This window comes from Notamacropus eugenii, chromosome 4, assembly GCF_028372415.1.
Source record: "Notamacropus eugenii isolate mMacEug1 chromosome 4, mMacEug1.pri_v2, whole genome shotgun sequence".
Taxonomy (NCBI): Eukaryota; Metazoa; Chordata; class Mammalia; order Diprotodontia; family Macropodidae; genus Notamacropus; species Notamacropus eugenii.
Genome location: NC_092875.1, coordinates 122,149,952 through 122,222,040, shown reverse-complemented (window position 1 = coordinate 122,222,040; position 72,089 = coordinate 122,149,952). Strand labels below are relative to the sequence as shown.

Sequence of the window (72,089 nt, the reverse complement as noted above, 5' to 3'; positions counted from 1 at the left end):
CTTAAAGAAGAAAAATAGAATATGAAATGTATTCAGAATCTCTGGAAGGTGCACTTTAATAAGGAATAGCCATCTTAAAATTAAAAAAGTCCATTTCTAGGCAGTTAGTCCTACTCTCAGGTAAGTAGATTTCAAGAATTCCCTTTATTAATTCACAACTATATCTAATAATCCTTGCACTCATCCCATTACCATCACTACCCATCAAAAATCATCATCATTGGCATAAGCCACCTAGGGTTTGTGAAGCGCTTCAAAATTTGCCTTATATGATCCTCAGAGTAATTCTTTAGGGTGAGCTTTAGCTAAGGGGTAAGCTACAGCTATTATGATCCCCATTTGACCAAAGAGGAAAATGAAGGCAAAAGAGGCTAAGCAACTTATTCAGGGTTGTCCAGTATCTTATGCAGGATTCAAATGCAAGTATTATTGACTCTTATTCTATCCATAAATGAATCAATAAGCATTTATTAATGTTTACTAAATTATGTGACACTGTCTTTCATCCTATTAGGTCGTCTATTAGGTCAACATTCAGGAAACCAATCCAAGCCTAGAGATTGAAAGAGAAAAGACAATACACAGTCCTAATCATCAGTAGACAGTGTAGCAGGAGTCCTAGTCTGACCCTCTCCTCTACTAGTAACTGAGTGACAAGGTAGCTAGTCCCTATGTGCTGTTTATGTAGGCTTCTCTGGACCTGCCCTGAAGATATTTTCGAAGTTAATGCTTGAGACTTTTCTCCTGAACTTCAGACCATTCTGCATTAACATTGCAATAGAGTCCTTGTTGTCATTCCCAAAGTCTTCACTGATTCCAACTCCAGGGCAGGATTATATCTGACAGCTTTTGCTAATTGGTTCGTGTTCTTGGTTGTCATAGTTTCAATATATCCTTCTGGTTGGCTGCCCTGGTACATGAGCCATGGAAACAGGCATGTTTTTCAGAGACAGATTAAATGAACAAAGTTCTAGTTATATCATTTTCCCAGCAGGAATAATCTCATATCTCCCCAGAATGTATTTGTGTTACAATAAAATTGCCTTCCACTTTCAATATTAAGAGGTAGAATTGTGAGTCTGTTGTTGGAATAGAACTGGCCACTATCAGAAGAGATCTTAGAGGCCTCTAGTCCAAGCCCCTCCCCTCCTTCATTTTACAGATAAGGAAACTGTATAAGAGAGGTCAAGTGCATTACCCAAAGTCAATGTCAGAGGTATGATCTGAAAACAGATCCTCTGAGGCCAAAACCAGCCCTCTTTACACTATATTATGCAGCTACTATCACTACCTTCTCTATCCATGGAAAACATCTCTGGGTTATTGGGGTTATGTCAGAGGAGCATAAGTTTTAGTGGGTCCTAACATGTAAAAGTTTTGAGTGCAGACCCAGTGATAAAGTCTATTCTGTTCCAAAGACCAGCCTACACAAATTCAAAATATCTCATTAATCAATCAATAGATATTGAGTGTGAATGAGGTGTCAAGAAATGTGTTAGGCATCATGGATAATAAGACAAAAATAAATAATGCTTACTTAAATGAGATTACATTCTACACATATTTTTAAAAAGTACATAGAATAAAGACAAGTGCATATAGCACATACATACATATATGTGTATATATATATACATATATATGTATAGGAAGAGAGAAAGAGAGTGAGAAAGAGAAATACAAAATAAATGCAATATATTTAGTGAAGGAGGGCACTAGCAGATAGGGAGGAACAAGAATCTCATATAAAAGGCAGTGCCTGAGCTGAGTTTTTTAAAATAGTATTTTATTATTTCTCCCAAAACAATGCCAAGACAATTTTTAGCATTCATTTTTACAAAATTTTGAGTTCCAATTTTTCTGCCTCTTTCCCCTCCCCTCTTCCTAAAATGGTAGGTAATTTGATATAGGTTATACATGTGCTAAAACATATTTCCATAGGAGTCACAGTTGTGAAAGAAGAAACAGATTTAAAAAAACATGAAAGAGAATAAACTAAATGAAAAAATTTCTTCAATCTGTATTCAGAGTCCATCAGTTCTTTATTTGGATACAGATAGCATTTCCTTTCATGAGTCCTTTGTACTTGTCTTGGAACATTGTGTTGCTGAGAAGAGCTGAGTCATTCATAGTTGATGATCACACAATGTTGCTGATACTGTGTACAGAGTTTTCCTGGTTCTGCTCATTTCACTTTGCATCAGTTCTTACAAGTCTTTCCAGGTTTTTCTGACGTGTCCATTCATCATTTCTTACTGCACAGTAGTATTCCATTACATTCATATACCACAGCTTGTTTAGCAGTTCCCCAATTGATAGGCATCCTCCCAATTTCTAATATTTCACCACCATATAAAAAGGCTGCTATAAATGTTTTGCATATGTAGGTCTTTTTTTCCTTTTTTATGAGCTCTTTGGATACATATCCAGCAATGATATTGCTGAATCAAAGGATATGCACAGTTTGGTTGCCCTTTGGGTGTAGTTCGAAATTACTCTCCAGAATGGCTGGATCAGTTCACAACTCCATCAACAGTGTATTAGTGTTCCAATTTTCCTACATCCTCTCCCTGAGCTGAGTTTTAAAGAAAGTGAGGTTTTCTATCTGGTAGACATGAGAAGGAAGTGCATTTTAGGCATAGAGGATGGTCAGTACATAATGCCATGTGTAAGGAACAGAAAGGAGAACAATATGGCTAGATCATAGTGTCTGGATAGTGAATGTGTTATATGGACTCAGGTTATAAAGGATATTAAAAGTGAAACTGAGTAGTTTATACTTCATCCCAGAGGAAATAGGAAGTCACTTAAGTTTGATACAGCTACATCTGTGATTACATACAGCCTTGATCTGCAATTAAGGGAAATCATTTTGGCTGTTGTTTAGAGGATGGATTGGAGTGAGAGAGACTTGAGACAAAGAAACCAATTAAGAAATCCATGGAGAGCTTATGTTCAAATCATAGGACTGCCAAGATAGTGAAAATAACTATGTGGTGGCAAAAAAAATAATTTGCATTGAATGGACATAAGCTCATAAACTTAAGGTCATAGGTTTTCCAGAAAGCCCAGATAAAGACCCTGGGTGAGATGACCACCTTTTGAGTAAACATATAGGATCATTGGCTGAATCCAGATAGAAGCTTCAAAAAGGTCTATTTAAGACAGTCTCCTTTTTAATGTATATGTTCCTATAGAAAAATCCTTTAAGGTCTAAGTTTCTACATGTCAGAGACCTTGTCCAAGTTCATACTGCTACCTGAATGGTGAAGTACTGCTATATATAATCAGACAAGTAGTAGTGATTACAACTAAAAACTGAGAGAGACCCATTTGTTCTCTCTACATTTCCATATGAAGTTTTCTCCAAATTCCTAACCTCCTATATCCCTTGCAATAGTCTAGAGGAGAAATTATTATAGTGGTGACTGTGTAAATAGAAAGAAAGAGTTGAACAAAAAAGATACTGGGCAAGTACAAACAACTTTTGACAAGTATTTGTATATATAGAGAGAGTAAGGGAAACTGATGAGTAGAAGTTATAACCTTGAGACATAAAGAGTTATGATGCCTTTGACAAAAATATGGAAGTTTGGTGGAAGGGTAAGTTTGAAAGAAAGATAATGAGTTCAGCTTTGGATAATGAGTTTGAAGTACATCCAGATTGAGATCCCCAATATGCATTGGTGATGAAGGTTTGGAGCATAGAAGAAAAACTGGGACTGGAAAGATAGATCCACAAGTCATTTTCTTGCTGTTGTTGAGTTGTTTCAGTCATATCCAACCCTTTGTGACTCCTTTTGGGGCTTTCTTGACTGGAGTAGTTTGCCATTTCTTTCTTCAGCTCATTTTGTGGATCAGGAAACTGAGGTAAACTGCTAAGTGACTTGCCCAGGGTTCCACATGTAGTCAGTGTCTCAGGCCAGATTTGAACTCAGGTCCTCCTGACTCCCAGCTCTGTACTCTATCCATTGTGGCACCTAGCTGTCCATCTGAGTCATTTATACAGATATGATAATTAAACTTAAAAGAACTAATGAGATCTCAGAGTAGGAAAGAGAAGAGGACCCAGGAGAAAATGTTGAGGTTCATCACAATTTCAGGGTATGATAAAGGTAATGATCCAGAAAAGAAGACTGAGTAGAGAATCAGGAGAAAAAAATGCCATGAAAATACAGAAAAGAGACAATATCTTCCTCCTGAGAAGAGAGAATGGTCAATAGAGTCAACAGCAGAATAGAAGTCAAGAAGGATGAGGAATGAGAAAATCCTCACATATGTGGGAATGAAGAAATCACTAGTACATTTAAAGAGTCCAGTTTCAGTTTGATGATGATGCCAAAAGCCAGACTGTAAAAGGATGAGGAGTGAGTAGGAGGAGAGAAAGTAAAGACAACATGTGTAGCAAGTTTCTTCTAGGAGTTTGGCTAAAAAGTGAGGAGAGAGAAGAGTATGATGATTTGAAGAGATGGTAAGGTCCAGTTGAGATTAATGAAGAATGGGGGGAAATTAGGTCAATTTAAAAGTAGAAGGCAAGGAACTAGTAGATAGGGAGAACTTACTAAGTGTGAGTAGAGATGATTGTGTAGAGTCCAGAATGAAGACAAGTTTCACAATGGGATGAAAATTCCAAAGGGCACAGGGAAAAGAGTGAGCAAAGTTGGAGTGGAGTTAGGGGAGGGAAATGTTGAGAAAACAGAAAAAGTGGTCCTTTTATTATCTGGATAAGGAAAGATAGAATATAATTGATAGATAACCAGCCACAGAATCATTAAAAAATAATTAGATTCAATTCCCATGTCTGACAGGTATTCATTGTAACTCTGATCCAATCCATTAATTGTTCAGAGCCCCAAACAACTCTCTCCTTGGTGAAACTCTCTCCATGGTGGAACAATCTCTCATATATATAATTAGAGTTTTCCTCACTAGGAATTCCTCACACTAACAAAATGACAGATTAAAGAGTTATGATATGGCAATGTATAAGTTAGTCAATCAATAAAGGAAGGAACAGAGTCTTCCATTGAAGCCAAGTCTGAAGATATTTCACAGGAAGGAATTGAGACTAATTCAGATGGTTTCATCCAAAAGCAATAGATTTGTAGAACCACGTATCTGATTGAGCCCTCAGAAACCATCTAGTCTAATCACATCATTTTGCACATGGAGAAACTGAGGCTCAGGAAAGTTCATTGACTTGCTCAAGGTTGCAGATGTGATAAGCATCAGAGGCAGGATAGGAACCCATGTTTGACCCCCCAGCCAGCGTCCTTAACACCGTAACACTCAGATAGCAAACCGTTAAGCAGTATTGGAGGAAAATGCTGGATCGTGGCAGGACTTCTCATCTCCTGTGCACAAAGTTCACTTTTATCAACCACCCATCCTATACTTATTATAGGAGTAGTAGGAGCTACTGAGTGAATACTATCAGTTTGCCCCAAATTCCCCAATTAATTAATTCTATTGCATTACAGCATTAAAGACCTACATTAAAACACAAATATCATAATATTAACATTATCAATAAATGTGTCCTAATATTTGAATAATATTTCCAAATATTGGCTTTGGAGCTCCAGGTATCCAAAGGAATTCTAAAGTTCACTCCTAATCTTTAAGGGGCTAATGATTTGTAAAATCATTGGTATTACCTCTTACACAAACTAGAAATATCATCTATAAAAACCTGGACAGATGTTCATCCAGCCTCAACTTAACCACTTTTAATCAGGGCAAAGTCCTTTGCAAAGCAATCTGTTCCATTCTGGGTCAGTTCTAGTGCTTAAAGTTCTCTTGTATTTATCTAGCATCTGCCTCCTTGTAGCTTCCACCCATTGGCTTTTCTCAGTTTGTCCTCTAGAGCTACATAAAAATAAATCAAATTCCTTTTCCACATGACAAAGCTTTAAGTATTTGAAAACGATGATCATGTACCCATCCCCTGGAGAATTTTCTTTTCCAGGGTAAATGTTCTTATTCACTACTTTTATGAGTCTCTTATTATGATTATATAACATGATTTCTAAGTGTTTTCACCATCCTATTCACCTTCAACTGGGTATGCTCTAACTTAGCAATTTCCTTCTTCAGCTTTGGCTCTGAACACCTGACTCCAGATGTTTCCTGAATACTGCCAAATACGGTAGAACTGGGACTTTTTCATCCTCTAGAATTATCATTGGATCATAGATTTAGAACTGGAAAGATTTTAGAGTTTCTCTAACTTAAACTTTTCATTCCTTAGATGAAGAACTGAATCTCAGAGTAGTTAAATAATTTATCCAGGGTCACCCAGATAACAAACAGCAGAACTGGATCCTCTGACTCCAAAATGGTATGTGAAAGAGGAGGAAGAGAATGTAGAAATGCCAATGAAAAAGAAAGACATAATCCACATACTTTTGCAATTGTGGTTAGGCTTTAAACATCTTTTTTTATGGTGGTTTCTCCATTCTTTCCGGCAACATGGACCGATTTGGTGGAAAGGGCACTGGTTTTGGAATAAAATGGTGTTTACTCACTTATTTACTTACGTTTCCTGTGTGATCTTACGCAAGTCGCTTAACTTCCTTGAACCTCATTTGTAAAAATGTATTTGTTCATCTAAGTGCCTTTAAGATCCTTTTTCAGTTCTAGATTCTTACTGTGAGCTTATTAAAACTAAAGTATGTATGCCTTAATAATTAAGAGTCTAAGCCATCATCCAGTTATATAATGGGTGTAGACCCGCTAATCTAAATCATGCTACTTGTAAATTCCTTATCCAAAATGCAACGTTTGCTTTCAGGTGAACCTTTCTCTCTACTTCATACAGAAGCAACATCCTGGCCCACCAGACCATTGTTCCACTCAATCTTAACATATATTTTGTATAAATCATTAATGTGAAAATATTTTACAAGACTGTACATGTATAACCTATACCCGATTGCTTGCCATCTCAAGGAGGGAGAAAGGATAGAATTTGGAACTCAAAACTATTTTTTAAATGTAAAAAAAAGTTTTAACATGCAATTAGGAAAAAATAAAATATATTAAACAAAAAAAAACATATTTTGTACAAGGACCATTAGAAGTTCCACTCAGAAATGCTTGGCAGTTCTTACATAGTGATATATCTTACAGAGTGACCCCTCCAGAGGTATATATGACTCAAAGTGTAAGATGGAAGTTGAGTGACATGAGAGTCCAATAGATCAAAGAAAGTGAGTTTATTCTAGAATTGTTCTCTTGTTCTCTTTGTTCATGGCAATAAACAAATAATGATGACAAAGCCACAGAACCACATGCAGGAATGTTGTATTAGTGGACTCCCAGAAATGAGACACACAAAAGATAAATACTTGGGCAAGAGGGATTTCCAACTAGGGCCTATATGGCACAATGCACCACACTTGGTCACAAAATCAAAGAATCTCAGAATTGGAAGGGATCTCAGAAGCCATCTAGTCCAACCCATACCCCAAAACGAATTTAACGGTGGTTCCTTTATCCATTTTCTTCTGAAAGACCTTCAAGTTGATGATTCCACTTTTGGACAGCTGTCATTGTTAGAAAACTTTTCTTGACATCAACCATAAGTTGGACTCTTTACAACATTACCCCCATTTCCTAGTTTTGTCCTCTGAGGCCAAGCACAACAAAATCAATCCCTCTTCTACATGACAGCCATTTTTGCATTTGAAGACAGCCAATGTGTTCTTTGAAGTCTCTTTCCAGGCTAAACATTCCCAGTTTTTCCAAATGATCCTGAATTGGCATCATCTTGAAAGCCTTTACCCCTTCACCAGAGGAAGTTGCCTTCCTCTAGTCAGTCTCCAGCTTGTCAACTTCCTTCCTAAAATGAGGTAATCAGAACTTTACATGATACTCCAGTTATGATCTGACCATGGTCCATTCTTTATCTTTGATACTGTTTCTCTTAATACATTCTAATTTTGTATTTGCTTTCTTGACTACTATATTGAATAGACGATTCATATTGAGCTTGTATTCCACTAATACCCACAGATTTTTTTCATACGTGACTCTCTAGCCAAGATTTCATTATTCTGTGCTTGTAATGTTGATGTTTTGAACTCAAGTGTAAGAGTTTAAATGTATCTATATAAAATTCACTTTATTAGACTTGGCTTTATTCAATCAGTTGAGTATCTAGGTGGCACAGTGGATAGAGTGCCAGACCTGAAGTGAGGAAGACTCATCTTCCTGAATTCAAAGCTGGCCTTACTAGCTGTGTGAGCCTGGGCAAGTCATTTCCTCCTGTTTGCCTCAGGTTCCTCATCTGTAAAATGTGCTGGAGAAAGATATGGCAAATCACTCAATATCTTTGCCAAGAAAACTCAAAATGGGGTCACAAAGAGTAGGACATGACTGAAATGACTGAACAACAACCTTCAACCTGTTCTTAATTCATTTCATTGCACTACTATTTAACTCATATGTCTCCTTGTTTTCCACAAAAATGCCATAAGAAACTTTTTCAGATATCTTAATAATATCCCAGTTTGATAAACTTGTTTTAAAAGGAAATAAGGTTTCCTTAACATATTTTTGATAAAGCCATCCCAGCTGGTTCTTTGTAAGCATGGTTTTCTCTTCTGAATTATCATATACCCTTCCTTTAATATTTTAACTGAGAATTTCGCCAGAGAAATATCAAGTTTTTTGAAAATCAGAACATTTGTCTAGCTCATAGTTAAACTACAGAGAGCATTCATTAAGCAAATACCAAATGCCAAATGTTATACTAAGTGCTAGAAATTTCAAAACATGCAAAAAAAAAAAAAAAAGATAATCCTTGCCCTTAAGGAGCTTACACTTTAATGAAGGAAAGCAATAGGAAGCCAGAAAGGGGGTAAAAGAGGAAAGAGTGTGTTCATGTGGGAACACAGTGGAAGGTTCCAGAGAGTCAAGAGTTAAGTCAGGTTAGAATTGAAAAATGATTTGCACGGGTACTTCCTCAAATGGGGATTCCAGGGTGAAAATCATCAGCATAAAAAGGTAACTAGAGTAGACGCAGAATTCTACAATGTCTTTCCCTTTCTCCTTTTTTTCAAAGCTTATGGACAGTGACCAAGTAATTTCAGCTGCCAGTTCTTCTAAGACCTAAGGAGTAGTTCACCTGATCTAGTGGACTTTCTGTAAAGGCTACTGAGACATAGAGAGAAGGGAATAATAATGACAATAACAATAAAAATACACAATATTTACAGAATGCTTACTATGTTCCAGGTATTGTGCTAAGTGCTTTTTACAAATGTTATTTTATTTGACCCTCACAACAATTACCCCTATTTTACAGTTGAGGAAATTGAGGCAAACAGAGGTTAAGTGACCTGCATAGCTAGTAAGTTCAGTGGATCTGATATAGTCCCCCAAAACCACAGGGAATGAAGTAATTTTTACCTCCTCACTGGACATCTCCCAATAAGCTTCTCAAATCACCAAGTCTTCCATATCTTCTTTACTTGCAAGCTGTTATCTTTTATAAAATGATAATATACTCAAATAGTGATCCTAAGCCATTGTAAGCTCTTAAGGTGCCTTCTGAATGACCAGTTATGCTCAGTTTAGCTTTAGTGTCAAATGTCTCTTGGGTTCTGAATTCATTGAAAATTAGTAATCCTTATATGCTACATATGGTAATTTGTCTCACTAGACTCTGTGAGGTCAAAAGACAATGGTTTAACAGAACTATGTATCTACCTTGGCCCTTAGCACACTGTTCTGCACATAGATCTTAATGAAAATATTTGTTAAGTCAAACTGAATGTTTTATTAACCAGAATATTTCCTTCAACTCTCCCCCCACCCCTGTCTTAGAGAATAAATAGCAATCAACTCTGAAAAATTCTGGCCAAGAATGATTAACTATGAATCAAAGGTTAAAGGGATGTTCATTTAGAAAAATTAATGTTATTTCCAGAAAAAGTGTGTCTCTTCTATTTCGTTAGTCCATTTCTTTGTATATGGAATATCTCAGATGAGATAACATTTGTAAAGTATCTGACAAATCTTTAAGAGGTAACAGAGTTTAGTGGAAAGAGGCCTAGTCAGGTCTCTCTACATGTCTAGATTTCAGCTCCAATCCTGAGCATAAATGACTTGAATTTCCTCATTTATCAAATGGACTACCAACCTCATAGGATTCTTGTGTATCACAAATGAAAAAACATATAGAAAGTGACTTTGCAAACTTAAAAGTACTATTTAATTGCTAGTTATTATTTTAAGAGAATTCTCTTGAAGCAACAACAGGCTGAATTGTAGAATACTAAGGCCAAAAGAAGATGCAATTTATCTGACCCCTCTGCTAGAGGAGCAAATGCCAAATATCTCCAAGGAAGGGAATGAGGACTGATAATTCTAAGAGGTTCAGTCAGAGTGTGGTCCTAATTACAATTGCTTCCAACTCTAGCTGCTCTCTTCTAAGAATTAGAATTTCCCAAAACTATTACATAGCACTAAATGAGATGATCTTAAAAAATAATTGAAATAGAGAAAGTACCAGCCCAATATTTGAAGACAGCTAGAGATTTCATGCAGTTCAATGGTTTGGCTTTTTATCTCTTCTTTCCCACTTTGTTATGTAACTAGGGCTTGGGGAGGCTGTAAAGGAATCCCAGATGTTGAACTTTGCTGAAATGGCATTAGGAATATCCAGAAAACCTCCATTTGTGCAACCACCCACTGTGCTACAGACTAGATAGAGTCCATCAAGACTTTCAATGAACTCTCTGCATTAGGATTAGCTTTCTCCTATTTGTCCTGGTCAAGGACTAGGAAAATTAATAGAGTGAGAGACAGAGAAGGAGAGAGAGGGAGAGAAAGAAGGGGGGGGGGAGAACAGCCATTTCAAAATAAAACATTCCAGAGGTTTCAACAGGCAGAAATTGGTTCAATCCAACTGAAAACAAAATTATTAAGTACATACAGTGTGCCAAGCAACTTAATAGGTATTAGTGAAATAGACAAAAATTGAATTAAGAAAATGATGATGATGATGATGATGATGACAATAATAATTATAAGTAGCATTTATGTAGCACTTTACGTAGAGCAAAGTTGTTCACATGTTATTTCATTTGATTCCTTAAACATTTCTTTAACGTAAATGCTATTATCATCCTCATTTTACAGATGAGGAAACTGAGATTAGAGAATTATATAGCTAGTGAGTGCCTGTGGCAAATAGTACCTGATCTCAGGGGGCTTCTATCCTGTTTGGAAGAAAATAATAGGTGCATAGAAAAATAAATACAAAATATACATGAAGTAATGTCAGTGGGGAGGTATAGGTCAAATACATAATACAGTTTGTTCAGGAGAGAAGTAGTTGCCTTCTGACTAGAGACCCTAAGCTTTCTTCCCATAAATTACCCAGGATAGATTTATCCAAGGTACTGGAGACCTTCATTGAAGTCATCCAACATGATGTGGGTATCACTGCAACACTCAGGTATTCCATTTGTGATCACCTATTCTTCATTCTTCCAACCATTCCCGGACAATATAATTTAGATGACTTCCTGTGTACTTGCCATCACAGGCAATATGTTTATTTACATCTCTTGTGCACCATTCTATTGCCCTATAGATTGCTAGCAATTGTTATTTTTCTCCTATGATTCATGACTATATGGAAGCCTTGAGAAAATATTGCTGTCAAAATATTTAGGTTGTATGCATGTGTATGTGAGAGAGACAGAGAAGACACAGAGACAGAGAGAGACAGAAAGACAAAGATCTCACCACTGAGAGTGTTGAACAATTTCCTTAATACAATCGAACCTTCTCTCTCTTGTCTTTCAGCAGTGCCAATGTTTGTTCAAGATATATTAACCAAGAGGAAGTATTTTGATCTGATCTCCCCCGCTGAAACCAAGCTTCTTCACCCCAGACATCTTCCTCTCTGTTGGCAGTGCAGTACTAGAGAAATAGTGCTTAGTTTGGACTTGGAGAATCAAGGTTCAAGTCTTATCTATGTAGCTTATTATGTTGTACAACCATGGGCAAGTCACATCATAACAGCTAGTATTTTTATAGCTCTCATTTGACCATGAGAGGTAGGGGAACCTTGGATTCCTTATCAGTATAATAAAGGGCTTAAAGGAGATTGCCTTTCAGGTCCCTTCCAGATATAGAATGGTCCTAAGACCCACTCATTGAACCAATCCTCCAGAGACCATAGCCAGGGGTAACTAAGCTCTTCAGTTCCAAAATGCTCCCCAAAGATCAAGTTTCTTCAAGTATTGTATTAGTGGTACCTATTTATTGCGTGCATTTTGTTTCCTCATTATTTCTTGGGTTGTTATTTTTTAGTCATTCAGTCATGTCCAGTTCTTCCTGACCTCCTGGACTATAACATGTCAGGCCCTTCTATTCTCCCCAGTCTCTCAAAGTCTAAGTTCATATTCATTGCCTCCAAGACAGTTCTATCCATCTCATCCTTTGGCATCAACTTTTTCTTTTGCCTTCAATCTTTCCTAACATCAGGGTCTTTTCCAGCGAATGCCATCTTTTCATTAAGTGGCCAAAGTATTTAGTTCAGTATTTGACTTTCCAGTGAGTATCCTGAATTAATTACTTTAATTATTGACTGATTTGATCTTCTTGCTGTCCAAGAGACTCTTGGAGAGCAAGGGACATGTTTGATACTGATTGTGTACTTGCCAGATTGGCCGGCAAGTTGTGAGACCTGTATGAGGGCTCAATAAAGCTTTATTGATAGATTGCTATTCCTAGATTTATACTATCGTCCCCATGGCCAGAACTCCATAAGAGATAAAGAGCCTCCAAGTAGTACAGACGATCCATTCCTCCCATCAGAGACTAGATTCACAGAATGTTAGATAAGAAATGACCAAAGAGATGTCACACCCCTCTCTTTGACCCATTCTCTGCATGGTGTGATCAGGGTGTGACTGCCAGGTAGAAAGTGGTAGAGGAGTGTGCAAGCAGATGGTTCCTAATGGGAAAGGTTCTCAAACATGGTCAGGGTCTGAAAAGGAGATACTCTACCTCTTCACTTAAATTGAAGGTTCTAAGTTTTAAAATGCCAGGACAAAATGGTAGTGGCTGCTTTTCCATTAATAGTGATTGCTGATGACTTCAGGCCCCCTCCTTCATCACTGATGAGAGAGACAAGGTAAAAAGTAATTATAGGTCTGCCAACAAGATAATAATAAACAGAAAAGCCTTGTGGGTGGGAGTTTCCTTCAATCTTTGTAAGGTCCTAAGTTCTTTTCTTTAAAGAAGAACTGAGACCTGGGCCCAGGGTTCCAGAGTCTTCATCTGAAGGTTCACTTACCTTGGTAGCGTACTGAGGCTGATGTACATATTGCCAGAGCTAGCTCAGTATTTGGGAGGCTCCAAAGGAAAGTATGAGAGAAAAGAAGTATTAGACTGACTACCAAACTGAAGGTCTTACAGAGCCATTGTGTTGACCTCATTGTTGTATGCCTATGAAACCTGAACAGTCTACAAGTGCCATACCAGGAAACTGAGTCACTTCCATTTTAATTGTCTTCAAAAGATTCTGAAGATCACCTGGTAAGATGATAAGGTATCAGACACTGAAGTCCTTACTCAAACTAAACTGCCAAGCATTCAAACCCTGCTTCAGAGAACACAACTATAATGGGCTGACCATGTTGTTTGAATGCAAAACATATGCTTGCCAAAAAGACTATTTTATGGAGAACTCACAAAGGGCACACTCACACAGCGATCAGAAGAAGTAATACAAGGACACTCTCAAGGTCTCGCTTAAAAACTTTGGAATTATGTGACATGGGAGACACTGACACAGGACCACTCAACATGGCATGCCCACATTAAAAATGGTACTGTGCTCTATGAGCAAAGCAGAATTGAAACAGCTCAAAGGAAACACAGGATGTGAAAATTAAGAGTATCCACTCCAAATGCTCACATATACTATCTGTGCCCAGTCTGTGGTAGAGCATTCCGAATTTGCATTGGTCTGATCAGTCACAATCAGATACACTGAAACTTGACTCTAGCACAGTGATGTCATATTGGTCCTCTTTGAGAACAAAGGACAATAATCAACCAACATCCTAATGAAAGTATGAGTTGAATACCAGTTGGGGAATGAAGGAAAGAGTAGATTGCATTTTGCATATTCTTTTATCTACTTAACAGAGGAAGTGCCCTGGAAAAACAAGTCAAACTGTATCTTCTCTAAAACTACTGGGTTCTGAACAACACATCCGTTGTCATGTACAAATTGTATCCTCTTTACTATCTGAGAAGACACAAGTGCTGCCAGGATCTAACAGAAGTATCCAGCACATATCCATTGGATAGACCTTTTATTAAATGTTGTTTTATTACTTCCATTTTTATATGCAAAGAATAAAGCACTATATGGAAGCATCCATGTTTTCCTATTCTTTACTGCATAGAGTTGGATTCATTATGACAAAGTCCTTTGATTAGGGTTCCATGAACTGCAGCAATGTCAGGGAAAAGCAGTGTTTGGCAAATAGATGGGAGTTCAGAGATCACTCAACTTGGAAAATCTACATTAATCATTCCCCCTAGATCAAGAGCTCTTAATCATTTTTGAGTCAGAGATCCTTTAACCAGTCTGGTAAGCCTATGGGCCCTTTGTCAGAATAGTGGTCTATTGCCCAGATTCACAATTGAAAGAAATATTAAAATTTGCAAGAAACATAGGAGTAGGGCAGACACAATGCATTTGTTGAGCAGCTACCAAGTGCCAAGAATTTGTACTAAATTCATGGAATATAAATACCAACAAAAAGCAAAGTAGTTCTTACCCTCAAGAAGCACACACTCTAATGGGAAAAGACAACACAGATTTAAAAGGGAGGTAGGGAGATACTGAAGGTTCAGAAGGAGATAAGGGAGTTATGAGCTGAATTACGTTTAGGGTAGGCATAACTTTCATGGATGTCTCATAAAATGGGAATTTGGGAGGGGGGGTGAAACCAGACTTCCTAAGGAGTGGGAAACAGGAACAGGATGCCAATGGCAAAATGAAGCAGGTCAAGACCTGTGTACAACCTCAGTAGTGAGGTCAAGCCTATGAATCGCCCCTATACTTCCAGCCTGGGCAAGATATAGAGGCCCAACCTTGGGGGAGAGAGAGAGAGAGAGAGAGAGAGAGAGAGAGAGAGAGAGAGAGAGAGAGAGAGAGAGAGAGAGAGAGAGAGAGGAAGACAGAGAGAAAGGGAGAGAGAAGAAGAAGAAAGAGAGAGACAACAAAGGAAAAGGGGAGAGAGAGGAGAAGACAAATGGGGAGAGAGAGGGAAGATAAAGTTATAGATACAGATCCATGTAGCTTTTGTGGAGAGAGAGATGGATATAGAAATACATGATTTGGATATAGATCTACATAGTTGTGGACATACCTATGAATATAGTTATAAATATAGCTGTAGATATAGTTATGGCTCTGGGTGCATGTGTGTGTGTGTGTGTGTGTGTGTGTGTGTGTGTGTGTGTGTGTGTAGCTATGGAGAGAGAGAAAGTAATGGAGATGATAGAAATACAGTTATACACATACATATTATATATATATATATATATATACATCATGGAGAGAGAAATAGAGATATAACTGTAGTTGTAGGTAAAGCTATGAATATAGAAATAGATGCATATATACATATGGGTATAGATAGCTGATTTTACATATATGGATAGAGAGAACTGTAGAGATAGAGACAGACTGTGACAAAGACAGAGATTTGCATATTAAGAGACTCACAATGATCTTAGTCATTCATCAGAATTTCCACTTAGTACATAACCTTCAGGCTTAACATGAGACTACCCAAATTCTTATGCCTGATATTGACCAAGATCTGGTTAGTGAGGAGCAGCAGCAGCTGGTGGTTAAAGTAAAGAGAATTAGTCTAGCCACTCATTTTACATGTGAGGAAGTCTTGCTCCAAGTCACACAAATAGTAAATGACAGAGATGGGTCTAGAGCTCAAGCATTCTACTGCTAAATCTAAGGCTCTGAGCATTACCACATTTTGCCTCTCAATGCAAGTAGTGAAGGCATTGGATAAATGTAAGATAGATACAGCTTAAGTATTCAAGTCTTGCTCCCAGGATAAATCTGCCTTGGTGGAGCCAAGATGGTGGAGAGCAACTACTCACCTAAGCTCTTAGACAAACTCCTTCAGATACTTATAAAAAGAGAATCTGACCAAATTTTGGAGGTGCAGAATCCAATAGGAGACAGACTGTGGCAGATCCACAGACCAGGACAGACTGCAAGGTCAATGGGAAGAATCTGTTCCACAAAGGTGGAGGAGCATACAGCATACAGCACGGCTAGTGCCGTCATGGCAGGGCTGAGCAGAAAAGCCTTGGGGTGGGGCAGCTTAAGGCAGCAGCAGCACAATGGAACTTCAAAGTGGTAGCACAGGGCCAGAAACCAGTGGAGCTGAGTGAGTGACAGCCACTGAGCCCCAGGTATCAGCCGCAGTCCCTCCTGAGAGACTATCAACCCACATATTAAACATCTATAAGTCACCTATTTGAACTTCTGAGAGCCAAAATGGTGCAGTGATCAGTAAATGCTCTCTCCCCCTCCCCTTGTTTACCTTAAAATAACCATAAAATATTTCCCCAGAAAAATCCTGGATCAGTGGGATCAGCAGAAGGGGCAAATAAGTCTCATAGCACCTGAGGCTAGGAATACTCCTGTCACTGTGGTGACAGCTCTACATCAGCAAACCAACCAAGAGGAGATCCAGAGCCCAGGGGGGTGGAGCCTCGCACTAGGACCAAGGTGTGCCCCAGCACTCCAGGGGAACTGAGAAGGCAGCCAGGAACACCAAGCACTAAGTTTGCCTTTGCTCCAACTCAGCTGAGAAGATCTCCCATGACCAGACCACCACTCCCCCACACTTAACAAGCTAACCATAGGGCTAATCCAGGGAAACACAAAACAAAAAGAAAAAAGAAACACTTGCTCTTTCCTTTCTTACACCAGCCAGCTCAACAGCAGGTTCTCCAGCTTCTAGCTGAAAGAACTAGAGGCCATAATACACAAAACATCATCATCAAGAGTAAGAAGAAGCAAAGTAAGAATGAAAAGACCATAGAATCTTTCAATGGGGACAAGGACCAAAACACAAATAACAAAGAGGTCAGTATTGAGACTGTGCTCCCATCTGAAACTTGAGAAGGGACTATGAACTGCTTGCAGGCATAAAGAGCTCTCCTGGAACAGCTGAAGAGGGAAATAGAAGAGAAACTGGCCAATGATTTTAAAAGTATAAAAAAAAAAAGAATTCTATGAAGAGAACAGCTCTTTAAAAAGGAAAATTGAACAAATGGAAAAGGAAGCACAAAACCTAACTGGGAAAATTAGACAAATGGAAAAGAAAGAACAAAAATTAACTGGAGAAACAATTCCTTAAAAGGATTAATTGGACAGATGGAAAAAGAGATGCAAAAGTTAACTGAAGAAAACAATTATTAAAAATAAGAATTGGGCAAGTAGAAGCTAATGACTCTATGAGACATCAGGAATCAGTGAAACAGAATCTAAAGAATGAAAAGATAGAAGAAAATGCAAAATATCTCACTGGAAAAACAACTAACCTGGAAAATAGATCCAGGAGAGAAAAATCTAAGATTTATTGGTCTACAAGAAAACCATGAAGAAAAAAAGAGACTGGACAACATTTTCCAAGAAAATCATCAAGGAAACTGCACAGAGATCCTAGATCCAGGAGGAAAAATAGTTATTGAAAGAATCCAACATTCACTTCCTGAAAGGGATCCCAAACTGAAAACATCAAGGAATATTGTTGTCAAATTCCAGAAGTATCAAGTGAAGGAGAAAATACTACAGGCAGCCAGAAAGAAACCATTCAAATATCGAGGAGCTACAGTCAGGATCACACAGGACCTTGCAGCTTCTACATTAAAAGATTGAAGGAATTGGAATATGAACCAGCAAAGTTCAGCATAATATTTCAGGCAAGGAGATGGACATTCAACTAAATAAGGGACTTCCAGACCTTCCTGACAAAAAAAACCAAAACTCAATAGAAAATTCAATCTTCAAACGCAGGTCTCAAGAGAGACATAAAAAGGTAAACAAGGGAAAAGAAGAACTTGTTACTCAATTTGGGCAAACTGTCTACCTCCCTATAAGGGAAGATGATATTTGTTAATCTTGAGAATTGTGTATTTTTATGAAATATAAAAGGGATATATATAGATAGAGGGAACAGGTATGAAGTATATGATGTGATGACAAAAATGTTATTCAAGCATGTGAAGGGATGGTAACAGAAGAGGTGAAAAGGAGGAAGCACAAAATGGCAAATTACATCACAGGAAGAAGTACAAAATCATATTATAGTAGAGGGAAAAAGGGGAGGAAGGTGAGTGTTGTTTGAGAGGTACTCTCATTTGATTTGGTTCAAGGAGGGAATAATAAACTTAAGTATATAAATCTCACTAGCTCTATGGGCAGTAGGAGGGGAAGGGGGAAGAAAGGGAAGGGGAAACTAAAAGGGAGGGAAGAAGTAGTAAGGGTAAAGGGGAGTAAAAGGGAGGGAGACTGAAAGAAGGAAGGGAACACTGAAGGAGGTAGTGGTCAAAAGTGAAAACACTATTGAGGAGGGGAAGGGAGACAGGAGAACTAAAAGTTCAAATGGTGGGAAAGAGGATGGAGGGAAAAACACAGATTGTAATCAGAACTGTGAATGTGAATGGAATGAACTCTCCCATAAAACAGAGATGGATAGCAAAATGGATTAAAAGCCATAATCCAACAATATGTTGTTTACAAGAAACACATTTGAAACAGGGAGATACTCATAGGGTAAAGTAAAAGGTTGGAGCAGAATATATTGCGTTTCAGCTGATGTAAGAAAGCAGGGGTAGCAATCCTAATCTCAGACAAAGCGAAAGCAGAAATAGATTTAATCAAAAGAGATAAGGAAGGAAATTATATCCTGCGAAAAGTCACCAGAGACAATGAAGCAATATCATTACTAAACATGTATGCTTCAAGTGGCATAGCACACAAATTCTTAGAGGAGAAATTGGGGGAGTTGCAGGAAGAAATAGACAGCAAATCTATACTAGTGGGAGACCTCAGCCTCCCCCTCTCTGAACTTGATAAATCTAACCTTAAAATAAACAAGAAAGAAGTTAAGGAAGTGAATAAAACTCTGGATAAGGTAGATATGATAGATCTCTGGAGAAAATTGAAGGGGGGTAGAAAGGAATATACCTTTTCTCAGCAGTACAAGGCACATATACAAAAACTGACCATGTTCTAGGGCATACAAACCTCACAATCCAGTGCAGAAAGGCAGAGATAGTCAATGCATTTTTCTCAGATCATTATGCAACAAAAATTATATGTAATAAAAAGCCATGGAAAGATAAATCAAAACTTAATTGGAAACTAAATAATCTAATCCTAAAGAAGTGGGTTAAAAAACAAAGCACAGAAACAATCAATAGTTTCATTCAAGAGAATGATAATAATGAGACAACCTACAAATCTTATGGGATACTACAAAAAGAAGTTCTTAGGGGAAGATTTATATCTTTGAATGCCTACATGAATAAAATAGAGAAAGAAGAGATCAATGACTTGGGCATTCAGCTAAAAAAGCTAGAAAAAAACAAACTGAAAATCCCCAAGTAAATACCAAATAGAAATACTGAAAACCAAAGGAGAGATTAATAAAATTGAAATTAAGAACACTATTGAACTAATACATAAAAATAAGTGTTGGTTTTATGAAAAAACTAATAAAATTGATGAACCTTTGGTCAATTTGATTAACAAAAAGAAAGAAGAAAACCAAATTGCCAATATCAAAAATGAAAGGGGTGAACTCATCTTCAATGAGGAAGAAATTAAAACAATAATTAAAAATAACTTTGCCCAACTTTATGCCCATAAATTCGACAATCTAAATGAGATGTATGAGTATTTTTAAAAATATAAATTGCCCAGATTAACAGAAGAGGAAGTCGAATACTTTAACAACCCCATCTCAGAAAAAGAAATTGAACAAGCCATCTATAAACTCTCTAGGAAAAAATCTCCAGGGTAGGATGGATTTGCAAGTGAATTCTATCAAACATTTAAAGAACAGTTAATTCCAACATTATATAGACTATTTGGGAAAATTGGGGAAGAAGGAGTCCTTCCAAATTCTTTTTATGAAACGAATATGGTTTTGATACCTCAACCAGGAAGAGACAAAACAGAGAAAGAAAATTATAGACCCATTTTTCTAATGAATATAGATGCAAAAGTTTTAAATAAGATTTTAGCAAAACGAATATAGCATCTTATCATGAGAATAATACATTATGATCAGGTAGGATTCATATCCATACAAGGTAGGTTCAATATTAGGAAAACTATTAGCATTATCAATCATACAAACAACAAAACTAACAGAAACCATATGATTATCTCAATAGATGCAGAAAAAGCTTTAGACAAAATACAACACTTATTCTTATTTAAAAAAAAACACTGGAGAACATAGGAATAAAGGGAATTTTCCATAAAATAATAAGCAATATCTACCTAAAACCTTCAGCAAGCATTATATGCAATGGAGATAAGCTAGATACATTTCCAGTAAGATCAGAGGTGAAACAAGGATGTCCATTATCACCACTCTTATTCAATATGGTACTAGAAATGTTAGCTGTAGCAACTAGAGAAGATAAAGAAATTGAAGGAATTAGAATAGGCAAAGAAGAAACTAAGTTATCACTCTTTGCATGATGATGATATACTTAGAGAATTCCAGAGTTTCAAGTAAAAAACTACTTGAAATAATGAACAACTTTGACAAAGTTGCAGGTTACAAAATAAACCTGCACAAATCTTCTGCATTTCTATAGGTTGCTAACAAAGCCCAACAGCAAGAGATAGAAGAGAAATCCCATTTAAAGCTAGGGTAGACACTATAAAATATTTGGGAGTTTACTTGCCAAAACAAACCCAGGGACTAAATGAACACAATTACAAGACGCTTTTCACACAAATAAAGTCGTACTGAAGTGGAAAAACATCAGTTGCTCATGGGTAGGCCGAGCCAATATAATAAAAATGACAGTTCTACCTAAATTAATTTACTTATTTAGTGCCATACTAATTAAACTATCAGATAATTATTTTCTAGAGCTGGAACAAATAATATCAAAATTCATCTGGAAGAACAAAAAGTCCAGAATATCAAGGGGACTAATGAAAAGAAATGCTAGGGAAGGTGGCCTAGCTCTTCTAGATCTCAAATTATATTACAAAGCAGCAATTATCAAAACCACTTGGTACTGGCTAAGAGACAGAAGGGTAGACAAGTAGAATATGCTACGTACTCAAGACACAGTAGGCAATTAATATAGCAATCTACTGCTTGATAAACCCAAGGACCCCAGCTTCTGGGATAAGAACTCACTGTTTGACAAAAGTTGCTGGGAAAACTGGATAATAGTGTGGCAGAAACTAGGCATAGTCCAATGCCTGACATTGTACACAAGAATGAAGTCCACATGTGTACATGATCTAGGTATAAAAATTGATACTATGAACAAATTGGTGGAACAAGGAATAGTGTATTTATCAGATTTATGGAGAAGGGAAGAATTTTTGACTGAAGAAGAGACAGAATGCATTATGAAATGCAAAATGGATAATCCTGATTACATTAAACTGAAAAGTTTTTGCATAACTAAACCCAAAGCAACCAAGATTCAGAGGAATGTAGAAAACTGGGAAAGAATTTTTGCAGCTAGTGCCTGTGATAAAGGCCTCATTTCTAAAGTATATAGAGAACTGAGTCAAATATACAAAAATACAAGTCATTCCCCAATTGATGTGATCAAAGGATATGAACAGGCAGTTTTCAGAGGAAGAAATTAAAGATATCTATAGTCATATGAAAAAATACTCTAAATCACTATTGATTAAGAGATGTAAATCAAAACAACTCTGAGATACCACATCATACCTATCAGACTGGCTAACATGACAGAACAGGAAGGTGATAAATGTTGGAGACAATGTGAGAGAGTTGGAATACTAATTCATTGTTGGTGGAGCTGTGAGCTGATCCAACCATTCTGGAGAGCAATTTGGAACTATGTCCAAAGGGCTACAAAAATATACATACTCTTTGACCCAGCAGTATTGCTTCTAGGACTGTATCACCAAGAGATCATAAAAATTGGAAAGGGTCCCACATATACAAAAGTATTTATAGCAGTGCTCTTTGTGGTGGCCAAAAACTGGAAATCAAGGAGATGCCCATCAATTGAGGAATGGCTGAATAAATTATGGTATATGAATGTAATAGAATACTATTATGCTATAAGAATGATGAACAGAAAGACTTCAGAGAGGCCTAAAAACACTTATATGATCTGATGCTGAGCAAAAAGAGCAGAAACAGGAGAAATTTGTGCACAGCGATGATCATAGTGTGTGAGAGTTTTTTCTGGTAGACTTGGAACTTCGTTGCAATTGAAGGACTTAAAAAAAATCCCCAATGGTCTTTTAAGGCAAAATGCCTTCCACATCCAGAGAAAGAACTGTGGAATTCAATCACAGAATGTAGCAGATCATTTTCTTTTATATTACATTTTGGTTTGTTATATGATTTCTCCCATTCGTTTTAATTCTTCTACACAACATGACTATAGTGAAAATGTATTTAATAGGAATGTACGTGTAGAAAATATATAAAATAGCATGATGTCTCAGGGAGGGAGGTTGAAGGTTTAGGGGAGGGAGGGGGGAAATCTAAGTTATATGATAGTGACTGTAGAATACTGAAAACAAATAAAATTAATTTAAAAATTTTTTTAAAATCTGCCTTAAGTAATAAAATAACCATTCTTATACTGGAGGAGAGATTCCTTTAGAAGCAGAAACAAGATGGGCAGATAGCCACAAAATTAAATATTTCTGAGGAATACAACACAAAATCAAATTCTTAACAGATTGGAGGCCAACCACTAGCTCAGATACTTCCAAGTGACAAACTTTAGGACAAATGGTTATAAGTACATATTGCATCTTCTTTATTGTCCCACCAGAAGAACTGCATAGCTCAGGACAAAAGTCAATTTATCTCCAAGGATCTGTAACATCATCTTTTAAATATCTAAAATATGAAATAAAGCCTTCCATTGTTGTTTTTGGAGAATTCTGAGAAGTCCATCTGTGGGCAAACCCTCCAAAATATTTCACTGAGGTTTCTTTTCTCTACAATCATTGGGTTTTCTGCCATAAATGGTAGAGACCTATTATCAGAGAAGTCACCAGAGTCTCCATTGTACAGACTGGAAAGTTGAAAAAGATGTTTTTCAATCACTCTGGGATCTGGGAATTGGGCTGCTTTGCTGGTGTCCTAGGATGAGATACAGGAGTTAGTAAGTTGTTATTGCCTCATTTCCTTTGGTTTACCTACCTTTTTTGTTAACCACAATGTTGTAACAATCCCTTTCTTCATTATGCAATAACCTGAATTCTTGAAAACCACTATGATGAGAAGACTGAAATCCTACCATGATATTGTAATTCTCCTGCCATACTGGTCAACCACGCTTGACGTAACATCATAGTTCCAGGAAACATACTCATTCCTAGCATTGCATTTCTAAAATGCCAAGGAAATATATGTTTCCTGGGTTTGATTTGGTCAATTTACCATTGTGTATTAAGTGGCAGCTATGTATGTAAAGTGACATTCTAAGTGATAGGAAATAGATAAAACAAAACAATATGAAACAATCTCTGCCCTTGAACAATATACAATTGAGCATGCTCATGAATATATAAGGTACCAGGTAGAAGGCAATAGAGGAGAAGCAAAGGGCATTAAAAAAAGCTAAGGACTAGGAACTTTCAGATAATGGTCTCAGGGAAGCTCCAGGGAGGATATGATAACTGAACTGGGCCTCAAAAAAGAAGAATTTCAACAGGCAATGATGTGAGAGGCAGACAGACAGACATAGAGACAGAGACAAAGAGACAGAGACAAAGAGAGACAGAGAGGAAAGGGGAAAGAAGAAAAAAGGATGAGAGAGAAGGGCTGAAAGGGGAGGAGGAAAAGAGGGAGAGACAGGAAGAGATGAAAAGGAGAGGGAAAGGGAGAAAGAGACCCAGGTTTAAAACATATGGTCATGTGGTAGCAGAAGCCATCTAGCCCAACCTGCTCTATTTACAAAGGAAGGCACCCAGGGGGGAGTCTATGACTTACCAGACGTCCCATCAGTTATTGTTCAGTCATTTCAGTTATATCCAACTCTTAGTGACCCCATTTCTCCAACTCTTCATGATCCCTTTTGTCTGATTCTTTGGGAGTAGTTTGCCATTTCCTTCTTCAGCTTATTTTACAGATGAGAAAACTGAAGCAAACAGGATTAAATGGCTTGCCCAGAATCACACAGCTAATGTTTGAGGCCAGATTTGAACTCAGGAAAATGAGTCTTCCTAGTCATAGCAGAAGTAAGCCACAAAGGTAGGATTCAACCTGGGTGAATACATGGAGGCAGGAGAATGTGAAAAAATGTAAGAGAAAGAGAAACACACTGATTAATAACTCGTTCATTTAATGGAGTGTAGAGTGTGCTCAGGGAAGACAAGTCTCTGATGTGAGGGCTGCTGAGTCCTTTCAGGGCTGCTTTCTACCTTTAGCATCTACTAGATCCACCTAACTCTCATCTATGGCTCCAAGAAGCTATAGGGTGCACAGTGGCCACACCCAGTCAACTGTTTGGCAGACCGGATAAACTACACTGAGGGCAATCAAGGGATCTCAATCCCATCAGTGAGTTAGAGGTGTGTCTATTCCAAGCACGGGAAGACTTCCCCTGGTGGAATGGGTGGATGAGAACAATTTGTTCCATTGGCCATGAACGTGACTAAAGCAGGGACTGTGGAATACTCAGAGCTTGGTTAGACATCAAAGATACTGAAGTAATCTGCATCTTGAGCCATTACCAGTCATCTTGACTCTGTCCTGCCACTGGACTGTGATGACTCTTGAGGAGACAATGAGGTCAGCTACTTCATGCAACTCTGCCTCATTGAAGTCCAATTTATACACAAATCAAAAGACATCACCCTTATCACTTTACCATTTTTACCTGTCTCAGAGTTCTGTGGCAACAGGCAAATGATGTAGAAGCAGGTGTGCATACACTTGGAGCTGTAGTCACAACCCTGCACACAGGCAGCTCAGATCATAGGGTCATCTCCTCACTGAAAGAAGCAGTGGGATTTGGCAACCTCCTGGGTGTCTGAGCAGCCTTTCAAGGATCACACTGCTCACCAACTGGTGTGAGGAAGGGGCTAGAAAATGTGCCCTAAAAATTGTCTGTTTACTGTAATAGGGAGAATCCCACCTGTGATCAAAACACCAAAAAATGTAGAAAATATATCTGCAAAGATGATTTCACTCAGCATCAGTACATGGAATTTGAACAACATTATAGACACCACAAAAATCCAGTAGACACGAAAGATGAACATCTCTTGTTTTGAGAGAACTCAGAAGGTAGCTCATATAAATAGCAGCCCTGAATGAAACAAGACCAGAAAATGAAAGACAGCTTACCAAAGTCAAAGTTGGATACACATTTTTCTGGAGTAACTTCAGTGAAAGGGAGTTCTGTGAAACTGGTCTTGGTTTTGCAATCAAAACTAATCTAGTCAGCAAGCTTGTATGTCTACCAAAAGGAGTAAATGACAGGCTCATGACAATGTAATTGCCACCTGCAGGAAAATGACACACCTCTGCTAGCAAAGATCACAAATACTCTGAAAATATTTAGCCTTAACACCCTGTCTTGGAGCTCTTAGAGAGCACCACTATCATCAGTGCCTATGCTCCTGCCATAATGAACCCTGACAAGGTCAAAGAAAAATTTTATGAAGTCCTAGATAACATCATCATTAATGTGCTCAAAGAGATCAAGCTTATAATTTTGGGTGACATTAATGCTAAAGTAGGCTCAGACTACCAGATATGGCAGGGAGTACTTAGGAGTAATAGAGTTGGAAATGAACGGTCATTTATTACTAAAGACTTACATATCCCATGACCTTCTCATCACCAACACTGTCTTCCATTTACCCAAACACAATAAAACTTTGTGAATGCATCCTTGCAGCAAACATAGGCATTCAATAGACTATGTCATTGTAAGGAGAAGAGACAGACAGGATATGACAGTGACAAAAGTAATGTGTGGCACAGAGTGATGGACTAATCACAGACTTATCCTCTTCAAGCTAAATTATCTATATTGAACAAAAGCAATGTCTTAAAGGGAAGATGACTACCAGAAGACTGAATGTCAACAGATTACAACCATTCTCTGAGTGGGTACAGACTGTGGTTAACACTGAGGGAAAGTTGAGCCAACACACAACTGGAGTGGGCAGCTTTCAGAGATTTGGTGTGCAGCACCACATTTGCTCATCTGAGCCAGAACACTCACAAACATCAAAACTGGTTTAAGGAAATGATTTAGAAGCTGCTAAATGAAAAACAAGAACTCCACAGGGTTTACCAGCAGGACAGTTCATCTGTCTCTTAAGAAAGCAGCATTCAACTCTGTCAAAAGTAAAGTACAAGTAGACTCTCTTAGACTCAGATTCTCTCTCAGTAACAGAAAAAAATGATGATAATACTTAAACTTCTCACCTCACAGCGTTATTGTAAGAAAAAGTGTTATCCAAACCTTTCTTAAATGTTGGTTTATTATTTTTGAGTACCTACTATGTGTGAGGCACTGGAAGTTCAGTTTATGTCAATACCACAGGTAAGGTAAAAGAAGGATAGGAAATACTGCATAAACACAGGTAAGTATAATAATACCAGTGAGCAATGGTAACAAAGAAAAGATGAGCTATAATAGCGTAAGAAAAAAAATTATGTGGTGAACGAAAAGATGGGGAGTGGGAAGTAAGGTGAGAAAAGGAGATGAGGAACAAGGTGGGTAAGAGGCCTTGAATGACAGACCTGGAAGCAATGAGGAATCATTGTAGCTTTGTCTTGCTTTTGTTTGGGGAGACAGAGGGAGGTTGTTTGGTTTGGATTTTGTTTGTTTGTATTTTACTGAGGAAGGGGCTGTTTTCTGGTTTATTGTTTTTAATGAATGAGTGGCCTAATTGACTAAAACTTCAGAAAGATTATTTTTGGAAATGGTTTGGAGGATGGACTGGAAGACAGACATTATTTTAGTTGTTGTTGTTCAGTCTTTTCAGTAGTATCTGACTCTTCATGACTCCATTTGAGGTTTTCTTGGCAAGGATAATGGAGTGGTTTGCCATTTCCTTCTTCAGCTCATTTTCCAGATGAGGAAACTGAAGCAAACAGGGTTAAGTGACTTGCCCACAGTCATACAGCTAGTAAGTGTCAGAGGCCAAATTTGAACTCAGGAAGATGAGTCTTCCTGACCTCAGGCCTGGCACTCTATCCACTGTATCACCTTCCTGTCCCACATCAATTTAGAGGCCATTTCAAAAGTCTGGGCAAGATATGATAGGGACCTTACCTATGCAGTGACAACATAACTGGAGAGGAGAGTCAGGTAAAACCCATGTTGTAGAAGTAGAATTAACATAACTTTTTTTAAGTTTGAATCTTAGAAATACTGAAATCAGAGTTAGTTCCATTCCTTGTGATGAACATGAAGAGAAGAGGGGAGACCAACCAGGTATTGCTAACTGTGCTGGTAACAGGCCTCCTTCAGCACCCCAAGTTGCTTTGCATACCAGATGTTACCCTAGACACTGATCCTCTGTGGCTCCTGTTGTGGCTTAAATGTGGGCTGCCCAGGTGCTGATCTAGCCCTGTGTCCTACTTTATCTTGAGTAGGGGAGGAGAGGCTGCCTGGAATGACCTGTTCTGGGTGAAAGCTTGGCACTGTCTCCTGCTTTTGGTCCTCTGTCTTCAGCCTACCCTGGCTTATCTCTACTCAGAGTATCCACAGGTTTCTGGCACTCTTTTTATATAGTTCTGGACTAGATAGAGAAGCTTATAGCTGTTTCTGTTTTATTTCCTTTATCCTTGTTCTTTTTGCTGTATTTTTAGAGCTCTGCTGGGATATCTGGGTGGAGGAGAAGATTAGGCCCCACTGGATTCTAAAGTGATACCATCTTCTCTCAATTCTATCTTCCACAATATTTACTTTCATTTTCATTTATTCTGAGTCTGGTATTCTATGACTCACAGCTGTATGGCATAATAAACACAATACTAGCATTAAAAAGGGGAACATTTATTTCAAGAAGAAACTTGGAATAATTAAAAGAACTTTCCCAATTATGGCAATTTAGTCCACTGTTTCCCTCTTCCTTATCAATTCTTGGTGTAACTCTTTGTCCATTTGTAGTATGTGTCTAAGATAGGTAGACTACTAATTTCCCTAACCACACAACATAAACTCAGCAATAGTTATTCATCATCCAATTAGGTTTGTTTCTGTTGAAGGCTAACCCCAACTTTTTAAAGTGGTTATGGAGCACAGTTCAGTCTTTTCCATGGTTTTATTCAATCTGACTTTACATTTCTTAAAGCTATTTTATTAGGCAATACTACTCATAATCTTCTATCATCTTTCTCTGTAAGATTTTGCAAATGAATTTAAATCATAAACCAGGGTTGCCCTTGGCTGCCACATTTCTCCACTTGGCAAGTAAGTCAAGGGTTTACCAATTAAGGTAAGCTCTTTTAGTCTCCTCATATGATAGTTGTACATTGTAATTTATACATTGTAATCAAAGGAAACATTCTTTCTTCTGACCATATTCCATCAAAAATTTATTTGAAAAGATCAGATTGGCATTATGATAATTATATGCCATAGCATGGTGTTTGGTGTTTTGTTTCATGTTTTCATTTCTATTCTAACTTTGCATTTTGGTCTTTGTTCAGACAGGTCTGGGGTCTATTTGTATAAATATAAAATTCAGCAATGACTCCAACAAAAGTCATGTTATTTTTGACTATTAAAATATAAGCAATTTAATTTCTTCTGATGTTACTTGGTGCTATATCAACACTGTGTGTGTGTGTATACACTTTTTTTACATAATGTATAGGAAAAAGATTTCATTATAATCTATGGGTCCTTGGTCTCTCTTATTTCATGTTGTTGTTTTTTTCAGTTATCAAGTATTCACTTTTCCTCCCATCTCCCACCATACACCAAAGAAAGCAAAAAGAAAAAAAATAGGGAGAAAGGAAAGAAGGAGGAACAGAGGGAAGGAGGAAGCAAGGGAGAGATGGAGGAAGGAAGGAAATGAGGGAGGAAAAAATGGACAGAGAAGAGAAAGAAGGAAAGGAGGAAGGAAGGAGGGAGGGAGGGAAGGAAGGAAGGAAGGAAGGAAGGAAGGAAGGAAGGAAGGAAGGAAGGAAGGAAGGAAGGAAGGAAGGAAAAGGGAGGAAGGAAGGAAGCCACCTCTGTATCAAAGAAGCAGAGTCAAACTATATTCTCAAGGTGGTCATGTCTAAAAGTGAATTCTTATTGTGAATATATTATCTCTCATTAGAGATAATTAGAAGAATCATATGTTTCTTTATCAATCCTGTGAGATCCTGACTGACCATTTAGTTTATCAAAAGTCTTAAGTTCTTTCAGACTGTTCATTTTTATAATACTGATGCTATAATATAAATTGTTCTTCAGGTTCTCCTATATTCATTCTGCACCAATTCATATAATTCTTTTCACGTCATTGAAATCATCTTTTTCCTCATTTCTTATGGCACAATACCATTCCATCATATTCACATATCCCAACTTATTCAGCCACTTCTCACATGATGGGTAGTCCCTTAGTTTCTCATTGTTTTGGGTTTGTTTGATGTTTGGGTTTTTTTTTTTCTTTTTTGCCACTACAAAAAGAACTGCTATAAATGTGTTTGTAAACATAGGAACTTTTTCTCTTTCCTTGCCCTCTTTGGGGTATAGGCTTAGCAGCAGTATAACTGAAATAAGAGGCCAAGTGTAATAATTTTTATGTATAATTCCAAATTACTTTTCAAAATAGACCCATTCATACCTCTACCAACAGTTCCTCAGAGTGCTCATTTTCCCTCAGTTGCTCCAACACTGATCCTTTCATGTTTTGTCATCTTTGTCAATCTGATAGATGTGAGACAGAACCTCAGAAATGCTTTATCTTTCATGTCTCTAATTATTAGTCATTTGGAGATTTTTTTTCAAATGGATAACCCAGATAGCCTAGGTTTCTTCCCTTGATCACTGTCCACTTATACACTTAGGCTATTTATCAATTAGAGAATTGCTCTTATTCTTATATATTTAAATCAGTCCAGATAGATATGTATACATACATCTATATTATATATATCAAAGTCAAAATATATGTATATACATATGTGTATGCATATATTTCTAATTGACTCAAAATATACATATTTATTTGGAACGGATTCAAATAGATTAGAGTACATATACACACATACATATATAATGAGAATAAAACCTTTATGAGAGAAACTTGCTGCAGGGATTTTTTTACCAATTTTTTTTCCCTATTAACCTTAACTTTATTGGATTTGTTTGTACAAAAGCATTTAAATTTTATATAACCAAAATTATCCATTTTATTTTCTTTGATTCTCTCCATCCCTTGTTTGGTTATTAACTCTTCCCAGTCTCTATATCTGAAAGAATACATACTTTCCAACATATTGTTCACCATCCTTGCCTGTTCCTACCCTTACACTGAAGTTGGCAATTGGTAAAATATATGTTAATTAATTTGAAGGGTCATATTGAGTTCCCTACTTCTTTATTTTCTGAAATAGAAGTTGGTATATAAGTTGAAATGACTTTCACAATGATGATTTTGCAAATACTTAATGTGACATTGTAATATTAGATAACTAAATGCCCTATGAAATGATAATCTTTACTGCCTTTGGATGCGCAAGGAAACTAATTCTCCCAACTGCTTTATTTGCCTTTCCAAAGAGATCTTCTGAGGCCAGTTTCCTTCTGTCTTCTGGTTTCATTCCTAACGAAAATGTCAAGTGATACTATTCACCTCCTCCAGTGGCATGTCTGTTCTCTATTCCATGGGAAGTGATCTCATATTCAGGACTACTAAGGGTTGAGTCAAAGTTTATAGATGGTTGAAAAACTAAATCCTTAGTATCCACTGTCCCCTTTTCTACATGTTCCAAACCATCACTGAAAAAGAGGAAGGTGGCCAGATAGGAGTAAGGGTGATTTTATGTTTTTCTTTGCTTCATGAGTTACAATGGCTAAAGAATTCATCAGCAGCTCATCAACTAAGCCACCTCAGTCTATTGCCAAGATCATACTTGAAATCTTTCCAACGTGGTCAAATGTGCCAGAGTTTGACTTCTACTAGAATAGTCTCCAAAATCCCAGGGTCACCTCCATGCTGTGATGAAGCATCTGCAGAGAGATGATAATTAAATCCATGAAAGTGGAATAAATCTCAAAAAAAGAAGAAGGGAGAGCAGATGAGGTTTGATAAAAAGAAATCTATTGGATACCCATATTTAGGGGGTTTGGAAGAAGACTACAAACTAATAAAAGAAAGAGAAGAGATAGTTGTACAAGGAGGTAAGTAAAGAACCCAGATGAATCTTTTATTGAAGCCAGTTGATATCATTATGAACTGTTGATGTGATAAGGAAGAGGAGGGGAGTTGTTTAGGGGGCTCCAACCTCATAACAATGAAGATTAAAAAGCCAGTGTAACTACAGGCTGCATTTTTAAAAGGCAACATCCAGAACTAAGGACCTGATGATCTTACTGTTCTCTGCCCTAATTAGAACATCACTGGAGTATTATTTTTTACCTTTGAGCCCCACATTTAATTAAAGATCCAATGGAGCTAGAGTATGTCTATATAGAAGAAGGTAAAGTGCATGTTGAAAGAGATAGAAATAATACTACATGAGGATCAATTGGTATAAGTTCAGATGCTTTTCCAAGACTGGGGCATGGGAGGATATGGTATTACTTTCTACTTTTTAAGGGATGTCATGCATCACAGAAATTGAATTCATAATGCTTGGAACAAAAATGTAGAACTAGGAGCACTTAGTACGACTTGTCAAAGGGCAGATTGAGTTTTCATGTATGGGCAAAACCCATTAGAGCAATCTGAAAGTAAAATAAGCCACCTTATGAAGTAAGTCAAGCATTTATTAAGTGTTTGTTATGTGTCAGAAACAATGCTAAATGCTCAGTACACAAGGCAAGGCAAAAGACAGACCCTACTTTCAAGGAGCTCACATTCAAACACAAACCACCATATACATACAAGATATATTCAGGGTAGATTGGAGGTAGTCTCAGAAGGAAAACATTGGCTGGGGGGGAGAAGAAGGGTGAGAATATGTGGAGGTGGGGAGCCAAAAATGCCTCCCACAGAAGGTGGGATTTGAGATGAGTGTTGAAGGAAGCCAGTAGTGAGTGGCTCTTAATAGAGATATTGGAATAAAGGCTACTTGATGACTTTGGGGGTATGTTGCAAAGAGAATTTTCATTCAGTTATTTACTGAATTAGATGGCTTCATTGAGGTACCAAGCAACTGAAACTGATCTCTCCAAAATTATCAATGATATTTTAATTGGCAAATTCAATGACCTTATCTCAGTTCTCATCCTTCTGGACCTCTCTACAGTTTTTGACCTTGTTGATCACCATCTTCTTCTTGATGCTCTCTCTTCTTTCTAGGTTTTCAAGATTTTGCTTTCTCTTGGTGCTCTTCCTAACTGCCTGGCCACTCTTCAGTCTCCTTTATTGGGTCCACCTCCAGGCCATATCCACGAACCATGGTTGTCTTTAAAGACTCCATCCTGGGCCCTCTCCTTTTCTCCCTCTATACCATTTCATTTGATGATTTCACAAATTCCCAGGGATTCAACTATCACCTCTAGGTAGATGATTTTCAGATCTATTTTTCCCATCCCTTTGGATATCACTAAGTGCTAGGAAGTGTTTCCTTATAATAACCCTAAATCTATGTCTCTTCAGTTTCTTTTGGTGCTCTTAGCTCTGCATACTGAAACTAAGCTGAATGAGTTTAATCCATCTTCCACAAAATAGCTCTCCAAATCCCTAATGACAACTATCATATCCTTAATTAATGTTTATCTTAAGCTAAATCTCCTTTGAAAGGCCTCAAAGGCCCTTTTCCAGTGCTAGGATTCTGTAACATTATAGCGTGTGATATTCAAAGGTGGCATTAGCTATGAAATCTCTCCACTTCTGTACAGATGTGGCCAGAAAAGAGTACACACACACACACACACACACACACACACACACACACACGCAGCAGCAGCAGCAGCAGCAGTGGCAACAACAACCCTTTCCCACATCCCACAAAATAGACACCAAAGCTTTATTTTGGTTTGTGTTTATTACTCCTGCTCCACATTCTTTAACCTCACTGCTAGTGATCCTGTCTTTATAGTTCATGTTAATTTGGACTCATCAGCCCAGTGAAGCTGCCAGTCTCATGAAGCTGCCAAAGAAGTCAGATGCTTTTTTCTGTTACAGGTTTAAAGGATCTCATAGTCATATCAAAAGAAGAATACAAACAAAGCTCTGAAAATCTTTAATTTTGTCTGGAAGACTTATAGAGTCTTTTTAATACTGGCCTCAATCAGCCAAATGCCCCAATTGTACTTTTCACCTTTGGGATTTTTATTGTCTACTTTTTTCTTTAATGGCTCATTATTCTGCTGCCTGGCAAATTGAATTCTGTGACAGATCACAGTCCTTTATCACAGAAGGAACTCTTGGATGGCATGTAGGGTTTCCCTGGTACAGGCTAGGGCATAACCTCACTCTTAAGCCAACTTTTGTTCCACATCTCTGTACTGACTTGCAAAGACTCTCATAATAGTCTATCCATATTCCTCCACCAAGACCCTCTTCTGAGGACTCATCATGGTTCGCAAGTAACCCAGAATTCTACAGTCATATATCAATGGAAGTCAAGGTTTTTGTTAGGCCCTATCAAGCTGGAAAAGATCATAGGAAAAATAAACTTAGAGGTCATTCAATTCAAGCTTCTCATTTTCTAAATAAGGACAACAAGGCCTGAGAGGTTAAGGAATTTTGTCAAGGTTGCTCAGGTAGTAAATGAGAGCCAAACTCCAAAATAAGATATATGAGATAATATAAGTAAAGCATTTTGCAAATCTCAAAATCCTTACAAATGAACATATATAGTGTGTGTTTTTATCTGTATTTTACATATGTATATATATATGTATATACAAATGTGTTTATATAGGGGTGTGCTTATACATACAAACATATATATGTATACCCCCAGTAGGAAAATGTCTTGTGGTACCTAGAGCTCTGTTTGTACCTATTTAGTGCAGTTACTATGTATTTCTGTCTTTCTTTTGTTTTGTTTTTTATTTTTAATGCATGTGTGAATTATTCCTAACAGATAATAAGCTTTATGAGGACAGGAGCCATAACTTAACTAAATGCTTCACCTTCCCCAGTGCCTACCACAGTGGCCTATAGCATATTTTTTAAAAGGCTTATTAAATATTTGTTGAACATAAAGTCAAATTGAAATAGTCATGTGATTGCTTGTCATTTAAACACCTCCGAAGAATCCCAGAGGCATATTACACTTTGCCAGAAAGCATATTGCAGCATGCCATTTACAATTTAAATGAAACAGTGAAATCTTCAATCAAAGCTGTTTAGTACCAGAAACTGTGAAGCTGGGAGGGAAGGGGGAGGGCTTGGGAGGGAAGGTCTTGTATAATGAAGCCATTGACATTCCCTTCACCAGCAGCTGCTCCATCAGTCACCCTGATCATAAACACCCAAAAATCTGGTCTAAGCAAACCAGCCTTCCCAGTCCTAGATAATGGCTGGGCAACCCATGGGGGAAATGGGAAAGCAATACTCTAAATAAACTCAATTTATTTTTATAACTCCCTATTGCTCTGTATATTTCAGGGTTCAACTATGTTTTCCCTTCCAGGTGCTTTTGGCCTCAGCCTTCATGTGGACTCTGAGAAACCATGAAGGCCTCCCTAGCCTTCTTCCTCCTCATTTTCATTTTACCTTTGCTTTCAGTCTGGTAAGCATTACCCCCATGACCTCTGGTTGATTGGCTTCAATTAAGCCCAAGGATTTCCTCTTCCTGAACCAAAGTCAGGTTACAGTGCAAGAATAATAAAAGGCTAAGCCCAGGTGTGGTCACCCTTCATCTCCAAGTCCTGAACGGCTGCCTTCTGAAACAAGTTTGACTTCAGAGGTCCTTCCCCATGGGGAGGCCCAATGGCATTACTTACCACCAACTTTTGGAGAACTGATCTCTCTGCCGAGATGTGTTTCTGTAGGAATCTGGTTTCTTATTTAATAATTTTTTAAAAAAGGAAGAAACCAACCATCCTAACAATTCCTTAATAAGAGATATCAAATAGTGTTTAAAAGAACATATCAAATAATATATACTTTTAGCTTTTATGCAGTCTACATCTTTGAGGGTTTTTAAAGGTTTTAGATCAGATTCATTTAGTAAAGATGAATTGATCAAGAGAGAAACTTTCATATTAACTTACTTTTTAGTATTTTTTTAAATGACTGCTATGATTACTAGGGAAGCTAGGTGGCATAGTGGAAAGAGCACCAGACCTGCAATCAGGAAGAACAAAGTAAAAATCTGGCCTCAGACACTGACTAGTTGTGTGACCTTGGGCAAGTCATTTAACCCTGTTTGCCTCAGTTTCCTTATCTGTAAAATGATCTGGATGAGGAAATGGCAAACCACTCCCGTATCTCTACCAAGAAAACCTCAGATGGGGTCACGAAGAGTCGGACTTGACTGAAACAACTGAACAACCACAAAAACCACCCTGACTATTCATAGAATTTAGACCTAGTAGTTATAACCAAGTTAGTGATATATTAATATAAACTTAGTGATATCTAATCTGATTGCATCATCTTATTGCTTCATCTGAAAAAACTGTGACAAGACTACCTCTTTAATGTTGCCTCTTCCCCTTGCCTTGCATTCTTTCCTTCCTCACTTCTACCTCTTAAAATCCCTAACTTCCTTCAAAGCTTAGCTTGTTAGGTCATTGCCTACAGGAACCCTTCCCTTACCTCCCTAGTTAGCAGTGCTGATACCCTCCCTAAATTATCAGGTGTGGACTTGTTTGTTCATGTGTAATAGTCAGCGGTAGAGTTTAAGCCCCTTGAGGGCAGGAGCTATTTTTCATTTTGTATTTGTATCTATCTCATCTGGCACCTACCAGGTACTTAATAAATTCTAATAGGATTGGATTAGAAGTTCTTCCTTATATTAGCCCTACTGTTGTCTCTGAAACATCCTTAAATTTTTCCTAGTTCTTCCCTCCTTATTGAAACCACCAACTTTTGGAGAACTGATCTCTCTGCCAAGATACGTTTCTATAGGAATCTGGTTTCTTATTTAATAAGAAAGTCTAATCTCTCTTCCACATGACAGGATTTCCTATGCTTTAAATCTTCTCTTCTTCAGGCTAAAACATCTCACTTCCTTCCATTTATATTTGTAAAAGGAAGATTTTGAGGCTTTTCATCATCCTGGTTCCCCTCCTATAATGCTCAGCTTATCAATGTCCTTCCTAACATGTAATGGTGAAAATACAACACTCTAGATATCATAAGACTAGAGGAGAGAGAAGCAGGAGCAAAATCTCACCTGTCCTGTACACTGTGACTCAACATAGGACTATAGCTCGGGGGTTGGAAGGAATTTTAGAACTCATCCAGTCCATTCTCCTTATGTGGCAGAAATGGGCCCCCCCCCCAAATCACTCAGGAAATAAATGGTAGAGCCAGGTCTCAAACTCATAGCTTATAACTTCACATCAGCACTCTTCTCACTGAACCCCCACTTCTAGCTATGGTTGGTGATGGATGACCTAGTTGATTGAAACAAACAGGTCCAGGTTTTGTTTCACTATTACAGTGCTATGAAGATTTGGGTTGGTGGGAAAACAGGGTGTGAATTTGGGAGCAAGACATGGTGCCAAACTCAGACATGATCTTCAAAGTAAATAGGATCTTTATGAAATCTCTTAAAGACATTTTAAAGTACCATGTCATTTTCCCACATCTTCAGGGAGTAGTGGCTAAAGAGTCAATTTCAGAGCATGGAAAAATTGTTTTCAGTTCTTCCTGTGACATATACTGGCTATATAACTCTGGCTAAGTCATATAATAGAACTTCTGGGCAATTTTCTAAGACGACAAGTTGCAGAAAAGGTGCTGACTTGCTTTAGTAGAGGGAATATTCTCATCCAAGGGTTCTCTATACCAGTAAAATCACAGGTCCAGTCCCTATTTGTATATTCCTCCTACCTATGCCAAGGATAAGTTAATTCTCTTGCTAACAACTGGTAAAAGTAACAAGGGAAGGGAAAAAAGCAATCCGAGGAATTAAAAGCACAATTGACATCTGCTCCTGCCTCTACTATAGCTTTCCAGGATGATTCTAGCAGCTATCATCCACTGAAAAGTGTGTGTGTGTGTGTGTGTGTGTGTGTGTGTGTGTGTGTGAGACAGAGAGACAGAGAGACAGAGAGAGACAGAGAAAGACAGAGATTCAGAAAATGAGAAAGAGGGAAATACAGATACAGAAAGAGAATGAGGGAAAGAATGAGAGAAAATGAGAGAACGAAAGAAAAAATGAGAGGAAAAATGAGAGACAAGACAGCGATAGCAAGATAGAGAATGAAAGAGAGGGAAATACAGGGACAGAGAAAGAATGAGAGAGAAAATGAGAGGGGAAGAAGAGAGAGAGGGGGAAGAATTTGATAGGGAAACAAGGAAAGAGAGAGAACAGAGAGAGGATGAAATGAAGGGGAAATGAAAGAGAAACCAAAGAATCAGTACATCATATAAACAACATATGAGACTGGATATTCTGGGAGAAGTTAAAGCCTGAAAAGATCTCTGGTCAGTCATCATTCTAAAATGTTTTGGTGGAGGCCTTTTAAGTTAAATTAACTGGGTAATGGAGAAGATGAGATAGAATCAAAAATAGGTTGTATAGGCCCCATATGTCAACCTCACCAAATACTCTAGTAAAAGCAAATAAAATATCCATGCTTATTTGAAAAATCAATTTAATAAGGTCTCTGTCCACAGGACAGCAATTTGTAATGCCCCCATTCTGCTGAAATGCAAAGACTGCCCTCTCTCCCTCTCTTCCTAGTTCTGAGTTACTCAGACAAGTGGCCCTGCCTAATTCCTGGTAAAACTGGTCTTCACATGAGAATCTACCTCTCTAGGATTTGTAGTCCAGTCAGCATTTATGCAGCTCCCATTTATCTTCACGTCTACTGGACCTAATTAGGTTCTAAGGACCTAATTCCATTTGAATACTCTAGAAGGTCATGGAGGAGAAGAGGAGTAAGAAAAAAAAGGAAGCAAAAAAGGAACAGTTCTGTTCCTCATGGTAAAACATTTTTTAAAGTTCTATCCTCATTTAAAGTCCACACCTAAAACGACAGAAAATCTGTCATGAAATTTATGATTCATTTTTGGAAAAGAAAATGTTTTCCTTCATTGCATAGAGACTGACTACTGCTGTGTGACAACCTGGAAATTGCTTTCAGAAACATGAAAGGCTGAGCAGCAACACCTGGTGAATCCTAGGCCTTGATGCAAAGATGGCAGACAGCATCTTCCAGTCTAGTCCTAGAGCAGTCTTATCAGGAGTCTTTCCCACCCCTCAATGCCCTCCTCATAGAGGTTGCCTAAATGACAAGCTCATCTATGGAACCCAGGAGAGATGCCCTTTTCATTATGTTTCACTGAACTAACGTTGGGTCTCTCACCTCCAAGGAATCCACTGGACTTATCCACAAAACATGTGTTCCCCTGAACTTACCTGGAAATTTATTAAACAAGAAATGGCCCAGAAATTTGGTTTTTTCTAGAGTGCATGGAAGCAGTGATTTACAAAAATCCTGGCTTTTTCTCAGCTATCCCCAAAGTGAATCACACATTTTAAGCCAAGGATAAGTTAATTCTCTTAGCAGCAACTGGTAAAACCAGTGAGAGAAAGAAAAAAAAAGAAGATATGATATACATGACCGGGGACACCCTAATATATCCAAAAATTTGATATTTTATGTCTCACTTTTAAAGTTTGTATTTTTCAAGGAGTTAAGATGTTGATTTTTTTTAAATTTGATTTTATTTCTTTAGTTTGCTAAATAAAAATAATGTCCTTTATCACTGTTTGACTTTAAATATGATGTAAAAATCCTCGAACGCACACTCTTATGAAGTGTGTTGCCTATAGCTATGCTCTCCTCCCTATTCAGTAGGGATACTCACAGTCTACTATTTATGTGTTGCTTTTTGGTTTTGTTTTTTAACAAGTGTGTGAAAGGATTGGAAAGAGTTGGAGGAGCAAGGTGAACTCAGGAGCATTTAATAGGTTCTCTACCCATGATGTCACAAACAACAAAGCACCTGTCAAAAAGACAATGGGAGATAGCTGACAGAAAGACAAGGTACTAAATGCAGGATTTAAGGAAAGGATCTTGGCTAGGTATGGAAATATCCAGAGAGTTTGTCTCTGAAGCACAGACTGCCTGTTGGCTAGGGCCAAGAGCACAAAGGTTTTGGGGGCCCACCCCAATGATTTTTAACTTTTATATTTCAAAGGATGTGACTTGACTCATAATATATTCAAAGATAGCATCTCAACCTGTGATTTCATTGATATAGAAAGTGCCTATCTAAGAGAATTCCCTGCTGTCAGCACCTCCTCTGCAACGTATAGTCTTTGAAGAGTTGCCTGAGAGGTTATGTGACTTTGCCAATATCACACAGTATGTGCCAGAGCCATGACCTAAACCCAGGTCCTCTGATTTCGAGTCTCTCTATGCACTAAATTGTATTTAATTATAATAAATTCCAATCCATAGCATAATAAGTAATATTTTAAAAGTTGTGCTTCCAGTGTTGGGTGGAATAGGACAAAAGAATTAATTCTGTAATGTTTTCTTCAATATTAGAACTGAATTTAAAAGAAGAAATACTTTAAATGTTTGCAATCAACTAGGTATTAACAGTTATAAACATGGATTTGGTGGTAAACGTTTAACCACTGGTTCTCTGTAAAGATACACTCTACGGTTCAATCTGTATTATTAAGATTTTCTCTATCATTTTCTTAAGTCTAGTAAATCAACAAAACAAGAAATCAAGCCTCCTTTTTAGAATTTGCCAATTTCTGAAGTATAAATGTTCACAGTTCAATTTTATCAGTCAGCTCTCATTAGCTATCATCATCATCATCATTATCATTAAAGGATAATGTCAATAAGGGACAACTGAATCAAGATTCTGTTCATTCCTTTAAAAATTATATCCTCATCTTTGATTCAACTGAGTTACCATTCTCTTCCTCTATGAATGAAAATTCCTTGGGATCTATGGATTGTTTACTTTTTGAACTTCTTTGGCTTTGTGTATAGTAGCCCTGGCAACTACCCTGTTGTTATTGGGTTTTGTTTTGTTTTTTTGGCAGGGGGTAGGGATTTAAAGGCATATCAACAAGCATAGTTGGTTTCCATAGCTCTATAGGCATAACAAGTAAGTAAAAACTCTAGGTCTCTATAACCCTGATGCCCTAAAGCTCCAGGTCTCTATGACCTGATGCCCTGCAAATGAATTGTACTCATAAACTCAGCCAAAACTGATGATCAGGATAGTTCTTGGAATTGTCCTGCTTGCCCTTTGCTGGGATAAAGCCTTTGGCTCCCTCTAATGGACAGGTTTCCAAAACCACACAAATGTGTCAGTCCAATGACAACTGTAATTAAACAGGGCCATGCTAAGGATTTAGGAGGTGTGGCAACTAGAGGCTGCTCCATGGAATTCAAAGACCTTCTGATGGGCTGGATAATATTTTTTTTGGTATAAACAGACAGCTTAGAAGAAGACTCAGCAAATCTCTCTTTAAATGGCAAGATCAGACTCATGGAAGGGAAAAATTAGACAATCTACTAGAAAGATCGCTAGACATGATTTTTTAAAAGTCCCAGATCTGTGACTCAGTAGATTTGTGACCTTGGAAAAGTCATTTCTTTCTGAGGACCTCTGTTTCCTTATCTGTAAAATCATAGAATCATAGAATTTAGAGCTAAAGGTCAACTCAGAGATCATTTTGTCACAGAATCTCAAAATTGGAAGTAGCTTCAGAGGCCATCTAGTCAAAACTTTACTTGAATAAAGAAATTCCCTCTGTAAGAGTGCTGAAAAATAATATCCAATCTTTGCTTAGAAACCTTCAATGAGGAGAACCCATATCCTTCTGAGGCAACCCATTCCACTTTTGGACAGCTCTAATTGTTAGGAAGTTGTTCCATATATCAGGCATAGATCTGTCTCCTTACAACTTAAGCCCATTGATCTAAGCCTGCCCTCTGTGGCCAAGTAAAACAAGTCTCTCATGAGTCTTCTCTTTTCCAGTCTAAATATTTCCAATTCCTTAAACTGATACTTGGATAACATGATCCAGTCATCCCACTCTATCTAGATTAGCCTCTTCAAAACACACTCCTGATTGCCTATGGTTCTGTAAAATGATGGCACCTACACCTAAACACATTCCAATTGTGTGATCAGGGCAAAGTATTAAAGAACTATCATCTCCCATATCTATATTAATGCAGCCTCTTATAGAATTAGCTTTTTGGTTGCCATGCTAACTCTTTGATTCATGGTACAATTATGATCTCCTAAATCCCCCATAAAACTTTCACAGAAATTGTTGTCTAGCCACATTTCCACCATCCTGGACTTGAGGAGCCTATTGTTTTAATTCAAGGATAGCACTTTAGATTTATTACTATTGAAATTGAATCCATCATTCTAACCTGTCAAAATCTTTTCTTGGATTCTGTCTCTATCATCCAGTTCACTTGCTACTCTGCTCAACTTTGTGTCATCTTTAAATTTGGCAAGGACAGCTTCCATGACTTCATTCAAGTCAACAGTTTTTAAAAGCTGAATAACAAAAAGTCAAAGAAAGATTTCTAGGCATTATCCCCTGGACACTCATATTCACATATTAACGGATCTGATCATTTAACCATTTCTAAATGTACTTATAGCTTTTTGTTAGCATTTTGAATTCTTTTATTAAATAGTTAACTGAAATCTAAGCATATTAGTTTTAGATCAGTCCTCGGATCTACCAATCTATTTAGCTGGTTAATAAAAGAAAATTAATCTATTCTAACAGGATGTGTTTACATTGAAATCATGTTGACTTTCTGATGATCATTGCTCAAAAGTGTTCCTTTTGATAATATGTTGTAGCATTTTTGTCAAGAATCAAAGAAACTCACTGGCCCATAGTTTTCAGATTTTACCCTCTTCCTTTTTCTTAAAAAAAATCAAGCAATTTGCAATTTTCCAATCCATCTCCCATTCTCCAGTCACAAAAATCACAGTGGCTCAGCAATTTCATTGGCCAATTCTTTCAACACTCTAGGGTGGACCTAATATATTGAATTTACTGGGGTCCTCTCTTACCATCTGTATTGATAATGCATTTTTGCTTATTGTTAGTGTAACTTTTTGCTTAATTTGAAGATCTTCTCCATCCATTAACAGAACCATGTTAAATCACATGGAAGCCTAAGTCAGGTGTGGTGGGAGGAACTTGCTGGATGGGTGGAGCAGAAAGGATGGAACAGGCAGAGGTAGAGCTAGAGAAGAGTTGAGAGGAAGTTAGTCAGAGACTAGTCAGAGCTAGGAAGGACACAGGCAAGCAGGCAGCTGGTACGATGAGTGAGAGAGCTTGTTTGTGATTTTGTTTAAGGGAGCCTGTTTGTGATTTATTTAAGGGAGATGGTTTGTGGGAAGCCTAACAGAGAGAAGGTTTGGAGATGGTAGTGCCCTCTGAATTGTTATTGTGTGTGGATTTCTTTGTTGCTGTGATAAATTTGTCTTTCTGGTGTTGAGATTTGGCTTTCTGGTGCTTGAATAAATGTTTTGGTTCTGTCTTCCATATGGAGAGTTTGTCGTATTTTGTGATTCAGAATTGTGCTGGCATATTCATGGCTATTGTAGGTGCTGTGAATATCATGTTGACACTACACCATCTCTTCACTATTCTTCAGTTTCAACTCCCTGTAAATCATTTTGTTCTATCTGTCCTGGTCCAAAGACAATTCTGAAAATAGAGGCCAAATCAGTCAAATAATTCAGGCTTTCCTCTACAGGCCAACGTCATCATCCTCTTTATGCCCCTTTGCCCCAAAGCAGTAGTCATATACCTTCTTTGATTTCTTTCAACTCCAAAATTTGTCAAAAAGTACTTTTTATTGTTCTAAGCTTTCTTCACCAGGCTCAGCTCATTCCAGGTACTAGAAATTTGTTTCTAGAGGATCATGCAACACTTTTGAAGCTTGCATTTGCTGCCATCTTCAATACATGTAGGGTTAGTCTTGTTTTATTTTTTTTAATCTTAACTGACTGATGAGTTCTACATGCAAATACCTTGTCTTCTTGCCCCACACCCTTTTAACAAAATGATTTCTGTTTTTGTTTCAAGAACTTCTTTCTTGAGAGCTTTCCATTCCACCTTAAGCCAACTTCCTCTGAAGAATACCCAGTCATTTGGATTCTATCTGTTCTTTATCTAAACTCTCTGAAATATGCTCCCCTAAAATTTGAGTTGTATGTCAGACTGTGCCTGCCTTGCTATATATCTTCTTTATCACAAACTCTATACTTAAATGCTTATTAATTGATTGATAGCTCTCAAGATGAATGAATTAATGAAATCATCTATCAAGCACTTACTATATAAAAAGCACTAGGCTAAGCACTGAGGATACAAATAGAAAAGCAAGATACCCCATACTCTCAGGAGGCTCTTGTTCTAAGGGATATAGGAGGTTTCAGCTGCAAGTCAGATGGAAAGGTCCTTTGGTCCTTAAGGGACAAAAGCAAAACAGATGGCAATATATCTTATTTAGTGTTATCTCCACTGATAAAAAAAACATATAAACTCATAATGTTGAACTTTTTGACTGTGCCTACGACTTTGGTGGTGAGAACTTTCTTTTCTGTATTTAGTAGCTGTGGTTACTGAGAAGGCAGGAGCTGCAACACCTGCCCTTTGGTGGTAATTGACCAATATTTGAAGATGCTTTGGTTTGCCTAACACACTGCCTTCTGTCACTTATAGTGTCTTGCTGCTTTGATTAGATTGTATTGCAAGCCCATTTACTATGGTTGGTAGAGGCAACTGGCCTCTTCTGTAGAGGGATTAGTTCCCTGATGATGACTATGGGGACTGGGCTAGAAATAGGGACAGTTGTCCCCTACTATTACTGAAGCCCTTGAGCTTTGCTGATCATTAATAGCAGTTGGTCAGAAGTTTTGGTCCTTGGCGAGGATGGCAGTCCCTTTCTCCACAAGGTTGCTTCCCTGGAGGATGGCTACAGGGAAAGAACTGGTAATAGAACTGGTAGGGCTGAGGAGGGCACTATTATTTCCAAAACTTTAAGGCTCAGGGTCCTGGACTATTTCTATCCAGGTCTGAGGGTGGCAGTGACTATAAGTTGAATCCTCTGGCAGAGATGTTATCTCCTGTCTCTCCCTCAGGATGACCCAGTGCTTTATCATTTGTCTTTCAGCAACTAGTTTCTCTTTTTACTCAAAATCCATTCCAAAAGTACAGTTGTTCCTCACTGTTCACTCTACCTTCTGAAGAAAGTTATTGTGAAGTTATTATGAAGGCAGCTCATAAAAAGCTCAGCCACTTATTTTTGGCAAAGAGAGCCCTGATAGCTTCTAAAAAATTGAAGGTATCCACTCTTACAGTATCAAATCTCTGCCCAAGGCTTTCTACCTGTTAATAAACTTCTAAGTGATCTGTAGTATACTCCAATGAGAACATGACTTCTGTGTTTCTTTTCGACTAATCTTCACCCAAATCCTTTCCACCCTCTATTACCATTTGAACTTCTGAATTTTGGATTCTCACATGTCTTCTTGCTAGACAATATTGCCCCTTTTGCCCTAGAGGCAAAGTAGATAGGTGCCTGACTTGGAGTCAGAAAGAAGAGTTCAAATCCCATTTTTGTCACTTACTACTTAAATGACAATGGGTCAGTCAGTCAGTATTTATTAAGCTTTTATTATTATCCAAGCATTGTGCTAAGCAATAGATGCTAAGGATGCAAAGAAATGCAAGGGAAAAAAATGGTATTTGCTCAGAAGGAGCTCACTGCTAATGTAATGTGTGTATACACATAGAATACATGCACACAAGATATACGTGTGTGTACATATATATGTTTCAGGAATATCACATAAGTAGTGGCAAGGGCCTGGGAAGGCCTTTTACAGATGGAGGTGATAAAGAATATGAGTACTGAAGGAGGCCAGGGAAGGAATTAGGCAAAGGTAAGGAAAAATATTCCTGGCATGAAAGATAACCAGGACAAAAGTATACAGTTGGTGGATGGACTGTTGTATGTTAGTAAATACAAGGAGACCAGTGCAGCTGGACAGATTGTAGAATACATAAACACACAGAGGAGAGTAAGGTATAAGAAAACCTAAAAAAAAAAAAGATAGGAAGAGACCAGATTGCCAAGACTTTAAATGTATTTTATTTTTATCTCTAGAAGTAACAGAGGACCTCTTGAGTTTATCAAGTTGGAGGATAATATGGTCAGATGTGCACTTTAACAAAATCACTTTGGCAGTTGAGTGGAGGGTGACTTGGAATGGCAGGGAGAGACAAGACCTCTCTTGTGGTAGAGAGACCAACCAGAAGGCTACCACAGTAGTGCAAGCCTGAGGTGATGAGGACCCATATCAGAGGGGTAGCAATATGAGCTGAGAAAAGGGGACATATACAAGAGATGTCAAGGTAGAAATGACATGAGTTGACAAGAGATTAGATATGTGGTGTGGAAATATGTAGAGTAAATAGTCAGGGATGACCTCAAGGCTAAGAGTCTGAGTAATGGTTTTCTCAACAGTGATAAGAAAAGAGGAGAAAGGGTTTATGTGGGAGAGATAATGAATTCTGCTTTGGGCATGTTGAGTTTGAAATGTCTTTGGAACATACAGGTTTAGGGATCCAAAAAGCAATTGGTGGTATGAGACTAAAACAGAAGAGAGACTAGGGCTGGTTTTGGAAACCTAGGAATCATCTACATAAACATAACTGACCCCAACAAATCCATAAGAACACATGAAATTACCAAGCAAGATAGTGTAAAAAGAGAAAAGAAGGGAGGCAAAAACTGACCCAAGTAGACATGCCATCAATAAAGTTACACCAAAGGAGACTGAGAAGGAACAGTCATATAGGTAGGAGAAAAAACAGTTCAGAGAAGTCACACACACACACACACACACACACACACATACACACAACTGAGAAGAGAGTACCTAGGAATAGTGATCAACAGTGTCAAATAGTGAAGATAAGCAAAAGTAGACAAGGACTGAGAAAAGACCATTAGCTTTAGCAATCAAACAACTTTAAAAGACTTACGAACTCTGATCAATGCAATATCCAATCATAATTCTGGAGGACCAGTGATGAAACATGCTATACATTTCCTGACAGAGAGATTAAATTAATGAAATCAACAATTTTTAACATGGTCAACATGGTACTTGTTTTGCATATATATGCATATATATGTATGCATGTGTATGTATGCATGTATGTATGTATACATATATAGTTGTTGGAAGAAAGAAAAGAGAGAAAAAAACAGAAAAGAGAAAGAAAAGAGAGAGGGAAGGAGGGAGGGAAAGAGCAATAGACAGAGAGACAAAGAGAGAAACAAATATTTATTAAGTGCCTATTATGCACCAGGCACTGTGCTATAGGATTTACAAGTATTATCTCATTTGATCCTCACAACAATCTGAGAAGTATCTCCATTTTATGGTTAAGGAAACCAAGACAGAAAGAAGCTTAAATGATTGGACCACACAGCTAGTTAAGCGTCTGAGGCAAGATTTGAATTTGAGTCTTTTTGATTCCTAGCCCAGCATTCTAGTCACTATGTAGTCTAACTGCTTCTAGGCGATGAAAGCAAATACATTTATCATTGAGTAGTTATGACAGACAGTAAAATGTAATTAGATTTGTAACAGAAGAATTGAGGGGGAGAGGGAAGTGATTGAAAGGAATGGGAATTAAAGAGTAAGAAATTGAGGATGTTCTATTCTGTTCCTTTTGAGTAAGATAGCTACTTCCAAAGCCATATTCTACTCATGACTCCTTCCCACTATGTGTCAGTGATACCTCATGAAGAGCTGGTCCAGTCCCTTAATTTCCTTTTATAGATGAAACCAGGAACCCACAAAGAAGAAATAACTTGCCCCAAGTCACATAGCAAAATGAGTAATGGAAGCCAGGGCCTTGATCCAAACACAGTGCTTGGAGGATTAGATGATTCCTTAGGTCTCCCCCACTCCCCACACCTTCAGCTGTGACATTTATTGATCCCCAAGATTTTAGCTTAGAAAAAAAAAGAGAATGAATAACATGGGAAGACAGTTTGCAAGCAACATGTGCCCTCATGCTAAAAACCCAATCCCACACCACTAATAAGCACATCATGCTCTGGATCCTAATAATGTCTCAATAAGATTTCCACATCTCTGAAGACACCAGCATCAGCTTATTAAATTAATGGCTAACTGTAGCCCACACAATTCCAACCTCAATAAAGTCAACCTTCTCTCCCTCCCCCTAGAAAACCACTATTGCTGCAAATGCAATAACACACTATAAATCTATCCCTTTACAACTATAGTTAAACCGTTCTTCAACAACCCTGGAGATTCATTTTCCAAGACTCATGGAGAGTCCTGCCAGACCAAACGTTTTCACTCTGAGGGGCTGTGAAATCCTGGGAATCCCGGGGTGCCCACCTTGCACCGCTCCCTCTGAAAGTGGGCCATGGGCTTTAAGAGGGTGGAATTCTGCAGGAAGGTGCATTCTCACTTAGGGAAGAGTTTGTAAAGGCATCCACATCCCAAGGACCGCAGAATGAGGCAGACTATTTTCTCTGGTGATATGTTTTGGTTTGTTTCTTTCTCATGGTTTCTCCCATTGGTTTTAATTCTCCTACTCAACATGACTAATGTGAGAATGTGGTTAATAAGAATGTATGTGTAGAACCCATATAAGAATGCGTGCCATCTCAGGGAGGGAGGGGGGAGGGAGGGGAAAGGGAGGGGGAGAACATCTAAGACTTCTGGAAGTGACTGTAGAAAACTGAAAACAAAACAAAGAACACATGGGAGGAGGGGAGGGCTTGGTTCTTGACACAGGAGTTGGACTTCTTGGTTCCTTTTAAAGCATAAATCGTTTTGGATTATCTTGAAAAGCTGCATTCCTGCTGGTCCCCAGGGATAGGCTTAGCTCAAGCTGAGGCCTGAGGGGCTTCGTGGAGCAGGCTCAAGTGGGACCACCCCGGCAGCCTTCGATCACACTGCTGTCTGCACTACGGAGGGGTCGGAGAAGGAGACTGTGAAGGTGGGAGGGCGGGGGAACGGAAGTGCCATGGCGGAAGTGCCCTCTATCAGGCGGCCTCCCAGCTCCGCCTCGTTGTTTCCGGTCACGTGACTCCGTGTCCTCCCAGCCAGCCATAGAGAAGGCGGGATCACTCTCAGCCGGGGCAGCTCCATTGGAAAGAGGAGCAGAAAGAGACTTGCCCCACCGACCCTCCCTCCAGGCCCAGGCAGGGGCCGCCGCTCGCACCTTTTGGCCAGAATGGCAGCCTCATCCGAAGTTTTACGGCTTGTAAAGAAGGTGGCCGGAAGAAGCTGGATGGGGCCCTGTGCCTCAGGGCGGAAAGGAGAGCTTGGGCACCGGAAGGTCACCGTATGTGTACGGGCGTTAGATGTCAGAAAATCACCCCGGAAGGACGAGCTGAAATCCGGCCTGGGCCGGCCCTGCGTGCGGGGGGCACAGCCAGCTTCCAGCTGCGGCGCAGACAGGCTGAGAAAGCCCTTCAGCAGGTGCTTCCCCATTGAAGAGCAAGGCCAGGGAAGACCTGGCAGAGAGAGAGAGAGAGAGAGAGAGAGAATGCTGCGGGAAGAGCTTGTTTGGTGTCAGCCTTGTACAGCCCTGACTGTGAGTCAGATGATGGGTGCCGAGGATCTCTGGGCCAGTGCATGGCCACGTGAATACTGTGAATGGCCCAGCAGCTTCCAGACACCAGCAGCATGTGGGCTGTTGGCATCATTTCTGGCTAATGCTCGCCCTTCACGGATGGCTGTAATGGCCTAAGATATAGTTTGGGATATCATTGATACTGATGTTCTCTTGTATTATAATCATTGATATCCTTGAGTCCATATTTAGGACCCACCCAGCGGTAAAAAGGAAATATGCAGAAAAATGGTCCACCTAACGTGACAGAAAGAGTTCTGAACACGACTTTTTCAGACCCACTATTTTTTCATAGAGGTTGGCTTAATACAGGGTGGAAAGATTTCCTTGTATAATGTGCCAAAATGAATGAAAAGATTTTTAAGACAATTTTTCACTTACTAGGAATGAAAAATCCACTATCAGATCTGACAGCGCTGGAAGATGTCACTGGATGAGGGCTATGGGGTTTCCACTGTGTCATCTACTTCAAATCCATAAAGGAAAATAGCAATGCCACGATCATCAAGAGATTTAACTATCATGGCTGTGGGCCTCAAGAAACATGAAACACAAAATGATTGCAAACATGGAAACAGAGGCACAGATGGGGTTCAGATTTCTTTCAGCCACCAGTCAAAAGGATGAAGTTACAGGAATCCATTGACTATGAAAAGGGGAAAAATAATAATATAAAAACAATTGCAGTAACCCGGAAGAAGTCAGATAGGTATTATAATGGCCCAACTCCAATTCAGTCTCTCCAGTATGCAACAAGTCAGGATATTATCAATTCTTTTCAGAGTATTAAGCAAGAGATGGAAATTTACACACTCAGACTAACTCAGGTTCTTTCAAGTGGTGCTGCAAGTAATACCAGCACAGGTCTATTCCCCTAGAGGAACACTTGTGAAGGGAAGATAACAGCAAGCCATAAATCAGGTGGTACCAAAAGACATTCATTCAGAATTCAAACACTTGTTTGTGGCCATGACAGAGCTGCTGAGGTACTTCTGGTCCTGTTTTCTATTTAACACACCAGTCATAGAAGAAAAGGTAGTGAGGATGAAGAGTAATTTGGAACAATTCCAAGCTACTAGGCTCTGCCCATTCCAAGAAATAATTTGGAAACAATACATAAGCACAAAAATCGCAAGTCACATAGAAGAGATGCTGCAGATGGTCTACAATAAGCAACATACATGGCAGTCCCGGTGCCTTCTGAAAAAGACATGAAGGAACTCTAGGTGTTAGAGGCTTTGGTCCCTGGGATGCTCTCTGCAGCACTTGTGAGACCACACCCTTAGCAGTTCACATATCACCCAAGTGGTGCTTCACGGACTTCTGCAGCCACTGTGGGACTTAGGAGCTGACAGTATTGACCTTACAATGCTAGAGTGAAAGGAGCTGTGAAAACTGGGAGGTAAATTAAGGTGGAACCAAAATGACCTGAATTGCAAATATATACATATATGTGTGTATATATATGCACATATATGTGTATATATAATTTTTTTGATAGATACTTTAGTATCAGGAATTTCTTTTGGTTTTGTATTAAGAACTGCTTTCAGAAATAAAAAGTAAAAAGGGTGAATTGAGAAAAATCTGAAAAAAATTTTTACTATAACCTTTTTTTTAAGTATATGGAATAAGGTAGAAATCAAATGTTTTGTTTTGGGTTTTTTTTTCTTCCACTGGATCATCACATTTGCTTGTATTTTTATAATTTTTGTACTTTATCATTTTAGTAGATCAGGGGTGGGGAACTTGTGTCCTCAAGGCCGCATGTGGCCCTCTAGGTCTTCAAATGTGGCCCTTTGACTGAATCCAAATTTCACCAGAACACCTCCTTGGATTTGTTTGAATTCACTCAAAGGGCCACACTTGAGGACCTAGAGGGTCACATCTGGCCTCAAGTCTGCAGGTTCCCCACCCCTATAGTAGATCATCATCTGTTTGTACTTTACTGAAAGAGGTTGAAATTATATTATGTTTTTCTGGATAATTAAATCATTTTATTAATAAGACCAGCATGTTATTAACAAAAGGATAGTCATTTGACCATCTCACACACCGAAGAGCGAAAAAGGAGTATTTTAAATAAAGCAGGGAGAAACTGTCATTCTAACTAAAAGGAGACAATTGTGGTCAGAGGCATCTTTTGCTCTGTTTCCTACAGAAATAGAATTACACTGAGAACTTTTTTTGTGATTTGGGGTCCTGGAATGACACAAGGAAAACATTTTTGCAGAAAGTCTTGAATTTTTATGCAAAACTTTTTAAAGAGATGGTGGAGCTACACGTTTCTGTTTGAGTGCACATATGCACTGCTAAGATTTTTTTAAGATGGCATGTGCCTTGAGGAAACTGCTTTTTGAGAGTTTAAAGATCTCACTAGTGAAAAGAACTATAAGAATCATTTACTTGCTTTTATCTCTTAAGAGAAATAAAAAGTATTTCTCAGGTCTGTTTTTTTACATTCACTACCTGACTTAAACTATTTTTGACATATCAATAATCATTTCATAGAGTGGAAAGCATGTGAATGCAAAAGAAAAAAAGTTTGATATGATAGTATATCTAGAATCTGTGCCATATTTTATTCCTAATAGAATCAACCTATTGTTTATCTAAAACAGCTGTCTTGTATTAAAAAATTATATAAAAAGGTAAAAAAGATGCATTCATTCAGTCATTCAGTAACCATTTATTAAACATCAGAACAATAACTCTACTGGGGAAAATTCAATAGCAGAGTTGTTGGAAAGGACTGAATGTATCAAATGCAGTGATGTGTGGAGGGCAGAAAGTTCAACTCACTCTCCAGGTAAGGCCAAACGTTTCCACTCTCCAACCTTTTCAGTCAGTTGCATTTGTCCTGGGAAATACGGATTCCCTGTTTCAAAAAGGAGGGAGGGAAAGGAAGGGAGAAAGAAAAAAGAAAAAGAAATTTTTGTATCTGAAAAAGGAGATGGGGTGGGGACGGGGTCAAGAGGATGTGATTAAGAGGGATGAGTTAAGGATTTAATAGTTGATAATGCTTTACTATTCTCTATATAATTTAACAGAGTAGTAATAAAATGACTTTAATTGTTTTGGGGAGTATTATGAACTAACTTACTACCCTTACTCCTAAGGAGAAGCCCTTCATTATATAGTCAAACAACATAAATTGACATACTGATCATTTCTGAAAATGTATATCTGCATTTTGAGATACACTCTGTCAAGAGATGGAAGATATATGCCATTATGTCTCTTGAAGTCACTCTTTCGGTGAATTGATCAGTATTCCAAGGCCATTCAGAGTGATTTTTCTTCATACTGTTGTAGTTGAAATCATACAACAAGCTCTCTGAGTACTGCTCATTTCACTCTCTTTTCAGTTTGTGGGGACATATTATTTTTGTTTCCATTTCCTTGATACTACAAAGAGTGCTGATGTGAATATTTTATTTATGGGTTCTTTCACCCTATACTTAATCTCTTTAGAACATGTCTAGTAGAAGTATTGCTAGGTCTATGCATACAGACAGCTTAGTGACTTTTTGAGTACAATCCTAAATTGTTTCCCAGAATGGTTTAATTTTGAATCACTTCCCAGCTCCACTAATAGGGTATTATGCCTGCTCTTTTTCGACTCCTTTAGTAAGTGATATTTTCTTCTTTTGTCATCACTGTCAGTCTGATAGGTGTAAAATAAAATATTGAATTGTTTAAATTTCTGTTTCACTAATTTTTAGTAATTTGGAGGTGTTTTTTCATATGACTAAAGTGTTTGAATTTCTTCATATGAGAACTGGTCATTTCTAATTTTTTTAATATACATGAGTACTTTGTCAAAAAGCTTTTGCTAAATCTACTGACATAATCATATAGTTTATTTATCATATTAATATGACATTTTATTCTAATATGATTTATTTTAATGATGGATGAGTACATGATTTAGATATAATAAATAATATTGCAAGCAAATTATAGGAGAATGGAGCATATTACCTGTCAGATCTATGGATAATGGAAGAGTTTATGATCAAACAAGAGATAGAGAGGATCATGGGAGGTAAAATGAATGATTTTTATTAAATTTAAAAGTTCTTGCACAAACAAAATAAATGCAGCCAAAATCAGAAGGAACACAGGAAACAGGGGAGGAGGAATTTACATACTTTACAATTTAGAACATCTATAAGTTTCTCTAATAAAGACATGATTTCTAAAATATATAGGAAAGTGAGCCAAATTATTTTTTTAAAAGCCGATCCACAACTGCTAAATGGACAGTTTTTCAGACAGTTTTCAGAAGGAATTAGTAACAATAAAATATCAATAGTCACATGAAAAAATTCTCTAAATTACTTAATTAGAGACATGCTAATTAAAACAATTTTGAGATACCATTTCACACTAGTCAGATTGGCTAACATGACAGAAAAGGGAAATGACAAATTCTGGATGGGATGTAGAAGAAATTAGGACACGAACTCATTGTCAGTAGAGTTGTGAACTACTCCAACCATTATAAGAAACAATTTAGAACTGCCCAAAGGGCTATGAAACTTAGTCTTTGATCCAGAAATACTTTTACTCAGTCTATATCCCAAAGATATAGTGAAAGGACCTATTTGTACAAAAATATAGCAGTTATTCATGTGATTGTAGTTTGCATTTCCCAACTGATAGATGGTCAAAGGATATGAATAGGCAGTTTTCAGAGGAAGAAATTAAAGATATCTGTAGTCATAAGAAAAAAATGCTCTAAATCACTATTGATTGGAGAGATGCAAATCAAAACAACTCTGAGATACCACATCACACCTATCAGATTGGCTAACATGACAGAACAGGAAGATGATAAGTATTGGAGGAGATGTGGGATAGTTGGAACACTAATTCATTATTGGTGGAGCTGTGAGGTGATCCAACCATCACAGAGAGCAATTTGGAACTATGCCCAAAGGGCTACAAAAATGTGCATACCCTTTGACCCAGCAATATTGCTTCTAGGACTGTATCCCCAAGAGATCATAAAAATGGGAAAGGGTCCCACATGCACAAAAATATTTATAGCAGCACTCTTTATGGTGGCCAAAAACTGGAAATCAAGGGGATGCCCATCAATTGGAAAATGGCTGACTAAATTGTGGTATATGAATGTAGTGGAATGCTATTGTGCTATAAGGAATGATGAACAGGAAGACTTCAGAGAGGCCTAGAAAGACTTATATGATCTGATACTGAGTGAAAGGAGCAGAACCAGGAAAACTTTGTACAAAGCAACAATCACAGTGTGTGAGGATTTTTTCTGGTAGACTTAGAATCTCATTGCAATGCAAGGACTTAAAAAATTCCCAATGATCTTTTAAGGCAAAATGCCTTCTACATCCAGAGAAAGAACTATGGAATTCAATCACAGATGGTAGCAGATCATTTTCTTTTGTATTGTGTCTTGGTTTGCTCTATGTTTTCTCCCATTCATTTTAATTCTTCTATACAACATGACTATGGTGAAAATTTATTCAATAGGAATGTATGTGTAGAACCTATATAAAATTGTATGCTGTCTTGGGGAGAGGTGGGGGGAGGGAGGGGGATGGAGGGAAAGAAAAAATCTAGCTTGTATGGTAGTGATTGTGGAACACTGAAAATAAATAAATTTTTAAAAAAAAGAATTGTAGTTTGAAGGGATGTCCATCAACTAGGGAATGGATGAATAAGCTGTGGTACATGACTGAAATGGAATACTACTATGCCATAAGAAATAATGATAAAGATGGTTTCAGAAAAACCTGGGAATGATGCAAAGTGAAGTGAGCAGAACGAGGAGAAGACCATACATGTTAATAGCAATATTGTAAGAATGATCAATGATGAAAAGATTGAGCTCCTCTGATCTAAGCAATGTTCTAAGATAATTCCAAAGGAGCCATGATGAAAAATACTATCCAGCTCCAAAGAGGGTACTGATGAGCTCTGAGTGCAGAATGAAGCATATATAACTTTATTTTTCTTAAATTTTTGTGTTTTCTTTTTCATCATAGCTAATATAGAATTATGTTGTATTACTTCACATGTATAAGTGAGATTATATTGCTTGCCTTCTCAAAGGGTGAAGGAAGAACAAGAGGGAGAAAGAGAATTTGGAACTCAAACTTTTAAAAATGAATGCTACAAAAATTTACATGTAGTTGTAAAATATTTAATGAACTAAATAAAAATATAATTAAAATCAATAAGGGACATGTGAAAATATCCAGATGTAAATTAAGACTGAAAATATAAACCTAAAAAAAGTGTGCTCCAAAGAACAAATCACAAAAACAATAATTTTATCAAAGAAAATTATAACTGAAACAATATACCAAAATTTATGAGGTTCAGCTAAAAAATTCTATCTCTTAACATATTATTATCAGCAAAAGAAAAATAAGATATCAATAAATTCGTCATGCAACAAAAAATAGAGAAGTAAAATATCAACTCCCCAACTATATATACACATACATATATACTAAAATAGAAATGCTGAAAATCAAATGACATCACATTAAACATAAAATAATTAAAGCAATAAAACTACATTTTAGATTAATTTTCAGACTGGGAAATATAGATAAAAACGGTTAATGTGGAATGGAAACTCAAGTATGGAGTTGATAAGAGATTGTTAAGCTGTCATCATCTGATCTGGAAATGGAAGGAATGGAGGAAATAGAGTACATGATTGCTAAGTGGCTTCCAATGATATTTGAATATGAAGAATATGAGAATGTACACAGCAAGGGAAGGGGGGCAGAGCCAAGATGGCAGAGTAGAAAGACACACATATGCAGGCTCTCTCCACACAGCCCATAAAATATCTGTAGAGAGGGACTCTTGACAAATTCTGGAGCAGCAGAAGTGGAGAACAACGGAGTGGAGGAGATTTCCAGCTCAGGGTCACCTGAAAGGTTAGTGGGAAACTTCTGTTGCACCATACACAGAGCAGAGCCCAGCCCAGCCTTGGCTGCACAGCTCAGATCAGCTCTGGGAGGATGACACCTCCAGGCAGAATCTCCAGTTGCAGTAGCAGTCATTCACAGATCCCTCAACCCACAGACACCAAAGGTCAGTGACAGGGTTTTTTCAGCTGGCCAGGAAGGGAAAAGGGCCTTCCCATAGCTCCGTCCTCGGGCAGTGGCCCAGAGGCCACATGGGGCAGGTAGCAGCAGTTCCCACAGCAGCCACATACATTGTTGGATCGTAAAAATCCTGGGGGGACTGAGCAGTCAATTCTTACCTCAGCCCTGTGTAAAGGCCCTAAGGGAGCTCATCTTTATCTCACATTGAATGGCAGCCCTGCCCCCATAGCTCATGGCTTCTGGTTTGGCAGACCTGGAGGCCAGGTGGCTGTGGAGAGAAAGCTCTGCTAAGATTCTGGGCACAAAAATCTCTCCCTGCTACCAGACCAGTATACACGCTTGATTGTGCCACCTTGGAGGAACTGGAGATATTACAGATTCCCAGAGTATACCTTACTCTTGACAAAGGACCCAAAAGTCAAGTAACTGGTTGGGAAAATGCCCAAAAAAGGGAAAAAAATAAGACTATAAAAGATTACTTTCTTGGTAAACAGATATCTTCTCCCATCCTTTCAGATGAGGAAGAACAATGCTTACCATCAGGGAAAGACATAAAAGTCAAGGCTTCTGGATCCCAAACATCCAAAACAAATATTCAACGGTCTCAGGCTATGAAAGAGCTCAAAAATGGTTCTGAAAATCAAGTAAGAGAAGTGGAGGAAAAATTGGGAAGAAAAATGAGAGAGATGCAAGAAAAGCATGAAAAGTAGGTCAATACTTTGCTAAAGGAAACCCAAAAAAATGCTGAAGAAAAAAAAACCTTGAAAAATAGGCTAACTCAAATGGCAAAAGAGGTTCAAAAAGCCAATGAGGAGAAGAATGCTTTCAAAAGCAGAATTAGCCAAATCAAAAGGAGGTTCAAAAGCTCACTGAAGAAAATAGTTCTTTCAAAATTAGAATGGAACAGATGGAGGCTAATGACTTTATGAGAAACCAAGAAATCACAAAACAAAACCAAAAGAATGAAAAAATGGAAGATAATGTGAAATATCTCATTGGAAAAACAAATGACCTGGAAAATAGATCCAGGAGAGACAATTTAAAAATTATGGGACTACCTGAAAGCCATGATCAAAAAAAGAGCCTAGACATCATCTTTCATGAAATTATCAAGGAAAACTGCCCTGAGATTCTAGAACCAGGGGGCAAAATAAATATTGAAAGAATCCACCATCACCTCCTGAAAGAGATCCTAAAAGAGAAACTGCTAGGAACATTGTGGCCAAATTCCAGAGTTCCCAGGTCAAGGAGAAAATATTGCAAGCAGCTAGAAAGAAACAATTCAAGTATTGTGGAAATACAGTCAGGAGAACACAAGATCTAGCAGCTTCTACATTAAGGGACTGAAGGGCGTGGAATATGATATTCCACAAGTCAAAAGAACTGGGGCTAAAACCAAGAATCACCTACCCAGCAAAACTGAGTATAATACTTCAGGGGGAAAATGGCCTTTCAATGAAATAGAAGACTTTCAAGCATTCTTGATGAAAATACCAGAGCTGAAAAGAAAATTTGACTTTCAAACACAAGAATCAAGAGAAGCATGGAAAGGTAAACAGCAAAGAGAAATCATAAGGAACTTACTAAAGTTGAACTGTTTACATTCCTACATGGAAAGACAATATTTGTAACTCTTGAAACTTTTTTCAGTATCTGGATAGTTGGTGGGATTACATACACACCCACACCCACACCCACACACGCACGCACGCACGCACGCGCACACACACACACACACACACACACACACACATAGAGAGAGAGAGAGAGAGAGAGAGAGCACAGGGTGAATTGAATAGGATGGGATCATATCTTTAAAAAATGAAATTAAGGGATGAGAGAGAAATATATTGGAAGGAGAAAGGGAGAAATGGAATGGGACAAATTATCTGTCATGAAAGAGGCAAGTAAAAGACTTTTCAGTGGAGGGAAAAGGGGAGAGGTGAGAGAAAAAACATGAAGCTTACTCTCATCACATTTGACTAATGGTAGGAATAAAATGCACACTCATTTTGGTATGAAAACCTATCTTACAATACAGGAAAGTGGGGGAGAAGGGGATAAGCAGGGTGGGGGGGGGATGATGGAAGGGAGGGCAATGGGAGGAGGGAGCAATTAGAAGTCAGCACTCTTGGGGAGGGACAGGGTCAAAAGAGAGAGCAGAAGAAATGGGGGGGGCAGGATAGGATGGAGGGAAATATAGTTAGTATTACACAATGCGACTATTGTGGAAGTCATTTGCAAAACTACACAGATATGGCCTATTTTAAATTGCTTGCCTTCCCAAAGGGAAGGGCTGGGGAGGGAGGGAGGAAGAGAAGTTGCAACTCAAATTTTTGGGAACAACTGTTGAGTATTGTTCTTGCATACAACTAGGAAATGAGAAGTATAGGTAATAGGGTATAGAAAGTTATCTTTTCCTACAGGACATGAGACAATGGGAATAAGGGAAGGGAGGAATGTTGGAAGGGAGGGCAGATTGGTGATAGGGGTAATTAGAATGCTCAGTGTTTTGGGGTGGGGGCAGGGGAGAAATGGGGAGAAAATTTGGAACCCAAAATTTTGTGGAAATGAATGTTGAAAACTTAAATAAATAAATTTAAATACAAAAAAAAAAGAATTCACAGAAAAGAAAAAAAGATTGCAGGGAAATATTGCCCCAATTTTCATAAAAAAATAAAGAGTTTGGAACCTCAAACTATTGTCTGGCAAGTTTGACTTCACTTTTTGGCCAAATTCTCACACACATTATAAAGGTTTTGGAGACTTTGGAAAGGGCTAAGAAATTGAAGTGGTGATAGCTAAGAGTCAGCATGGGTTTATTAAGAATAAGCAATGCTCGAATGAAATTATTTCCTTTTTTGGCAGGTTTCAAAAACAATAGATAAAGGAATGTTGAGGACATAATATATCAGGATTTCAGCAAGGGAAGCTCTCTTTTTTTCCCTGCAATTAAGTGAATTCAAAATTAGTTAGCCATCTAGATCCAAACAGTAATGATTAATGGGTCTGTTGTACTCAAGATGCTTATATGTGACTTGTATGAAGGCAAAAGCACCACACACTGAATTTGCAGAATTTGACAGGGAGCTGGGAGGAATAGTTAATATACTCAGTGTCATAAGTGTAATAAAATACTGGTATCAACAATAGGCTATATCAAATAAGATTAATGTAAAGTTTTACACTCAGGCTCAAAAAACAATTGGACAATTACTAGAGACAAGGTTAGATGACAATTCATTTGGAAAACACCCAGGATTTTATCAAATTTGAAGCCCAATGAGTCAATGGAATGAAAGAGTAAAAAAACAAAATTCAATTCATGCAAACTGGCTTTGCTACGGATCTGCTTTTCTCTGTCCTGCTCAGATCACATTTGTAGAATTGTGTTCTTTCTGGGGAAGGATATTTTATGAAAGATAGTGACAAGCTGGAATATTTCCAGAGGACAACCAGAATAATGAGACACAAAAATATGCCACATGTAAATTAATTGAAGCATTTGAGAATTATTAGTCTGAAGAATGAAAGACAAAGCCACAAGTCTTCTTTGATTTGAAAGACTGTCATATGGAAGGAGAGTGAGATTTGTTGTGTTTAGTCAGAGAGGGTAAAACTAATAGCAATGGGTGAAAGAAGCAGATTTCAGCTCAATATAAGGAAGAAAATGTTCATTATTGCAGCAGTCCAAAAGCAGGGTAGGTTGTTTCATAAAGCCTAGGAAGCATTTCTCTAACACTGAAGATTTTTGAACAGGAGATGGATTACTCCAGAATAGTAAAAAATTAATTCCTGCTCAGATATGAATTGCATTTGATGGCCTTTCATGATAACATCTGGGGAGGACAAAGTAGACAGAGCCCTGGGCCTGGAGTCAGGATAGACCTGAGTTCAAATCTGATCTCGGATACTTCCTGTGTGACCCTAGGAAAATCATTTAATTCCATTTGCCTTAGTTTCCTCATCTGTAAAATGAGTATAATAGTAGTACCTACAGCCAAGAGTTGTTGTAAGTCTAAAAGAGATAATATTTGGAAAGTGTCTAGCACATAATAGATGCTACATAAATGCCAATTCTCGTTATAATTCTTATTATTCCCTTTGAAATCTGAGATTCCGCTGTCCATAACGATTCATTGAGGGAAGGAATCCCAGATAGTCTCTGAAAAATAGTCTTACTTTACAAGCAAAATTATAGAGCTCTTCTTCTGTTATCATCTCCAAAAACTGGAAATTTGAGATCCAATCTCTAGTATTAGTCCTTTCTTTGATTAACTCAGATCTAACCTGATTCTTGGAACCTGGGTAGGGAGGTGTATCAAGAGCTCATCAAAGACCTATCTAGGTTCAGCTGTGGCCAAGGCAAAGCTGTTTCCAGGCTGTTGGGATCCCATGACTATATTTCTTTCAGATATCTCATCAATAACAGATTGAATTGCGACTAGCTCCCTGGTAGATGTGGCCCCATGTAAGAGAGGTAAACACACGGGAGGGATGCTAGCACAGGTTCACTCTTGGTCTGGTCAGACAGGAAGGAAAAGAAGACAGCTTCAGAGTGATTAATAATTTTACTTTATTCTAGTCTGTTCTCACAAGAGGGTTTGCTGATAATGACAGCACCAACTCCGACAGCATTCCTAATCACCCTTCTCTCAGGGGCCAACATGAAGAGGGGTTCAATTATCCCTACATCCTTTTGGGGTCAATGAAGACAGGCACAGATTATGCACTCCCATAAACCCTCTCAAGCCTCAGTGGGGGCTATTTGAGGGAAACACAGATCCCCCCAACTGTTGACAGGGGCCATTCAAGGCATGCACAGCATTCCAGCTTGTGCATTCAGTCCTGAGGGTTCCCCACTCATTGACCAGTGCTCACCTTCTTTATAGGGCAATAGACAAAGAAGCCATCTTGCCAGCAACAGTCTCACAATTTTACATCATCTCACTCTTATATCTCACTGCACAGTCACAGTGGATATTTACAATTTAAGCACAAATATTTATATTATTCATCATTATATATTGATGCACAAGCATAGTGGAGATGTTTTCAATCATGATTGTGAGAACTCATATCTAACACCTGGGAACAAGAGATTGTTATGGCTATGGATCCTGGGAACTAAACTATAAGAAAAAAATAACAAAAATCCACTTTACGCACACTAAAATCCACCTTACTTACACTCCATTAAACTGTGTGTTAAAAAAACTCACCTGTTCTGCCCCACTTTTTTTTTATGAATCCATCACTACTTTGTATTCTGATGGCCATTTAGTAGAGAGCAAATCCTACTACAACTGAGGGATACCTATAGGAACTGGACTTGTGATTTCATTTGCTCATTCAGAAACAGAAAACACCTGGAGGAGGAAATTCCCTCTACCAGTTCAGGCCATTACCTTCTCTGCAACTTTAAGCCTTAAAGAACTACCTAGAGCCCTTAGAGAGCAGGGGGCCAGAATGTCAGAAATGGAACTTGAACTCAGGTCTTGCTGGCTCCAAAGCCAGCTCACTATCCACTATAAATGCTGCCTAACATTCTTGGACAAAGTCTAAAGTCTTACTTTGGACTATTAATCTATTATTTAAATCTTGTTTGAAATAAGGCTGGACTTGAATCTTTTTTTCTATGCCCAGAGGGGATTCACTATAAAAGGATATGACCTATTAAAGGTTCATTTTGTGGGTCCTTATAAATAGTAATTACTTCTCAAAGTTCTATGCTTAATATAATTTCTGAAGGGAAAACCTTGGTCAGGGTTTCTGTGATTGAATGATGGAGGCTTTTATTTGTTGAAATCTTATTGAGGAGACCATCTGGTAAACACAATCTGGAGTCTCCCAGTGCACTGTGTACTTGCTAATGAGGACCTCACTTCCAGTATTAATACAGAGCAAATAGTCTTCTCAGAACACAACAGCCAGAGGGGAAAGATGATATCTGAAATCAAAAAGACGGACAATGGTAAACTCCAAGCTTAGAGTACTTACATTTCTAGATATCCACATACTTCCTTCCACTATTGAAAATAAAATTCAATTATTTTAAAAAATGAATTCATATACTTAATTTTAAATTAAAAATTAAATATGCAGTTACATTATGATGTAAATATGCCTGCAGCAACTTATTACTCCCTCTGTATCCCTTTTCATTCTCTTTTTTTAGTGATCAGATTTGGAATTTCTTTCATTCATTAAATATTTATTAAGCACTGACTATATACTAGCTACTATGGTAGCGGCTGGGAAGACAATTTCAGAAGAGAAGCAAGCCCTGTCTTCAAAGAGCTCATATTCTACTAGGGTGAAAAAACATAAACAGATAAATCAAAATGCAATTTTTATGAAGTAATTTCAGGGGAAGCATACTAATATCGAGTAGGAGTAGGGAAAGACCTCTTACAGAAGGTAGGATTTGGGATGAGCTTTGAAGAAAGCTAAGGATTCCAAGAGGCAGAAATGGGGAGGGAGTACATTACATGATATGAAGGTAGAAGGTAGAATGTTGTATTCAGAACTACAAGCCCGCTAATTTGAATGGAGTGTCAAATTCAAGAAAGGGAATAATGAATTAGCAAGTCTCCTAAACAAGAATGGAGCCAGATCATTCTGGAATTAAATTGCCAGCGAAATATATGTTTTATCTTGGAAGCTATGCTAGGAAACACTAAAGTCTTCTCAAGTTGGAGAAACATATTCAGACCTGTGGTTAAGGGGTATCCATTTGACAATTGATTGGTCTGGAGAGGTAAAAGTTTGGAGCCAAGGAGACCAATTAGGAAGCAATTATAATAGTATAGGCAGGAGGTGGTAAAAGCTTCAGCTAAGGTGTGCGACTGGAAAGGTGACAGATAAGGGGTGCTCTGGGGGTGCAATCAATAAGGCAGCAACTGATTTGATATAGAGAAGTGTGAGACAGGCAAGAGATGAGGATGACTCTGAGGATTCAAAACTGGGTGAATGGAAGGATGGCAGCTGATTAAAAAAAAGCAAAGTTGGAAAGAAGGATTGGTTTGGGGAAAAGATAATGAGTTCCAATTTCAAGGAATGGAAATAAAGTGTCAGACTAGGTTGATTTAATGACAGGATTGTTGATTTTATAAAAACCAATTTAGTCAAAAACTTACTCATGCCAGAGAGATCATTATCATCCAAAGTCTGTATTTTGACTTGGTTCAGAAAAGCGAAGATATATGTGTATAGGCTTAAACCTAGGAATTTTGTTGTTAGTCGTTTTCAGTCATTCCCAAATCTTTGTGGTTCCATTTGGGGTTTTCTTGGCAAAGATATTGGAATGATTTGCCATTTCTTTTTCTAACTCATCTAATAGAAGAGGAAACTGAGGCATATAGTGTTAAGTGACTTGCCCAGGGTCATACAGTCAGTATATGAGACTGGATTTGATCTCAAGAAGAGGAATCTTCCTGATTCCAGGCCTGGCACTTCATCCAGTACACCACCTAGCTACCCTAAATCTAGGAAATCAGCCTAATAAAAGTCAATGATTAATTGTGGGTGGTCCATATATACATAAGAAACTATGCAGTGTGAATACTGATGTAAAAAAGTAAATCTTCATGATCCAACCTAGAGTCAACAAATCCTAGCCTCCTTTGAATTCACAAGTCAAATAAAGCAGGTCATTCAGTTATATAAAGTTTAATATAGGGAATGGTAGAATTCCTTTGTATTTAAATGAAGTATAATGAGAAGTACAATGTTAAGAACCAGAGTGGTAATAATGCTCTTGTTTTATTATGGCTTGTTCAGATGACATCTAGAATATTACGTTTAGTTCTAAGTGAGGCATTTTAGGGAGGATTTCCACAAACTGAAGAGCATTAAGCAGAGATCAGTCATGAAGAGCCTCAAGATTATTCCATGTAAAAATCAGTTGAAGGAATTGGAATTTTTAGACTGGAAAGAGACAACTTAGGGGACACATGATAACTCTCTTTGAGGATCTAAAAGGTTCTTTCATGGAACAATCTTTAGACCTATTATGCTAGTTCTACTGAAAGGCAGGAACAAGAGTAAAACTACAATGATGAAGAAATTAATAAGGGACAAATTTAGACTTGATATAAGAAAAAAACTCTTAATTAAGAGTAGAATGAGACGGCTCTGGTGGTAGTGTGTTCTCCGTCACTGGAGGTTTTCAAGCAAATCTGAATGACCACTTGATTAAAGGATTCTTTCTTCAATTGCATTTGGATTAGGTGGCGTTTAAGGAGACCCCTTCCATCTCTGAGATTCTCTGTGTTGCTATCCTCACCCCATATGTTGGTCCTGATAAAAGAATTTCCAAATTTTAAATGTAGTCCAGACTGGACCAGTCTCTAACCAGAGCCAAACAAAGCAGGCCAGAGGCAGGTGAGTCAGGAGTCAAACAGCAATTTAATTAATTTCAGAGTGAGGAAAACAGGTTTACAAACCAAAGTCCCCCTGAGAAGGAGTGCTTGTGGCTTGTGTGCATGGGTAGGTTTTATAAGCATGAAAACCACAGAAAGGCAGGACACAACATATTCATTCTGGAGTCTTGAGTAAACAGTTCATATGGCAGGCCCATATGTGCAGGCATTTTGGGGGGACAATAGAGGAGTTCTTGGCTCGTGTGGACACAATCCAAATTATTAGAATCACTGAGTTTTATGATTAGCTCAAGTCTTAAGAGTTATTAAGCCTTATGATCATTCAGTGGGGTACAGAACCAGTCAGTGGTGCAGAAACAGGAGCACAGCACCTGGTTCAACCAACTTAGTTGTAACCAATATAAGAATTGTTCAGAGTGTCAAGGTGGTGTGATCACTTTCTGTGGCATCACATCAGCTGCAGGTACAGCTACAGGCCAGAATCTCCTGGGAAATAGGGGAGCTCCAACAAAACTAGACCGTTTAATCTTTACACATATCATATCTATTAATGTGAAAATCATAAATCCCATGATAGTCCCTTTAATCAGATATTATCTCCCTCTCTCTCTGAACCACCATAGGACTCATTACATCCTAGACTATCATATTCTGTGTAATCTCTAACGACTTTCCTAGTTCTAAAGTTCTAATTCTCCAATGACTAATTTCATATTAATATTTATTAAGGGCAGCATGTAGCATAGTGGAGAATGTAAGACCTGAGTAAGTTCAAATCCAAGCCAACTACTTAGTAGTTCTATGCTCATGGACAAATCATTTCATTCTTCCCTCTAAACCTTGGTTTCTCTATTTGTAGGTTGGGATAATAATAACTACAGTACCTACTTTGAAGGGTTGTTGTAATGATCAAATGAAATAATTATATAATGAACTTTATAAACTATAAACTTCCATAGATATAAACTATCATTATTATTTTTTTATCATTTTGGCTTGTCTTAGCAGACTTATAGTGAAGTGACCCAATGATTTGTTAACTCAAAAAAAAATAAGCACCTTATAAATAACTTTCCAATTCTTTTGGCTTAAGTTTAAGAGGTTAAGGGATGCCCCAGTTTAAGATCACCATGGAGCTATGAGATTCATTTCATCCTATATGGACCTTTTCTAAAACAAAAGATCAATCTAACTCACCACGTAACTCATATGACTTCTAGTAAGCCTCTGTATTTTCTAATCTCATTCAAGTGAGACAATGCCATTCAACTATTCAATAAACTATTATACCCAGAATAAAATAGCATCTATTTAGGATGTCCTGGGATCACAGATTTAAAACTAGAAGAGATCTTAGAAATCATCTAGTCCAAATCCTTCATTTTTTATTTATATAAACTGAGGCCCCAATAGAAGTGAACCATTCAGAAGCATATGTAAAATAAGGGGTAGAGTTGGCATTTAAATAAAGCTGCTCTGACTACATAGCCAGCAATCCTCCCATTGTACCATGCTGCCTTCTCTAAATATTATATCTCTCCTAGGGCCTAGCATAGTGTTCTGTACATAGTAAGTTAAATTAATTAAATGGATAAATAAATGAATGAAAAGCATATACGTATATGGCATTTCAGAAGCTAGGTGGTGCAATGGATAAAGGACATTAATCTTAGTGAGTTCAAATCTGGCCTCCGACACTTACTAGCTGTGTGACCCTGGGCAAGTCACTTAACTCAGTTTGCCTCAGTTCTTTGTCTGTAAAATGATCTAGAGAGAGAAACGGCAAACAGCTCCAATATCTTTGCAAGAAAAACCCAAATGGGGTCAAAAAGAGTCAGACCCGACTGAAAACAACTAAAAAACAAATACAGTATTTAACAATGCTTCACATTAGTATCATAGAACACACTCTAAGTGGCACAAGAATAGAAAAAAAACAACACTAAAGAGATAAGCACAACCAGGGGCTTAGGAGCACATCCAAGAGAGAAGAAATCTTTTAATACCATCAACTAGTGATCCTAAAGAAACCACAGAACTAGGATACTCAATTGTACAAAGCTCCATATTCAGTCCTTGATGCAACATTTCAAATAATCAGATCACAAAATATAAACAATAAAACTGGAATATATAGCTAAGACTATTTTGCCCCATTTAATTGCAAATGTTTGTGTTTACCAGAAAAACATGGGATAATGCCAGTCAAGTCAGCAATCTTGGTTAATCTCTGCTAATTTTGGAAAGGACTAAGCAAAACTACTTTATTAGTTCTCTATGCTATTGATGAGCTACCACCATTGTTCATAAGACATTCTGGCTCTCTCTGGAGAGTGCTTCGGGTGGGTTTCAATTAAGCTTGAGTCTTTTCTGCAAAGATTTTTAAATTAACATTCACCAGACTTCTTGCCAACTCCCACAGAATGAAGTAACTTCTGCTCAACCAATATGCTGAATATTAGATTAGTCTCAATGAGTCAGACCCAGAAGAGTGAAATTCACACCCCAAGAAAATAAAATTCCAATAATGTTCAGGGCACGGTTGTAATTTACAAAAGTCAAAATATGCTTCACTGGCTGTTGAAATTTGATCCTACCTTCTCACCATAATATTCAGACATGGAGATTATTACGGGCTCTTTTTTTGGTCAGTTCTGATCCTAGATTTCTCTAAAATAATAAGCAAATAAGAAATGCCATATAAAATCAGATCAATGGTTCATCAAGTTCAACATTCTACCTCAGATGCCAAGGACTACTCTGTAAGGGATTATATTTGTCCTTCAAGGCACCCTCTTCAAAAGGTCATGCTTCCTTCAGATGCTTTGCTTTAGAAATCATCTATTTCTCTTTTACAAGTTTAGATGAACCTATCTTTAAAAATCCATTGTTGAATGAATGACTTTATATCATATATACTCCCAGATTACCTTGTATTTTGTAAATAGATAGATAGATATTATATAAATACTTATATAAAATATATGCGGTCTCTTCTAAAACAGATCCAAAAAAGGAGATAAAGAGTGGTCAGACAAGTAGCAAGACACTGGAGAGAATAAAAACCTAAGGAAGAGAGGATTTTGAGTAAGGAGGTTACAATAAACAGTGTGAAAGGTTGCAGGGAGGTGAAAAAGCATGAGTACTAAGTCCTTAGATCTGACAACTAAGATTTCAAAGAGTTTAGGAGTGAGTAAGAAGGAAAGAAGTGGAGGCACCCTATGTAGATAACTTTCTCAAGGATTGTAGACAAGAGAAGAGATATAGGAGAATAGCTAGTGAAGATGAACAGATCAAGTGACTTTTTTGGTTTTGTTTTCTGAATCAAGAAGACACCAACATATTTATAGGCAGTAGCAAAAGAGACAGTAGAGAGGGAGAGATTGAAGACTAGGAATTTAGAAAATAGAGAAATGGATCTACTGGAGAATTTGGTAAAGAGAGATTAATAAACAGTTCATATAGAAGGATTTGCCTTGGCAAAGAGAAGGGCCACCTTTTCATATGAGACAGGAATAAAGGAGTAGATTATGAAGGATGACATCAGAAAAACATGGGTTGAGAAGTCAAAGAAAAGTCAGCTTTTGGTAATTGGTCAAATTGCCTCAATTTTTTCAGTGAATTATGAGACTAAGTTCTCAGCTGAAAGTGTTCTGGGAGGGGTTATAGTGGAATGCTTAAGGAAAGAATAGAAAGTTTGGAACAAAGACTGGGGAAAGTGGGGTAGATAACTATCAAGGGAAGATTCAAAAGATTGTTCTGCTTCATGAAAGGCCCAGTTAAGATTGGATAACATAACATAGTGGACTCACAAAAAAGTTTCATAAATTCCTCCAGGTCTACTCAACGTTAAATAAATAGGAGCAAAGGAGGCAGATTATAGGAACAGAACAGAGTTGAGGTTTGGCAAAGAATAGTTGACTCAGGACAAAACAGGAAAGGATTTGAGAGTAGAAGACATTAGAATTGAACTGTGTCACCAGTGGCTAAAGCTAGAGGTCAATGTAACCAGTGCAGAGGTAATAATCTAAAAAAGAACTGAATAGTGGAGGGAATGGAAGTTACTGTGATGATGAAGAACATGATTAGGGAATATAAGACATAGGAAAATATGCAATAATAAAGGAATATGATCAAATTAAGGAACTCTAAAGTTCATAAACATGGCAACAGAATATTTGGGATGATACCTAGATCAACAGCATGACCATGCATGTGTGTAACTGAGTGGAGATGACAGAAAGGTCATCAATGAGTAGAATGAAGAACCTAAAAATTATGGTATTTGAAGAAGTGAAGGCTTCTAGCATGAAGGCAAGAGTTGGAGTGAGAAAAAACTGAGATCCAGCTGCTAAACTCACTGAGGAAGGAAGAATATCCAGGGAGGAACAGGGTCAACACATAATATCCACTAATATCTGCTTTGGGTGGTCAGTTTAAATAGCATGACCCTCAAAGGAGGAGAAGTGATGGAGTGATGGTAGTATGAGAGTCTATAAGTGGAATGGGAAGCATCTTCACATGGACTGTGACTGCCTTTTGATAGTCAGTGAGTTGAAGTATGAAGGAAAGTGTGGCCAATACTGGAAAAAGATGACAGGGAAAGAAGTTATCAATAGGAGGAGCTTAGGTTTCTGTGAATGTCAGAAGATGGAAGTAATGAGAGATTTAGGGAAAAAAGGAAACTTGTTAATTATAGATCAAGCATTCCAGAGGTCACAATGGGAAAGGTGGACACATATGGAGGTAGGAGGGGAGGGGAAAATGGATTCACTTGTATAGGGGTGGGGAGTTAGGCAATTGGCATAGAGGGATTTGTACTTAAGCAGCAAAGGTTTCACAGAATTGCTGGTATGGGGAGTATATTAACCAAATAGGGATGAGTATCAGTGTTTAGAAATAGTTCCATTGACTGATTAGATTGTTCGAGTTTCTCCCTCCTTCAAAGGATACCTTAATTACAGGTTGTTATATTATGTCCTGTGAGGCATCAGAAAGCAAATTTCCCAGTAAGGAGGTTTAGGTGGAAGTATGGCTTAGTAAGTCAGTGAGCCTGATCAGTATGAAAAAACAAAAAAGGGTTTTAAGGCATGCCTTACTCTGAAGAAGAAGAAGACCCTGGGGTCCTCTAGATGCATAATTGTGGGTGGCAGGGTCTTAATGGGAGCACTGTTACAAATCTAGGATATTTTATCTGTCAAGATTAATTTTTAATATAATTGCATAGGAAGTTTACTATTAAATGAATCATTAATTTTTTTAATAGTGCAATTCTCCCACATCAGAGTGAGGTCATTCAATCCTTCAAAAAGCCAACAACGAATGTCCTCAAAGAGACTGCTGGAACCTACTCATTTATCAAAATTCTACACCTGTTCCCAACCCCAGGACAGCTCTCTGATCTTGTCTTTGATTTGTTTCCTTGTGTTATGAATCTCTCTGGACTACCTTGGTTTTATGCCTTTGACCAAATTCCATCAAAGTTCTAAACTCTCTCTTAAACTACCTGGCCTTGGACTTTAGAACTCCCTTGTCTTTGCTGGATCTGACTTGGTTGGTTTCCAGTCCTCAGTAAGCAGCTCCCCAACAATTACCACCACCACCATTCCTAAGGGACGGTGGAAGGATTTGAATGTTGTCTCACACATTTTTAGATGTATGACCATGAGCAAAAGACCTTTAAACTCTGAGACTCACTTTTTTGTCTGTAAAATGGTTAGGTTAATACCAAGAGTACATTTCTCAAGAAGTACTTAAGAAAATCAAATGAAGTCATATATATAAAGCTCTTTGTACAATCCTAAAACTCTATATTAACACTGACTATTATGGCCCTTTGGGCAGCTAGATTGTAGATGGAATGCCGGACCTGGAGTCAGGAAGACTCATCTTCATAAATTCAAATCTGACCTCAGACAGTTGTGTGACCCTGGATAAATCACTTAACCCTGTATGCCTCAGTTTCTTCATCTGTAAAATGATCTAGAGAAGGCAATGGTAAACCACTCCAATATTCTTGCCAAGAAAACCCCAAATAAGGTCACAAAGAGTGGGACACAACTAAAACAACTGAACAACAAAGTATGCCCCATTATTCTTACTGCTGACCTGGAGCCCCATCAAAAAAGCCCGAGTACAAATTCTGCTTCGGATACTTATTAACTATGTGACTCTGGAGAAGACATTCTCTCAGCATCAGTTTTTTCCTCTTTAAAATAAGGATAGTATGGTTGTTGTGATGATTAAACCAATTAGATGTATTTAAAATGCTTTGCAAATGTTAAATATAAATACTAATCGTCAACATCATTATCACCATCATCATCACCTACATGCCTATGGAGAAGAGTCAACGTACTCCTCCTTCAATCCCAATCCTGCAAACATTGTTCCCCACTTTGAGCAATCAGATTTCCCTCCTTCTTTCCTCTGTCAAAATTTGTGATGCTTCTTGCCTTAAATTCCCTCATGACCTTCATCAGCTCTTGAAATCTGGCATCTAATCTCTCTGCTGAAACTACTCCCTTGCAAGTCTCCAATGAAACCTTCTCTGTCCAATCACTGGCTGTTTTTCATTCCTGGATCTGCCTGTAGCATCAGACATTATTGGACACCAAACAACTTATTGCTGTGTCCCCCCTTGGCTTCTCTGTCAGTATATTCTCCTGAGGGGAAGGGGAATCATAGGATAATGTTCATCATTAAAGATGAACATAAACGTAGAGAACATCAACACTCATTTTATAGATAAGGAAACTGAGGCTGAGAGAGGCATAACCTACCAGGGGTCACACAGTGAGTGACTAAACCATATTTAAACTCAAATTTTTCTCAAGGGATTTCCTTAATATATTTGATGAGCTTTCCAGAAGTGAATCTTTGCCCGGAACCTATGAATGTTCTAAACCTCCCCCTATATAATGAGTGTGGACATGCTCATTGGTCTTTTGACCCTAGATTTATAGTTGGAAGAGACCTTAGAGGCCCTTCCCCCAAACTCATTTTTCAGATGAGGAAACTGAAGCACAGAGATAATAAAGCAACTTGTCAGGTTGTGCAATTAATAAACCCCCAAGATGGAATTCGAATCCAAATCCTACTAATTCCAGGCTTAGCACCCTTTATCATGCTATCTTTCTTGTTAAGATTACAAAAGGTTAAATCTTAGTGCTTCAGTGTTTCTAATCACTCTATGTCTTCTGATTTTGCTGCCCCATTTTCTTTTTCTCTCTCCCCCAATGAGCATGTTCCCCCAAATTGTCCACAGTTCCCTTCTCTTTCTTTATTCTCTCCCTTGACAATTTTGCTCATTTCTCTTGTAGCTTCAAATT

General features: G+C 37.9%; 1 long non-coding RNA gene and 1 pseudogene across 1 annotated transcript; one reads left to right on the top strand and one right to left on the bottom strand.

Moving 5' to 3' along the window:
• Positions 1–30,833: 30,833 nt before the first annotated feature.
• On the bottom strand, positions 30,834–61,745 carry LOC140498245 (uncharacterized). The gene is made up of 2 exons (XR_011965036.1): positions 61,597–61,745; positions 30,834–31,482 (listed from the first exon to the last, which is right to left on the bottom strand). It is a non-coding gene; the product is annotated as an uncharacterized lncRNA (long non-coding RNA).
• Positions 49,414–50,483, top strand: LOC140498244 (general transcription factor IIH subunit 1 pseudogene; annotated as a pseudogene).
• Positions 61,746–72,089: the final 10,344 nt, after the last annotated feature.